Raw genomic sequence first — 72,089 nt, forward strand, 5'->3', positions numbered from 1 at the left:
TCATACGCCTCTCTGCTTTATTTGGTCTGGAATCAGAGATTACATTGTACATCTGTATCTTGACAAAACGTCACAGTGGAGAGTTAGGGGCACTGACTGTGCAACTCATTTGTTTGTACCATATTCTTATATTTCACCTTGACCTGCACCCAACTTCGTTTTACTCCAGATTAGAGGTTGACCGATTATGATTTTTCAACGCCGATACTGATTATTGGAGGACCAAAAAAGCCGATACCGATTAAACAGACAATTTTTTTATATATATTTGTAATAATGACAATTACAACAATACTGAATGAACACTTTTATTTTAACTTAATATAATACATAAATAAAAAAAATCTATTTAGTCTCAAATAAATAATGAAACATGTTAAATTTGGTTTAAATAATGCAAAAACACATTCTTTCTTGAGAAAAAAGTAAAAGTGCAATATGTGCCATGTAAAAAAGCTAACGTTTAAGTTCCTTGCTCAGAACATGAGAACATATGAAAGCTGGTGGTTCCTTTTAACATGAGTCTTCAATATTCAGTACGGTGCTGCCCTTCAGTACGGTGCTGCCCTTCAGTCCGGTGCTGTCCCTCAGTCCGGAGCTGCCGTACCTCAGTCCGGAGCTGCCCCTTATCCTGGTGCTGCCCCTTATCCTGGTGCTGCCCCTTATCCTGGTGCTGCCCCTTATCCTGGTGCTGCCCCTTATCCTGGTACTGCCCCTTATCCTGGTACTGCCCCTTAGTACGGTGCTGCCCCTTAGTCCAGTGCTGCCACTTAGTCCGGTGCTGCCCCTTATTCCAGTGGGGTTAAGAAAGCGGGTAGTGACTATGGTGGGGTGGGGACCACGACCAGTGCCAGAGCCGCCACCGTGGACAGACGCCCACCCAGACCCTCCCCTAGACTTTATGCTGGTGCGCCCGGAGTTCGCACCTTAAGGGGGGGGTTATATCACACCCTGGCCTTAGTTATCTTTGTGTTCATTATTATTTTAGTTAGGTCAGGGTGTGACATGGTGAAGTATGTGTTTTTGTATTGTCTAGGGGGTTGTATGGTTTAGAGGGTTAAGGAGAATAGATGGTTTAGTGTTGTGTGTAGTTGTCTAGGAAAGTCTATGGTTGCCTGAATGGGTTCTCAATTAGAGACAGCTGGTTACTGTTGTCTCTGATTGGGAGCCATATTTAAGGCAGCCATAGGCTTTAGCTGTTGTGGGTCATTTTCTATGTCTAGTCTATGTTGAACGTAAGTAGTTTGTGTGTGCACTTGCGTTTGTAGCTTCACGGTCGTTTGTTGTTTTTGTTAGTTTGTATAAGTGTTTCGTGTTACGTCTTCGTATAATAAAAAAGAAGATGTATTCATATCATGCTGCGCCTTGGTCCAGTCATTCACCTCAAGACGATCGTGACAACATTATGTTCTTTCTCTTGCATTTCAAAGATGATTGTACAAAAAACGCATGTTTTTTTCTTTGTATTATATTTTATGTGTTATATTGTCCTACATTAATTTCACATTTCCACAAACTTCAAAGTGTTTTCTTTCAAATGGCATCAAGAATACGCATATCCTTGCTTCGGGTCCTGAGCTACAGGCAGTTAGATTTGGGTATGACGTTTTAGGCGATTTTTTTTTTTTTACGGTTGGGTCCTTATTAACCAATCAATCCACCGCTAGCTAGCATAACATTCTATCCAACATAATATTAGCTACAGCTACAGGGGCTAACTTGCCACTCACTGGGTACTGTAGGTTGTCTATATGGCAGCTACTTAAGCGTTGACTGAATCGGCAATTTTATGCCGTGCTTCCTGTCTAAATTTGCGAGCAGCAGTTGTATTATTTTTGTGATAGAAAATATGTTTTAGGTCGTCAAACCGCTGAAATATAGCTTGCTGCTCTGAAAACCGCCCTTTGTCCCTTTTCCATTTTTCAATCATGTGGTGTTATCGTTGTCATGGTTACCGCTCTTCTATTTTTTTTAAATCAAAGATCCTTAAACCCCTACCTTTACTCACCCTAACTATAACCCTTACCTTAACCATTTTAAATGTAAACATCAATGGGGTAGGGCATCCCAATAATTATTATGACCACGCTATGGAAAGGGGAGACTCCGTTTTGCTCTACGCCCCCAACAAGTGTCACGGGACTCGTTTCAATTTGATTATGCTGATGTGCTCCGTTTGAACTACAACCTAACAGTGGTGGAAAAGTACTCAAAAGTCATACTTGAGTGAAAGTAAAGATACCTTAATAGAAAATTACTCAAGTGAAAGTCATCCAGTAAAATATTACTTGAGTAAAAGTCTAAAAGTATTTGGTTTTAAATATACTTACTGTAAGTTTCAAAAGTATGAAAAAAAAAAAGTACGGCTATGGAACCCTGACCTGTTCACCGGACATGCTACCTGTCCCAGACATGCTGTTTTCAACTTTCTAGAGACCGCAGGAGCGGTAGAGATACTCTTAATGATCGGCTATGAAAAGCCAACTGACATTTACTCCTGAGGTGCTGACTTGCTGCACCCTCGACAACTACTGTGATTATTATTATTTGACCATGCTGGTCATTTATGAACATTTGAACATCTTGGCCATGTTCTGTTATAATCTCCACCCGGCACAGCCAGAAGAGGACAGGCACACCCTCATAGCCTGGTTCCTCTCTAGGTTTCTTCCTAGGTTTTGGACTTTCTAGGGAGTTTTTCCTAGCCACCGTGCTTCTACACCTGCATTGCTTGCTGTTTGGGGTTTTAGGCTGGGTTTCTGTACAGCACTTTGAGATATCAGCTGATGTAAGAAGGGCTATATAAATACATTTGATTTGATTTAGTGAGTCTGCCAGATCAGAGGCAGTAGGGATGGCCAGGGATGTTCTCTTGATAAGTGTGTGAATTGGACCATTTCCCTGTCAAAATGTAACAAGTACTTTTGGATGTCAGAGAAAATATATGGAGTAAAAAATACATTATTTTCTTTAGGAATGTAATGAAGTGAAGTAAAGTAAAAGTTGTTAAAAATATAAATGGTAAAGTACGGATACAACAAAAAACGACTTAGTAGTTAAGTAGTACTTTAAAGTATTTTTACTGAAGTACTTTACAACACAGCAAACTAATATAAAACACAAGTGTAACGGGACTCGTTCCTGAGCTGTCTTGTGTGTTATTCAATGTGTTTCTATCGTAGTAAAGGCCAAGTTCAATGTTTTATCGAATAATTAGTTTAGATTTTTTTTTTTACCTAAAGGGGTCCTAAAATTCTAAACCAAATAGCTAAATGGGCCATGGTATGACCATCTTGAAACAATTCCATATGTTAGCTTAGTACCCCCCCCCCCCCCCCCCCCCCCCCCCTTATATATCTATCTGGATTCTCCTTCACATGGATCCAGCTGTCCATACAATCAGCTGAGAACCCAAGACAGGGACTGGCTGTATGCCATTTTGGGCCCCCTTGAGTTCTCGAGAGCTAGTGCCATGACTTGTGAATAAGACGAGGCTAAACCTACAACCATGATCTTTATACCTCCATATTTACCCATCTTTATCCCATGCATCGCCTGCATTACTTAGTGACACTCCTCGGCGATGGTTGGACATGTCTAGACATCGAAGAGGAGTGAAACTAAGTAATGCAGGCGATGTCTGGACCTGTCCAACCTCAGCACTGGGAGTGTAGATGATGCTGCTGCACAGGGATCACCACGCAAAGGTGAGCAATTCATTTACAAAGGCCTATTCATTCACACACAAAACATGCTTGACAGCAAGTCAGCAACCCAGGGAAACCCCCAAAGAAAAGTAGAGGAGACAATGGCAAGGATCTGAACAGGTCTCGGATCCGAACCAGCACAGGTCTGTTTGGGTCTGTTTTCCACACTACTTTTCAGAAAGGGTCTGACTGTTCTTGCGTCCATTTGGAACGGGTCTCTGTTTTTTGAAAATGTATTTATGCATATCGGTCAGGCGGGAAAGCCATGGATCCATTCCCAACTTTTTGGACCCGTTAAGACCTCTAACTCCCAAGGTAGGAAGACCCGAGACGCCAGTCTTGGCTGGGCATAAGTTCAGAGTGTATGACCATCTATGCTGGTGTGTGCGTTGCATATTCTGTCCACAAACTCAGGTAAAGTAGCAGAGGCTTTGCACTTTCAGTAAAATGTTGCACCATTTTAATTTCAGTTGCCACTCCTTTGACTTTGTTTGTCTTTTGTATGTTATTGCATCGTGATATGCTGTTTTCACTCCATCCTCACCATCCTCATCCTCATGCTTTTTTGGCACATTATTTCCTGTTGGTTTGCAGATAAGCCTACTTCTTCTCCAGTGGCCTTGGGCTCTCCTGCACCTACTGTAGGTGCCAGGCTTATTCCTCTCACCTTCAAGAACACCATTAACTTGAACCCTGTGTATAGAAACAGTCTGGAAACACGTATGAATGCTGTTATCATTTGTGGAGGGATGAGTACCTGGTCCCCATTGGCCCTGTGGATCCCAGTGGTATTGTGTTGCTACCTGCATCATCTCAAGTGATGATGTTCTCCTTTGTTCCGGGAGCAGTCGCACTAAGAAGTTTATGTTTTACCTTACCAGGCAAGTCAGTTAAGAACAAATTCTTATTTTCAATGACGGCCTAGGAACAGTGGATTAACTGCCTTGTTCAGGGGCAGAACGACAGATTTGTACCTTGTCAGCTCGGGGATTCAATCTTGCAACCTTTCGGTTACTAGTCCAACGCTCTAACCACTAGGCTACGCTGCCGCCCCAGTTACGGTCCTTCCTGGTAAAGAACAGTCTGTGGACGCACTCTACCTATGAATGTGTTTTATATGATTCTCATTGTGTTTACCACACTCTCTTCTCACTCAGCTCAGGTTGCTGTGTATCAGTCCAAAGCTTCCATTCAGTGAACGTCCATTCAGTAACAAGGAGAATGTGAACGGATGCATTTTGACATTCAGGGCTACAATATGCTTTATTTAAATTCTGTCATCAGTCAGAGATTGAACCTTTCAATGGCATAAATGATTACGTTTCAGCAACAGCTCAGTGCCCTGTGGGGCTTATTCAACTATGGCCACTAGATGACAGAATGGGATTGCTCAAGTGTCTCCACCTCTGTTGTGGATGTGTTTTTGAGGAGTTACGCATTCTCTGTATCTCACCTGAATTACAATGACTGCATTGCTGTGGTTTCCCCTGTGTTTAGATGGCCCCAGGAAGAGTTCTCAGGGCAAGCCAAAGTGTTTTATGCCTATTCCAGACTCTCAGCTCCAAGGTGACAGTGAGCCCTGTGCCTTGGGAAGTCCCATCTACCCTGCATCTCCCCCCTAACCCAGCACTCTCCAGGGGATCCAGATGATTCATGGAAATCCTGGAGCAGGAAGCTGATGACGTGATCTGGATCTCATAGACTTGTCTTCAGCTCTTGCCCCATTGTGTTAATCTTTGTCACTGAATGGATCATGCAGCGAGGTTTGCACCTGTGTGAATCTTGAACCTGTATTCAATGCACGGTTCAATCTCTGTTGCTACAGCTTTGAATAATTCTTCCCCAGATCTTCTTCCTTTTTTTTCTGTCTTCCAACAAGACTCCTTCCTTTTCCCCCAATTTTGAATCTCTCCCCTGCCCTTTCCTTTTCTCATGTGTCCATGGCTTGACGTACATCATGGTTGACACAGTAAGTGTAATGCGATGTAGTGCTCCTCCTAACATAGTGCACCTTACATTTGCAGGAAGATACATTATACCTAAAAATACTTAATTCTCTCATTGTCCCAGATGAGTGTTCTTCTGGAAGGGAAGTTCAGCTGCTTGGTTGAGTCTTTTGCCGTGGTGGACTGCTGTTACCCATATGAGTATCAGGGAGGACACATTATGGTGAGAATAATTCCCTGGGCAGTGCAATCTTTGTTTATATCAATGTGGAGTGTGAACTGAGTGTGTTCGTCTGAGTTAGTGTTATCCCTCTCATCACCTGCAGGGTGCTCTGAGCCTGCCCAACACAGACGAGGCCATGGATAGCATACTGTCCCAGAGGCTAAAAGCCCACACATTTGATAAGAGGCTTGTGTTGGAGCTGCACTGTGAATTCTCCTCCGAAAGAGCACCCAGAACGTGACATACATTCCTTTTTGTCACATCCTCCTGTGTGTGTTTTCGTGTCCGTGTGTGTGTATCAAATCTGCAGATTACCTATTATCTGCTTTTGACTCCTGACCAGAAATGTATTTTTTTTCTGCATGTATTCCATTTGAGATTAAGTCTCTCCTCATGAGAGAGTGCTTTTCTCCTTCTGTAGTTGTCGCCTCCTGCGCAGTGTGGACCATAGCATGAACGAATACCCAGCCCTGCACTATCCTCAAGGGTGGCTACAGAGACTTCTCTCACCAGGTATGGACCTGACAATAAATCAAATCAAATTGTATTTGTCGCATGCGCCGAATACAACAGTTGTAGACCTTACTGTGAAATGCTTACTTATAAGCCCTTAACCAACAATGCAGTTCAAGAAATAGAGTTAAGAAAATATTTACAAACTAAAAAATTGACATGTGGGTGGCCATTTGATTAATTGTTCAGCAGTCTAATGGCTTGGGGGTAGAAGCTGTTAAAGGAACCTTTTGGTCTTAGACTTGGCGCTCCGGTACCCCTTGTCGTGCGGTAGCAGAGAGAACAGTCTGTGACTTGGGGGATTGGAGTCTTTGACACATTTTGGGGCCCTTCCTCTGACACCGCCTAGTATATAGGTCCTGGATGTCAGGAAGCTTGTCCTCAGTGATGTGATGTGCTGGGCTGTATACACTACCCTCTGTAGCGCCTTACGGTCAGTTGCTGAGCAGTTGCCATACCAGGCCTCCTTTTCCCGTAGTCCACGATCAGCTCCTTTGTCTTACACACATTGAGGGAGAGGTTGTTGTCCTGGCACCACACTGCCAGTTCTCTGACCTTCTCCCTATAGGCTGTCTCATCGTTGTCGGTGATCAGGCCTACCACTGTTGTGTCGTCAGCAAACTTAATGATGGTGTTGGAGTTGTGCTTGGCCACGCAGTCGTGGGTGAACAGGGAGTACAGGAGGGGACTAAGTACACACCCCTGAGGTGCCCCAGTGTTGAGGATCAGCTTGGCTCCAATACTCAAATAGACTCTGGGCTGTTGGGCAAGGCTGTGATCAGTTTATTTCTCACTCCCCTGGTCTCGTCTGTCTGTCAGGAGCACTGTGAGCCCAAGTCCTACTGACCCATGCACCACGAGGACCACAGAAAGGAGCTGCTGCGGTGCCGCACACACAGCCGAGCCTCCGCCTAGGAGCGCCGCAGACGCCACCACATCCAAACTTTTGTCAAACTCTGAGCCAGTCGTGTCGGGGATGGAGTCCGGGAGAAGAACAGACACTCAGAGGGACAGCTGAGTCCAAACAGTGACCTCGAGATCGTCCGTTTAATTATCCTACAGGAACCTACTTGACTATGTGATAACAAATTGCCCTTTTGTTGTGCTTGCCAGCTTTCCAAATGGAACCCTTTTTCACATGCTGTCATGTAAACTATGCACTATGTCGATGTTCACTGATGCCTTTGTCCATTTTGTAGTATATTTTAATTACAGTAGAGACCGCAGGTCGCCTTTTAAAATTGCTTTAATGTCATTTCCACATTGCAGAGCAGAAAATGGTGGCATTATTTCCAGTGTCAATCATGGATGTATGTTTTTATTATTAATGGGAATCATGACTTAATTTGAGCTCTTCTGAATACCATTTTTTTAACCAGAGTGAATGACCTTGGAGTTTAGGTTGAATAGTTTTTAATGTTTTGATTATATCAGGGACCTGCACATGAATTAATGCATTAACTATGACGTTTATAATTAAGAAACACACCAAAAAACGTAACTCTTATTTTAATTATATAATTTCAATGGGTATAATATGGCCCATGGACAGTAAAACCACAACATAAAGGAGAAATCTTTAGAAGTATTTTTTTATTAGGCTTGTCCTTGTGAATATCCTTAGTCCTTATCCCTGCCGGTGCCACAGGTGTGTCTAGTTTGCAGCTGTGATTCCTCCCCCAATACAGCTGGGTTAACTCTATCCCCCTCGCTGTTAAAAAGCCCCCCTCTTCTATGCACAGCAGCTGTAATTGCAGAACAACTGTGGGATTTCACAGGCCCCAAAAAGTGGTATCCGGCTATACTGAAAGCAGATAGGGTGGGAATGGCCATGGTTCAGACTTCAGACCTTTCCCAGGAGGAAGGAAGGCTGGTACTGGCTGGCTGTTGCAGTGAATGACCTTTTGGCAGTCAGTTTTTATGGGTTTTTAATACCACGTATGGGCCTACATACTCATATCTCTGGCAGCAACAACCCAGAGTCCCAGGCAAGGCCATGAGAGGACGGGGGATTTTGGACATTGTTGGAGAAAATTGGGAATTAAGAAATCACATGAGATCAACAGCTATGTCCAAGTGGAGGTATCAAATTGCAGTTTTCAAAAGTCACTTGCTCAACAAAATCATCCTGTCGACTACCATGACTGTATGTGTCTAAAAATGCTTTCTGGTGCGGTGCAATGTTTGGAATATACAGGCTGGTTTCAACTGAGCCAATGGATTTTGAGTTCCTTAATCCTTGCTCCTCAAGTCATGCAGTCCAGAGTGGAGAGGTAACAGGGGGGAAAGTGAAATGATCCATTCCATCTTGTTTATAAGTGGCATTATTAGAGTGGCGATGATGGAGAGATTAGTTATTGTCTGTCAGCGCAATATGCAGGAAGCCCAGGTGCAAAAGCCCAACTGCTAACAGTGAGAGGAAATCCAACCTTATAGCTGACTACAATTTGCTCGTTTTTGGAGTCCAGTTATTTTCTGCAGGGTCAAATTACATTTCAATAGAGAAGGACATCATGTTGGCCTTCAGAAAGTATTCACACCCATTGACTTTTTACAAGAAAAATTGTGTTTCAGCCAGAATTTAAAATGGATTAAATTGAGATTGTGTGTCACTGGACACACAATACTCCATAAAGTCAAAGTGGAATTATGCTTTTAGACATGTTGACAAATTAATTAAAAATGAAAAGCTGAAATGTCTTGAGTGAATAAGTATTCAACCTCATTGTTATGGCAAGCCTAAATAAATTCAGGAGTAGAAATGTGCTCAACAAGTCACATAAGAAGTTGCATGGACTCCCTCTGTGTGCAATAATAGTGTTTAATATGATTTATTAAATGACTTCCTCATCTCTGTACCACACTCTGTACCATACTCTGTAAGGTCCCTCAGTCGAGCAGTGAATTTCAAACACAGATTCAACCACAAAAACCAAGCGTCCTTCCTAACTCAGTTGCCAGAAAGGAAGGAAACGGCTCAGGGATATCACCATGAGGGCAATGGGGATTTTAACACAGTTACAACGTTTATTGGCTGGGAAAGGAGAAAACTGAGGATGGATTAACAACATTGTAGTTACTCCACAATACTAACCTAAATGACAGAGTGAAAAGAAGGAAGCTTGTACAGAATAAAAATATTCCAAAACATACATGTTTGCCATAAGGCACTAAAGTAAAACTGCAAAAAATGTGCCAAAGAAATTATCTTTATGTTCTGAGTACAAAGCATTATCATTGGGGAAAATCCAACACATCACTGAGTACCAGTCTTCACATTTTCAAGCATGGCGGTGGCTGCATCATGTTATGGGTGTGTTTGTCATCAGCAAGTACTAGAGTTTTTTGGGGGGATAAAAAGAAACGGAATAGAGCTAAGCACAGGAAAATCCTAGAACAAAACCTGGTTCATTCAGTCTGCTTTCTAACAGACACTTGGAGACAACTTCACCTTTCAGCTGGACAATAACCTAAAACACAAGGACAGATATACACTGGAGTTGCTTACCAAGACGACATTGAATGTTCCTGAGTGGCCTAATTACAGTTTTGACTTAAATCTGCTTGAAAATCTATGGAAAGACTTGAAAATGGATGTCTAGCAGTGATCAATAACCAACTTGACAAAGCTTGAAGATTTAAAAAAAAAAGAATAATGTGCAATCCAGGTGTGCAACGCTCTTAGAGAATATATATATATACAGTTGAAGTCGAAAGTTTACGTACACTTAGTTTGGAGTGATTAAAACTCGTTTTTCAACCACTCCACAAATTTCTTGTTAACAAACTATTATTTTGAATTTTACAATTCACTGTTTCACAGTTCCAGTGGTTCAGAAGTTTACATACACTAAGTTGACTGTGGCTTTAAACAGCTTGGAAAATTCCAGAAAAGGATGTCATGGCTTTAGAAGCTTCTGATAGGCTAATTGACATCATTTTAGTCAATTGGAGGTGTACCTGTGGATGTATTTCAAGGCCTAGCTCCAAACTCAGTGCCTCTTTGCTTGACATCATGGGAAAATCAAAAGAAATAAGCCAAGATCTCAGAAAAAAATTTGTAGACCACAAGTCTGGTTCATCCTTGGGAGCAATTTCCAAACACCTGAAGGTACCACGTTCATCTGTACAAACAATGGTACGCAAGTATAAACACCATGGGACCACGCAGCCGTCATACCGCTCAGGAAGGAGACGCGTTCTGTCTCCTAGAGATGAACGTACTTTGGTGGTCGAAAAGTGCAGATCAATCCCAGAACAACAGCAAAGGACCTTGTGAAGATGCTGGAGGAAACAGGAACAAAAGTATCTATATCCACAGTAAAACGAGTCCTATATCAACATAACCTGAAAGGCCACTCAGCAAGGAAGAAGCCACTGCTCCAAAACCGCCACAAAAAAGCAAGACTACAGTTTGCAACTGCACATGGGGACAAAGATCGTACTTTCTTAGAGAAATGTCCTCTGGTCTGATGAAACATAATGACATAATGACCATCGTTATGTTTGTAGGAAAAAGGGGGAATCTTGCAAGCCGAAGAACACCATCCCAACCGTGAAGCACGTTGGTGGCAGCATCATGTTGTGGGGGTGCTTTGCTGCAGGAGGGACTGGTCCACTTCACAAAATAGATGGTATCATGAGGAAGCAAAATTATGTGGATATATTGAAGCAACATCTCAAGACATCAGTCAGGAAGTTAAAGCTTGGTTGCAAATGGGTCTTCCAAATGGACAATGACCCCATGCATACTTCCAAAGTTGTGGCAAAATGGCTGAAGGACAACAAAGTCAAGGTATTGGAGTAGCCATCACAAAGCCCTGACCTCAATCCCATAGAAAATGTATGGGCAGAACTGAAAAATTGTGTGCGAGCAAGGAGGCCTACAAACCTGACTCAGTTACACCAGCTCTGTCAGGAGGAAGGGGCCAAAATTCACCCAACTTATTGTGGGAAGATTGTGGGAGGCTACCCGAAACGTTTGACCCAAGTTAAACAATTTAAAGACAATGCTACCAAATACTAATTGAGTGTATGTACACTTCTGACCCACTGGGAATGTGATGAAAGAAATAAAAGCTGAAATAAATCAATCATTCTCTCTACTATTATTCTGACATTTCACATTCTTAAAATAAAGTGGTGATCCTAACTGACCTAAGACAGGGAATTTTTACTAGGTTTAAATGTCAGGAATTGTGAAAAACTGAGTTTAAATGTATTTGGCTAAGGTGTATGTAAACTTCCGACTTCAACTGTAGCTTGTCTAACTATCTTAGCTGGCATACGTGCTGGCAAGGTTGGTAGACTTTAGAAAAGCATGCAATAACTAAACGTACTGAATAAGACTCACATTCCTTTCAATCTTTTACACAGGTTTTAGAAGAGATTCATAGTTTGTTTCTTTAAAAGAATAACCTCCAGTCAGGAGGATAGAGACAGCTCAAGAGGTATGTTTAGATATGCAGAAATATATTTTTTTACAGAGAATGAAGCATAATGATTATGGCTCTAGATTGCAGGGAAAAAGCTGTTTCAGGTGCTTAGCCCCCCTCCTGACCACTCAGCCTGGTCTCATAGACTAGACGTAACATAGTAAATGTACATCCGGGGCACTCAAATTAGTTTGATATGTTACGTTTGCTATGGTTACATAAGGCAGAAGGTTACTTAAGTCAAAAATGAAATGAGGGTGGTAGGGTGGGCGTATAACATGAATGTCTAGCTACCCAAAGGTTGCGTGTTCGAATCTCATCATGGACAACTTTATTATAACTTTTTATCTACTTTGCAACTACTTAACATATTAGCTAACCCTTTCCCTAACCCTAACTCTTTAAGGTACCTCATAACCTTAATAACACTTTAAGCGAATTCCTAAACCCTCACCTTAACCCTAACCTTATCCCCTAACCCCTAGCCTAGTCAACGTTAGCCACAAGAAATTGGTATTTGTAACATACGTATATGTATTGCAAATTTGTAACATATTGTACGAATTGCAATTCGGAACATATCATAAGAATTGCAATTCATGACATATCATACGAACTGTAATTCATAACATATCATATAAAATGGACGATGGACATCCACAAATTAATAAATACCATATGAAACGTAACATATCATACTAATTGGATATTCTCAGATTTACTGACAGAATAATACAAACTGCTCTGAGACCAGGTTGGACCACCCCCCAGCCATCCTCACATACTTTGAGCCCCCTCAGATTTTTGGGGTGCAGGATGTCCCTGCTGGTGGCAGTGGTGGGATAATGCTGCTGTTGCTCAGGCTGGAAGTATTTGAGGTGTATTAGAATCGAGTTCATCAGTAAGTTTATGACACTATGTAGAGGTGATGTACAGTGGGGCAAAAAATGATTTAGTCAGCCACCAATTGTGCATGTTCTCCCACTTAAAAAGATGAGAGAGGCCTGTAATTTTCATCATAGGTACACTTCAACTATGACAGACAAAATGAGAAAAAAAAATCCAGAAAATCACATTGTAGGATTTTTAATGAATTTATTTGCAAATTATGGTGGAAAATAAGTATTTGGTCACCTACAAACAAGCAAGATTTCTGGCTCTCACAGACTTGTAACTTCTTCTTTAAGAGGCTCCTCTGTCCTCCACTCGTTACCTGTATTAATGGCACATGTTTGAACTTGTTATCAGTATAAAAGACACCTGTCCACAACCTCAAACAGTCACACTCCAAACTCCACTATGGCCAAGACCAAAGAGCTGTCAAAGGACACCAGAAACAAAATTGTAGACCTGCACCAGGCTGGGAAGACTGAATCTGCAATAGGTAAGCAGCTTGGTTTGAAGAAATCAACTGTGGGAGCAATTATTAGGAAATGGAAGACATACAAGACCACTGATAATCTCCCTCGATCTGGGGCTCCACGCAAGATCTCACCCCGTGGGGTCAAAATGATCACAAGAACGGTGAGCAAAAATCCCAGAACCACACGGGGGGACCTAGTGAATGACCTGCAGAGAGCTGGGACCAAAGTAACAAAGCCTACCATCAGTAACACACTACGCCGCCAGGGACCCAAATCCTGCAGTGCCAGACGTGTCCCCCTGCTTAAGCCAGTACATGTCCAGGCTCGTCTGAAGTTTGCTAGAGAGCATTTGGATGATCCAGAAGAAGATTGGGAGAATGTCATATGGTCAGATGAAACCAAAATATAACTTTTTGGTAAAAACTCAACTCGTCGTGTTTGGAGGACAAAGAATGCTGAGTTGCATCCAAAGAACACCATACCTACTGTGAAGCATGGGGGTGGAAACATCATGCTTTGGGGCTGTTTTTCTGCAAAGGGACCAGGACGACTGATCCGTGTAAAGGAAAGAATGAATGGGGCCATGTATCGTGAGATTTTGAGTGAAAACCTCCTTCCATCAGCAAGGGCATTGAAGATGAAACGTGGCTGGGTCTTTCAGCATGACAATGATCCCAAACACACCGCCCGGGCAACGAAGGAGTGGCTTCGTAAGAAGCATTTCAAGGTCCTGGAGTGGCCTAGCCAGTCTCCAGATCCCAACCCCATAGAAAATCTTTGGAGGGAGTTGAAAGTCCGTGATGCCCAGCAACATCCCCAAAACATCACTGCTCTAGAGGAGATCTGCATGGAGGAATGGGCCAAAATACCAGCAACAGTGTGTGAAAACCTTGTGAAGACTTACAGAAAACGTTTGACCTCTGTCATTGCCAACAAAGGGTATATAACAAAGCATTGAGATAAACTTTTGTTATTGACCAAATACTTATTTTCCACCATAATTTGCAAATAAATTCATTAAAAATCCTACAATGTGATTTTCTGGATTTTTTTTTCTCATTTTGTCTGTCATAGTTGAAGTGTCATAGTTGAAAATTACAAGCCTCTCTCATCTTTTTAAGTGGGAGAACTTGCACAATTGGTGGCTGACTAAATAATTTTTTGCCCCACTGTATGTGTGAGGTATAGGCCTACATTTAATGTGGTAATCATGTATTTTCTGCCAATTTGATTTTCAGACGCTGATTTCTGACCTATCATATTTTAAATATTTTCCCCAAAAGTACTGTACAGAATATGCATGCACAACTGAGACCTACGTTCGGATGAAATAAAAAATGTAGTCACTCCAGCTCATCATACTGAAGGACATATGTAGCATACTCTATCCTCTCAAAATGGAGGTATATCAAATAAAATTGGATTGGTCGCATACACATATTTAGCAGATGTTATTGCGGGTGTAGATATGTGTACATCTGTTTTCCTCTAATGTAATTACAGTTGTAAACAAAATATGTAGCGCTCTTTTAAGTAAACACACACACACACACACACACACACACACACACACACACACACAAAGTAAACGCACACACACAGAGGCGCGCAGCATCACTGTGGAGTATGGTTATTTTATTCACCGACTTTTTCTGTATGTGTATCAGGCTACTCGGGGGCCAATCACAACACGGCTCTGTGTTTGAGCTGCACCATGCAGTCTGACTATTCTATTTTCAAGTCTTGCAAACGCAATTGAGGACCGACGACGCAAGGCGACATAAGTGCAATTGAGAATTATTCTAAACAAATTCAGCCTCTGTGTCACTTAAGCTTTTAGGAAACTTTGGAGGGCCATTTTTCTGGAAAGACCGCGGAACGCTTGCAGTGTGTGATGCACGGTATTTGGGGTAACCTATTCTTGACCACTCGTCTAATTATAATATAAATGTAATTTATTTTACTGCAAGTCCTCTCTTTGAAAAAAACGCGACAACTGCAAACTTGCATCCCTGCGAGTCCACGTTTGGGAATTGTCACAAATTTGCGATAATCGGCTTGGCTTATTCACTCAGTCGATCCTGGGACATACGCGGTGTGGCTGGATGTTGCATGCGGGTCAATGAGCGCGAGGACAAAGTGCCTCCGAAGTCCCCAACTCCCCGACCTCTCTTACCTGATGCCGTGCATGATGATTGTCCTTGGAATACTTCTGAATGTCCTCAGTCATGGTAAGCGAAATTCGTTAGTCACTATAATATTGTTTATTTATCATGTAGTCAATTCTAAAGTGATGAAATATTACCCGGCGCATTTTGCACTAAATGTTCCCCCTTGTTTAGAAAATCCAGTCTCTCCAAACTGTAATGCTGTAAAAGCCGTTATCAAATTTTCTAGTTCTCTGTCACTTTCCAAAATAGGGTTCAACCGATGGACAGTCGGTCTGGGGAGTTATTTTTTTCTAAGGCATCTCCAGGGATCCTAATAGCGTGCTTCTATTTCTAAATATAGCAGGTCATTGGTTCAGAAAGCACTCACTGGATGAGACAAAAAGTTAAACAGGCTACAATGGTTTTAGTTGACTTTTATAACAATTCTATGACAAATAGAATATTGACAATCCTTTATAATTAGACAATATTAATAATTTACAGTAGGCTAGGCCTATTATTAGTTTTAAAGCGACATCAAAACTCTCACTTCAATTCTCTATTTTAGGCAGGAAACTCCCGTTTTTAAAAATGTTTTTAATCAAAGCACTCATTAGGATCAATATGGATAGTGTTTCATGTGTTTTCATGAAATTGCAATTCACACAAAGTTAAGAATTGCATGCAGTGTTGAATGTAGAATTGGATTCATGATCCCTATCCAAAATTAATTCTCTACTGAGGTCATTTTCATTTAGCATATTCATTTAGCACAGGAAACTCATGTATGTATGTGTCCTCTCTTGCTATAGCTGACAACGGAGCTATATATTTAATTGCTGGTTCTATAAAATGTGTTGTAATCTTTCATACCAAGATTTTGTGACTAAAATTGAAGATCTTAAATCAACTCCCAAAGGCATGCGAGAACATGAGACAGTATGATCTATGGATATCGATTCAGTTAAGACCATAGCTCGATGACATCATTTTGAAGGTCTTGTCCTGCTCTTATACTTACACGACTAGAGTGGAAAAAGTGTTCTGCCTGGTCCTTTTACAGCTTTAATCTGCTTTTATGACTTGTTTTCCTGGCCATTCTTTTTTTACTGATACAGATAGAGCTCATCATGCTCTTACCCTAGTTAATTGTGATGTCATTGGAAAAACCACTGACCGCTCGTCCAAGACAAATTATCACAAAGGTGTGAACCAGAAGGCTGCTATCAAATTTAATGCATTCTGCCATGAAAGGCATGTTGTTGGAGCCTGTTGGTGCCAGACTTGATTCACCGATACCACTTGCCATGCGGAAGCAGAGAGCACAGTCTATGGCTTGGGTGGTTGGAGTCTAATAATTTTCCAGGCCTTCCTTTCACACAGGCTGATATAGAGATCTTGGATGGTAGGGAGCTCGGCCCCAGTGATGTACTGGGTTGTCCGCACCTCCCTCTGTATCACCATGTGATCGAGACTGGTGCTATTGCCATAAGCTGTGATGCAGCCAGTCAAGATGATCTCAATGGTACAGCTGAAGAACTTTTTGAGGATTTGAGGGCCCATGACAAATCTTTTCAACCTCCTGAGGGGGAAGAGGTGCTGTTGCATCTTCTACACGACTGAGTGAGTGTGTGTGGACCATTTTAAGTTCTTATTGATTTGAAGCTGTCGACCCGCTCCACTGCAGCCCCGTCGATGTGGAGGGGGGCGTGCTTGCCCCCCTGTTTTTTGTAGTCCACAATCAGCTCCTTGGTCTTACTGACGTTGAGGGAGAGGTTGTTGCTCCGGCCCCACACTGCCAGGTCACTGACCTCCTTCCTTTAAGCTGTCTCATTGTCGCCAGTGATCAGGCGTCACCACCGTCGTGACGTCAGCAAACTTGATGATGGTGTTGGAGTCGTGGGTGAAAAGGGAGTACAGGAGGGGACTAAGCACACACCCCTGTGGGGCCCCCGTGTTCAGGGTCAGCGTGGCGGAGGTGATGTTGCCTACCTTCACCATCTGGAGACAGCCCGTCAGGGAGTCCAGGATCCATTTGCAGAGTTAGGTGTTCAGTCCCAGGGTCCTCAGCTTGTTGACGAGCTTGGAGGTGATAATGCTGAGCTGTAGTCAATGAACAGCATTCTAAAATAGGTATTCCTTTTATCTGGAACGGTGAGGGCTGTGTGGAGTGCAAATGAGATTGCGTCTATGGATCTGTAGGGATGGTATGCAAATTGGAGTGGGTCTAGGATGTCTGGGATGATGGAGTTGATGTGTGCTATAACCAGCCTCTCAAAGACCTTCATGATTACAGATGTGAGTGCTACAGGAGGGTAGCCATTGTTGCATGATGTCACGTTCCTGACCTGTTTTCTGTTGTTTGGTATGTGTTTATTGGTCAGGGCGTGAGTTTTGGGTGGGCAGTCTATGTTTTCTGTTTCTATGTTGGTTTTGGGTTGCCTGGTATGGCTCTCAATTAGAGGCAGGTGTTTGACGTTTCCTCTGATTGAGAGTCATATTAAGGTAGGTTGTTCTCACTGTTTGTTTGTGGGTGATTGTCTTCCGTGTCAGTACATGTTACCACACGGGACTGTTTTCGGTTTGTCTGTTCCTGTTCGTGTGTTCTTCGTTTCATGTAAGTTCGTAAGTTTAGGTCTGTTTAGTTCGTTTTGTTATTTTGTTTTCTAAAGTGTTATTTTGTGTTTCGTCATTTGTCTAATAAATCATTATGTCCACATACCTCGCTGCGTGTTGGTCTGATCCATGCTCCTCCTCATCCGAGGAGGAGGAATATGACGACGATCGTTACACATGAAGCCTTAGAGTTCTTGGGGACAGGAATGATGGTGGTCATCTTAAAACATGTGGGGATTACAGACTGATACAAGGAGAGGTTGAAGATGACTGTGAATATACCTTCCAGCTGTTCTGTGTATGCTCTGAGAAAACACCCTGGAATACCAATCGGGCCCTGCGGTATTTATTTTATTAAAGACTTTACTCACATCGGCCTCGGAGAGCGAGATCACCCAATCTTCTGGGTCGGTGGCGGCCCTCACACCCGGCATGATGTTGTTATTGTCAAAGTGTGCATAAAATGCATTGCATTTATCTGGTAGAGAGGCATGGTTGGGCAGATCACGGCTGGGTCTTCCTTTGTAATCCGTAATGGACTGTAGCCCCTGTCACATTCGGCGGGTGTCGGAGCCTGTGTAATATGATTCCACCTTATTCCTATATTCCTATATATTCCGACACCGGTGCCCCCGCACATTGACTTTGTACCGGTACCCCCTGTATATAGCCCCGCTATTGTTATTTACTGCTGCTCTTTAATTATTTGTTATTCTTATTTCTTACTTTTTAAAAGTATTTTCTTAAAACTGCATTGTTGGTTTGGGGCTTGTAAGTAAGCATTTCACTGTAAGGTCTACTACACCTGTTGTATTCGGGCACATGTGACAAATACAATTTTATTTGATGTTCCTCAACATTCACATATTTAAATCAGTGTATTTAAATTGCTGTGTTTGTTCAGGACGTTTCTCTTTGAATGATTGTCTTGAACGATGAACAATGTAGTTGTCATTGTTCATTGAGCTGTTTATCAGTCACCCTCCTACTTCTGACATCAATATAATAAAGTTAGAGGTATGCTTGAATCAAACTTAGAATCCCTCCAAAACAAAATGTGAGTCACCAGACCAAACAAAAAAGGAATAACTGTGTGCCTCTGCCCAGCAACTAATAAAGTGGCAAGAAGGTGTCCACATAGCAAGGACTACAATTAGTAGAAAGAACCTTAGGTCACTTTGAAGACTTGGACTCAATGTAATGACACTGGAGCACTCGATCGTCTTTACAATTGTTTTAATGGATCAGAGATTGACAGACAGCCATTTTGCTCCTGAGGCTGACCATTCTTCAGAATCGTCCAGACCCGTCATCTGCAATGTAGAGTTAATCCTGTCAGTTTCCCTGTGATGCCCATTTCTATCCCTGTCTGGTACCTACAAATTATATGGCAAGGGACATGCATAATCTAGTAGTACTATCAGTACTCGGCCACACCTCTCTACCACCTCAGACAGTACACGGTCAGAATAACACCACAACAACCTACTGTAAGTGTGCGTTGTCAATGTACCTACAAGTCAAACCTGTTACAGAATAAATCAGGAACACACACTGGTGCTGCTGTTGCTGCTTATGCTAGTCCATTGTATCCAATGACGACTTCCTTTGTTTTCATTTTTTTGTTAAACAGTAATCTATGAGCTCCTTTGTAACTGTAAAATCAAATCCATAAACGCCTTTGTCTATCGCAGACAGGGCATGTCAAATCTTGGTTTTGTGGGGCACACATACACACCGATACGATTACTTCACTGCTACCAGGAGCCATGTACAATATGCACTTATCTCTGGAGATTGATACAAGAAATGATGTCACCTTTAAAAAGTGTCATCAACAACTTCTGGGAGACCACTAAGTCACAAACTGGGCCGCAGCTGGCGGTAATGTTGACATGATGTAAACGCAGATGTTTGAAAGTGACTTACCAGTGGAGAGGCAAAGACATACAGTACAGTCAGGGAGTCAGTCGGTAGAGGGAACATTTGCATGTGTGTGTTTTGTTGATAACCTTGATTTGGAACACACTGTTGGTCTCCAGGAGCAGATGGCACAGAGCTCTATCCATGGTTGGGAGGGTAGCCCAGAGTGGGTGTGTCTGTCTGTGTGCCATTGTGTGTAAGCCTTGTGTGTGTCTTGCATTTGTATGTTTTTGTGTGTCTGTTTTCTTAGATACATTTTGCCCTCATTGCATGTATATAATTGTGCACATCACATCTTTGGCCTAGGTGAGCATGTGTGTGTTCTTGTGACTTTGTACCAGTATTTGGCTGTGTTCATCAAATTTGTTCGCCACAAGATGCACCCCTCGTCCCCTGCACTATCAAGGGTATGTCTTGACCGGTCTTATTAAATACTTACAGGAGCACAAGACAAACTTCCACACATCCCAGTAGATTACATTTATTTTCATGTTTCCTTCCATCGGACTAATCAATGCATATGTCCTTCTCTTTTTAAGACTGTTCTAAAGAACACAAAGAAAAGGAGAGATTATTTCTGCTATCATCCTGTTACAATTCCTCTTATCCCCGTCCCTTTATCTTCATCCTTCCATTTTTGTTTGTCAGCATGAATAAGTGAATGAGGTCATCCCTTGCCGTCTTGACTTTTGCCTGTAAAAGGGAATTGATTATCAATGATTTCAAGATTCATTCATATTTCATCATACTTATGATTCAGGTCAAAATAACGTTCAGATTGAATTACTTGACTTGGATATTCTATTTGAAACAAAATAACTCAACTCACACCCTAGATATTTGGGGCTTGCTATATGCCGATTTTTATATATATATTTGTAATAATGACAATTACAACAATACTGAATGAACACTTTTATTTTAACTTAATATAATACATAAATAAAAATTAATTTAGTCTCAAATAAATAATGAAACATGTTCAATTTGGTTTAAATAATGCAAAAACACAGTGTTGGAGAAGAAAGTAAAAGTGCAATATGTGCCATGTAAAAAAAGCTGTCCAAAAGTTCCTTGCTCAGAACATATGAAAGCTGGTGGTTCCTTTTAACATGAGTCTTCAATATTCCCAGTTAAGAAGTTTTAGGTTGTAGTTATTATAGGAATTAAAGGACTATTTCTCTCTATACCATTTGTATTTCATATGCCTTTGACTATTGGATGTTCTTATAGGCACCATAGTATTGTATTGTATTTATAAACACACAGAAATACGAGCCTTAAGTCATTAATATGGTAAAATCCGGAAACTATCATTTAGAAAACAAAACGTTTATTCTTTCAGTGAAATATGGAACCGTTCCGTATTTTATCGAATGGGTGGTATCCATAAGACTAAATATCGCTGTTACATTGCACAACCTTCAATGCTATGTCATAATTATGTAAAATTCTGGCAAATTAATTACTGTCTTTGTTAGGAAGAAATGGACTTCACACAGTTCGCAACCAGCCAGGCGGCCCAAACTGCTACATATACCCTGACTCTGCTTGCACAGAACGCAAGAGAAGTGACACAATTTCCCTAGTTAATATTGCCTGCTAACATGAATTTCTTTTCACTAAATATGCAGGTTTAAAAAATATATACTTGTGTATTGGTTTTAAGAAAGGCATTGATGTTTATAGTTAGGTACATTGGTGCAAGGGCAGTGCTTTTTTCGCGAATGCGCTTGTTAAATCATCACCCGTTTCGCGAAGTAGGTTGTGATTCGATGATAAATTAACAGGCACCGCATTGATTATTTGCAATGCAGGACAAGCTAGTTAAACTAGTAATATCATCAACCATGTGTAGTTAACTAGTGATTATGTTAAGATTGATTGTTTTTTGTAAGATAAGTCTAATGCTAGCTAGCAACTTGCCTTGGCTCCTTGCTGCACTCGCGTAACAGGTGTCAGCCTGATACGCAGTCTGCTCGTGAAGTGCAATGTAATTGGCCGTAATCGGTGTCCAAAAATGCAGATTACCGATTGGTATGAAAACTTCAAATCGGCCCTAATTAATCGGCCATGGTCGGAGTCATTTTTACACCATTTGTTTTTACCATAGGGGATTTTAAAAACACTTAAAATAAGGGCTGTGTTTTGTGTAGGCTTGCCCTGGCGTGACGTTTTGATAACCATGTAAATCTCTCTCGGACAACGTGACTTTTATCAATATACAGTTGAAGTCGGATGTTTACATACACCTTAGCCAAATACATTTAAACTCAGTTTTTCACAATTCCTGACATTTAATCCAAGTAAAAATACCTTGTCTTAGGTCAGTTAGGATCACCACTTTATTTTGCTTCTACACCTGCATTGCTTGCTGTTTGGGGTTTTAGGCTGGGTTTCTGTACAGCACTTCGAGATATTAGCTGATGTACGAAGGGCTATATAAAATAAACTTGATTTGATTTGATTTTAAGAATGTGAAATGTCAGAATAATAGTAGAGAGAATGATTTATTTCAGCTTTTATTTCTTTCATCACATTCCCAGTGGGTCAGAAGTGTACATACACTCAATTAGTATTTGGTGGCATTGCCTTTAAATTGTTTAACTTGGGTCAAACGTTTCGGGTAGCCTTCCACAAGCTTCCCACAATAAGTTGGGTGAATTTTTGCCCCTTCCTCCTGACAGAGCTGCTGTAACTGAGTCAGGTTTGTAGGTCTCCTTGCTCGCACACACTTTTTCAGTTCTGCCCACACATCTTCTATAGGATTGAGGTCAGGGCTTTGTGATGGCCACTCCAATACCTTGACTTTGTTGTCCTTAAGCCATTTTGACACAACTTTGGAAGTCTGCACGGGGTCATTGTCCAATTGGAAGACCCATTTGCGACCAAGCTTTAACTTCCTGACTGACGTCTTGAGATGTTGCTTCAATATATCCACATCATTTTGCTTCCTCGTGATGCCATCTATTTTGTGAAGTGGACCAGTCCCTCCTGCAGTAAAGCACCCCCACAACATGATGCTGCCACCCCCGTGCCTCACGGTTGGGATGGTGTTCTTCGGCTTGCAAGCCTCCCCCTTTTTCCTCCAAACATAACGATGGTCATTATGGCCAAACAGTTGTATTTTTGTTTCATCAGACCAGAGGACATTTCTCCAAAAAATGATCTTTGTCTCCATGTGCAGTTGCAAACCGTAGTCTGGCTTTATTGTGGCAGTTTTGGAGCAGTGGCTTCTTCCTTGCTGAGCGGCCTTTCAGGTTATGTCGATATAGGACTCGTTTTACTGTGGATATAGATACTTTTGTACCTGTTTCCTCCAGCATCTTCACAAGGTCATTTGCTGTTGTTCTGGGATTGTTTTGCACTTTTTGACCACCAAAGTACGTTCATCTCTAGGACACAGAACGCGTCTACTTCTTGAGCGGTATGACGGCTGCGTGGTCCCATGGTGTTTATACTTGCGTACTATTGTTTGTACAGATGAACGTGGTACCTTCAGGCGTGGGAAATTGCTCCCAAGGATGAACCAGACTTGTGGAGGTCTACAATTTCTTTTCTGAGGTCTTGGCTGATTTCTTTTGATTTTCCCATGATGTCAAACAAAGAGGCACTGAGTTTGAAGCTAGGCCTTGAAATACATCCACAGGTACACCTCCAATTCACTCAGATGATGTCAATTAGCCTATCAGAAGCTTCTAAAGCCATGACATAATTTTCTGGAATTTTCCAAGCTGTTTAAAGGCACAGTCAACTTAGTGTATTTAAACTTCTGACCCACTGGAATTGTGATACAGTGAATTGTAAGTTAAATAATCTGTCTGTAAACAATTATTGGGAAAATTACTTGTGTCATGCACAAAGTAGATGTCCTAACCGACTTGCCAAAACTATAGTTTGTTAACAAGACATTTGTGGAGTGGTTGAAAAACGAGTTTGAATGACTCCAACCTAAGTGTATGTAAACTTCCAACTTCAACTTTATTCACACAGAGAGAGAGAGTAGCACAAACACCAGACGGTGCTGCAAAGTATTGGAAAATTAGAATGGGTTGCATCTCTTTCACTTGGTTATGTCCTTGCCATTGTTATCAACATTACACAGATGCCGTAGCCACATTGATGTCCAAAAGTAGACTTGGAGCTGATGACTTTGAACTGGAGTTAATGACTGTTTCGCCAAATGATGTCGTCAAGTCACTAAACCTTGGTTCCGAATTGAGTCCCAAGTCACCTTTGCTCGAGTTCAAGTCCGAGTCACCAATGGTCGAGTCACGAGTCGACCAACCCTATGGCTGAAGTCCGAGTCCCAGTGTTCGAGTCCTTGTCCAAGTGCTCAAGTCTGAGTCACTGGGTCCACATCAACTCAAAATAAAGTTATTTACCCAGTCAGATATAGTGTAATGGCAAGAGGAATTTAGTCAATACATTTTTTGGGGGATCCCTTTTCCTTTCTTTCTGTACCATCAAATGTTTGCATATAGGCTACTGGAAATGGTACCAGGGCCACGTTCAGTTGCAAAATAATCTTCAACATTGCAGATGGAAATACTATGAATAGAACCAATGTTATTTCTTATTCAACATGTCAGAGAGGCATGTTGGTTCTACATAGCATATTTCTATCTGAACGTTCCAAAACTTTGCATCCTAGTGAATGCCCCGCCCCCCAAGTTATTACCTATAGCTAGGAGGTGGAGCCGGAGCGAAGCCTGTGTGCCTGTCTGCCTACACTCATCGTTTGTTCCCCCGCAGCTCACCAGCTGATGTAGGCTGTGTGTGGTATGTGGCGCGTCCTTCCCACTCCTGAACAAAACTGTGCTGCGCACATGTGCTGCTAATATTAATTCTGCTTATCACTACTGTCCAGTACACTTAGTCAGAATTTAGTCACAGAGATCATTTTGTCTCGTCTCGTTTCAGGTAACTGACCTTTCTGGGTCAATTCAGTTAGTTCCCAGATAGCACATTAGGTTCCTTGGAAGTTGTGTTTTTTTTTAGGTTTTGGGTTTCCCATTGGTTCTGGGAACAAAGCCTTAAGTTTCCTGAAAGGTAAAATGAAAAACGAAAACAAAAATGATGGTTATTTGAAGGTTTGAACTTTTAGGAAACGTTCTGTTGAAGTATTGAAATACCAAGATTTTTTTTTTTGTCAAGTTCCTTGAATGTAATGAGAATAGTCCAAAGCCAAGCAACTATCCTGCACCATTCCCAGAAAGTTGTGGGAAGGATGTATGCAAAATAACCATAGGACAACTACGCTCTCACCACTCTCTCACCAACATATGGTTCTCAGAAAGTTATGTGTAAGCTGGGTTATAGTCTCGTCGATTTCCACTGAAAAATAGGTGTTTGATGAATACTCTATTTTTGTTGATGAATTAACAGTGCCAAGGTGGCATGCCAAATTTATTCAGCCACTTTAGGAAGTAGAGGCACTGCTGCCCCCTCTTGACAAGAGTGGTGGTGTTGTTGGTCCATGTCAAGTCCTTGGTGATGTGGACTCCAAGGACCTTAAAACTGCTGACTCTCTCTCCTGGAGTCCCATCGGTGTGTTTCCTTCTCTGCTTCCTGGAGTAAACAATCAACAATCAACTTTGTTTTGCTAACGTTGAAGGTGGGGTTGTTGTCCTGGCACCACAATGCCAGTTCACTTGCCTCCTCTCTATAGGCTGACTCGTCATTGTTGTTATCAGGCCTACAACCATGGTGTTGTCAGCAAACTTGATGATGGAGTCGGTGTCATGCAAAGCCATGCAGTTGTGGGTGAACAGGGAGTGAGGACACACCCCTGGGGGGCCCCTGTGTTACGATTCAATGTGGAGGGGGCGTTGTTGCAGATCCTCACAGCCTGTGGTCTTCCCGTCAGGAAGTCCAGGATCCAGTTGCAGAGGGTGGTGTCCAGACCCAGGGCTCTGAGCTTGGTGTCGAGCTTGGAGGGAACAATAGTGTTGAATGCTGAAGTGTAGTCAATGAACAGCATTCTCACATACTGTAGGTGTCCCTCTTGTCCAGATGTGTTAGAACCGTATGAATAGAGATGGAAATGGCATCTTCCGTGGATCTGTTGGAGTGGTAGGCAAATTGGAGTGGGTCCAATGTGCCTCAAAGCACTTCATGATGACCGGTGGGAATGCAACGGCGCGATAGTCATTTGGGCATGCCACCTTGGTTTTCTTGGGCACTGGGACGATGGTGGTCTCCTTGAAGCAAGTGGGCACTACAGCCTGGGACAGGGACAGGTTGAAGATGTCCGAGAAGACGCTTGCCAGCTGGTCAGCACGCGGCCAGGGATGCCATCTGGGCTGGCAGCTTTTTGAGTATAAACTATTTTTAGAGTTTTCCTCACGTCGGCCTCAGAGAGCGATAACACCTGGTCGTCCGGAGCAGCGAGCGCCTTCCTGGATGGCTTGGTATTGTCTGCCTCAAAGAGAGCATAGAATGTGCTTAAGTGGGCACAACACTGCTGGATTTGCCTTTGTAGTCCATGACAGTCTGTAGTCCTTGCCACATGTGTCCCGTCAGGAGTCTGAGTTGTTGAAGAAGTTTGAGTTTGTGTTGTCTTTTTGTGTCCCCAATGGATTTGCGGAGCTCGTACCTGCTTGTCTTGTACGCGTCACGCGCCACCGAGTCATCGAGGTTCTTTCTGCTGACTTTGAATGCTGTACTATGGGCTCGCAGCACTGATTTCTCCATTCATCCAGGGTTTTTGGTTTTGGTTGGTCCGGATTGTTATTGTGGGTACAACATAATCAATGCATTTTCTAAAGAAGCCAGTTATTGACTATGTATATTCCTCAATGTTGATCAATGAGTCCTGGGCGGATGATCTTTGAAAACAATTCCAGTCAATGTTCTCATAACAGTCCTGCAGATTTGAGTCTGCCTCTGTCCAGCGCCTCACTATTCTTTGTGTTGGTGGCTCCCTCTTGAGTTGCTGCTTGTAAGCAGGGAGTAGGAACCGAGAGGCGTGATCTGATTGGCCGAAGTGGGAACGGGGAACAGCTTTCTACGCGTCCGGGATCAAATCAAACGTTATTTGTTACATGCTTCGTAAAACAACAGGTGTAGACTAACAGTGAAATGCTTACTTACGGGTCCTTTTTCAACAATGTAGAGTTAAAGATAACCAAAAATGTAATAATGACAGGAGGAATAAATACACAGTGAATAAAGAATAACAATGACAAGTAAAAATAACATGGCTATACAGGAAGGTTTTCAGTCCCAGGGTCCTGAGCTTGGTGATGAGCTTGGAGGGGACTACGGTGTTAAATGTTGATTTGTAGTCAATGAACAGCATTCTTAAATAGGTATTCATTTTGTCCAGGTGGGTGAGGGCAGTGTGGGGTACAATATAGATTTGTACTCCACACTGTGGATCTGTTGGGGCTGTATGCGAATTGGAGTGGGTCCAGGGTGTCTGGGATGATGGTGTTGATGTGAGCCATGACCAGTGGTTCAAAGCATTTCATGGCTATAGTTGTGAGTGCTATGGGGCAATAGTCATTTAGCCAGGTTACCTTGGCATTCATGGGCACGGGGACTCCCGTAGTCTGCTTGAAACAAGTTGGTTTTACAGACCAGTTGAAGGATAGGTTGAAAATGTCAGTGAAGACACTTGTCAGTTACCTCTAAGGTATGCGTCCTGGTATTCCATCTGGCCCCATGGCCTTGTGAATGTTAACCCGTTTAAAGGTCTTATTCACATTGGCTATGGTGAGCAAGATCACACAGTCTTTCTGGATCAGCTGGTGATCTCCAGCATGGTTCAGGGTTGCTTGCCTCGAAGCGAGCATAGAAGGCATTTTGTTAATCTTGTAGGCTTGCGTCGCTTGGCATCCCAGGGCTGTTTCCCTTTGTAAGCTGTGATAGTTTGCAAGACCTGACATATCCATTGAGCGTCAAAGTCGGTGTAGCAGGATTCAATCTTAGTCCTGTATTGATGCTTTGCCTGTTTGAGGGCACGTCGGAAGTCGCTCCTTGAAAGCAGCAGCTCTAGCCTTTAGCTCAGTGCGGATGTTGCCTGTAATCAATGGCTTCTGGTTGGGGTATGTATGTACGGTCACTTTGGGGACAATGTCATCGATGCACTTATTAATGAAGCCGGTGACTGATGTGGTAAACTCCTCAATGTTATCGGATGAATCCCGGATCATATTCCAGTCTGTGTAAGTGAAACAGTCCGGTAGCTTAGCATCCGCTTCATCGGACCACTTCTGTATTGAGCGTGTCACTGGTACTTCTTGTTTGAGTTTTTGCTTGTAAGCAGGAAACTGGAGGATAGAGTTATGGTCTGATTTGCCAAATGGAGGGCCTTGTATGTGTTTCTGTGTGTGGAGTAAAGGTGATCCAGAGTTTTGTCAACTGTAGTTGCACAGTTAACATGCTGGTAGAAATGAGGTAAAAATGAGGTAAAACAGATTTTAGTTTCCCTGCATTAAAATCACAGGCCACGAATAACGCAGCCTCTCAATGTGCATTTTCTTGTTTGCTTATGGTCCTGTACAGCTCGTAGAGTGCGGTCTTAGTGCCAGCATCAGTTTGTGGTGGTAAATAGACAGACAGTTATGAAAAATATAGATGAAAACTATCTTGGTAAATAGTATAGTCTGCAGCTTATCATGAGGTATTCTTACTCAGGCAAGCAAAAACTTGAGACTTCCTTTATATTAGAGATTGTGCACCAGCTGTTTTTAACAGAGACACACCCCTCCTCCCTTCGTCTTACCCAAGTCTGCCATCTGGTCTTGACGATGCATAGAAAAACCAGCGAGATGTATATTCATGTCCTCGTTCAGCCAACACTCTGAGAAACACATGATATTACAGTTTTTCAGGTCTCGTTGATAGGATAGTCTCGAACGGAGATCATCCAGTTTGTACTCCAGCAACTGCATGTTCGCCAACAGAACAGAGGGCAATGGCGGTCTATTTGTTCACCGATGTAGTCTCATTGAGTCCCGGGGATCTGGTCTGGAGTAAACAGAACGTCCAGATCTGCAGACTCGTTGAAGTACACATTTTCATCCAAATTGAGGTTAGTGATTGCTGTTCTGATTTCCAGACGCTTTTTTCGGTCATAGGAAATGATGGCGGAGACATTATGTACAACAAAACTTACGATCAGCGTAAAACCCCCTCACAAAATAGCAGAATTGGTCAGGTGGCTGCTGGCTGCTAATTGGTCAGGTGGTAAGATGGCTGCTATCTACTGCAGTGCCATCTCGTTATGTTTGTATACACATGGTCCAGTACGTTGTTTCCTCTCGTGGGGCACATGTTGGCTGGGCGGTATAGCGTATATTACTATATACCGGTATTGATGCACGGACCGGTTTAGGCTTTTACTTTACCTTCCATAACGGTATTTCAATATTTGGTTTGTTAAATGTGATACGCCTGTGTAATGTCAGTTTTTATAGTTTAATCCGTTTGCTAGTTGATTCATCTTTCTCTGTCTCCTCCTACTGCATGTCGACTCACACACCAAGCCCTGCCCGCTGTCACTGAAGGAGAGAGCAGTTGCTCGACCCTGGAGTCACTTTATTGACGTTCACTCTGCAAAGGTCAGATAGATGCAACTAGATGTTGGTGACATACTGCTTTCCACAAGCGTTCTATAATTACTCTATTAGTTTGTGTATCTTACTGTCTGCAAACTACTGTCTGTTAGTTTGTCTTTTCTTAGCAAGATGTGGCTAAAATAAGTCTTGTTAGCCGCCAATGCTAATTGCTAGTTAGCAGGCTAGCTAGCTAGCTTGCTATATTTACTAAGAGTCAGATCAAATATAGCTATCTAATACAGCCTGGTACCAGTGCCCGTGTAGGCCTAGATAAGCATGTTGTCTGTGCAACGGTATCTTCTAAATCAAGAGGAATAGGCGAATCATGAATATGTTAGCTAGCTACATGAGGTAAGAAAACATGTAATGTAACATCTAATTAGGGTCACCTGAAAACACTGACCTACCCTGTCAATAATTCCTCCCTGGCTTATTAATTAATTGTCACGTCAAACAACAATGCACTATATTCCAACTTTAGAATTAGAATAATCATTCTATTTCCATGAGTCCAACAGTTCACCATTTAACTAGGCCTAGATGTTTTGCCCATATAATGCAGCCCTGCAAGACACATAATGTAAATGATAACAAAGTGCAGGAAATGCAGAAATTGCTGAAAATGCTGAAAAATAGTTTTTGTTTGAAGTTAGATTTAACAGTATAAAACAATCAGAATAGAGAAAGCCCCATTGAAATCACGTATAATGTATGTGTTGCCACCCTAGGGTCATGAACTACTCATAAAGCATATTTAGAACTTTAATTATTCAAAAACATGCCATAATGTCAAAAACTTTAAATATATTGTGTATGATATTTTGGTCATATCACCCAGCCCTACATGTTGGTGATATTTTGCAATAATTTGCTTTAAACTTGCTTGGTTAAAATCTCCCGCGACAATAATGTCTGCTTCTGGGTGAGAGAATTCTTGCTGGCTAATGTTCTTGTACAGTTCGCTGATTGCCTTGTGGTTGTGATTTGATATTTAGATAAAAACGGCTGCATTGGACATTTAAACTTCAAATACACTACAAGTAAAAAATGCAGGAAAGTTATCCTGCAACAGGGTGATCAAATTAAGATCCTACACCTGTATTAGAGGAGACTGGGGGCAATTGTAAATTGTTTTGTCTTTTACTCTATTGCTCAAAGACCACTTCAGCTAAGCCAGCAATTTTTTTATATAAGAAACTTACATCTGTCTCCTAATCATTTATAGGTCTGTAAACAAGACAGTTGGATCTAATGTTGCACGGTATACCGAAACTTCGGTACCTTTTCGATACTAGAACATGAAAAAAACGGTTCGGTACTACAATTTCTGTTACTTTCTGTACTTCTGTCAAATGTGTCTCATGGATCACGTCTGTCTATTAGCGCAGCCGATGACCCAGTTATAGTGCACCGTGCCTGCTCCATTTAGCCTGCACTGGGTGTCTGGGCTGCATCATGAGCTAATCCCCACATGAGCTAATCCCCGCTGCACAGAAGTTAACACACTTGAATAATGCAACACGGCATGTAGAAACTGTTAATTGCTGTTTGCAAAACACTTTACAATGCAAGAAGATACCAGTAGCTTCCAGCTTTGTAGGATAACTTTCCTTGGTAGTTCACAGCTGAAGCGAACATAAATTCACTACCCAGGTAGGCCTGTTATGATGACCGGTGACCATATTACCGCCACACCGGCGGTCACAAGTCATGATGGCAGTCAAATTCCATGTGACCGTTTAATCACGGTAATTAGGCTTCTCCAAGCTCTGATGCTCCTTATGGTTATTAGTAGCCTACCAAACTTGATAACTGCCTGATACTCAGCACTATATTGTCCCTCTAATCACTCTGACATCAATGCAAATGTAATCGAAAATCTAATCAAACATGAGTTTATGTTGCGCAACATTTCTATAGGCTATACAATTGCGTGAGAAAACAGAGTGATGGCCTCTATTAAAAAGAGTAGGGTCCCATCAGTTTTCTTTAGGTTAAACCTACTATATTTATTTCCCAAATGTCCTAATATTAAGCACATTGGTTCGCTTTACAACAGGTGTATAGCTTACCTGGCTGGCATGAAAATGAACCACGGGATAGAGTCCTCCATTTGCTATTTAAGTGCACAGATGACATGTATTTTTTCCCCCTGCCCGTTTCCAGACAGGTGCATGATAATGATCCGTTCTAAATCAAGACAAATGTCACACATATTGTAATGAATACTCAGGGAGAAAAAGGTGTAGATTCACACGCAGAGCGTGGCAGATGTTTATTAAGCCTTTGCGGAAGGCAGGAATCATAGTCACAGGCAGGCAATGGTCAAACACAGGTAGGTAGTCAAAAACAAACGATACCTCACAACAACTGAACTAAATAAGGAGCTGATGAGACCAGGTGAGAAATGAACACAGGTGAAATCAATGAACAAAAATGAAAGACAGGGCTACGTTCCAGAAGACAAAGAAACAGGGCTACGTTCAAGAACACAAAGAAAAGGATCAAAAGGTTGACTAAGAAAAGAAAAGCAGAACCTTACACATATATTGTTTAGTATATGTAAAGACAGGATTAAATCGAGAATAGTCTGATGGGTAACAATATTAGCCTATCACTTTTTTTAAATCATAGTCCCACACCTCATGTGCCTAGCAAAGAGGACTGTATGTTTTGATAAGGTTTGTATCACAACTAAAGTAGCCAAATAACTTCTTAAAATGAAGCCGCTTTACAATGGGTGCAGAGCCTAACTGGCATACATATGCAGCGGGAGTTTCAAGTTTGGGGAAGATCATTTTCACCATAAAAATGCACCTTTAAAATAAATGCATTACATACATAATTGCATTTGTGGTAAATTTTGAGAATGGTGTTTTCCTGCTAATGGAACATTTGTCCTTATAGCCCACTACCATGTGCGCATTGCTGCGTGTATAATGTGAAGAAATAGCCTAATAGTTTCTCAACATTTTAAGCTAAATGTTCTGATCTGTTGCGTCAACCTCATTACTTAAAAAAAAAAATTTGATGCTAGTGGTTGTATTCATTTGGGATCTACCGCATCCCACAACTCTCCCAGACTATGTTTGAATATTTATTTATCGCACAGAATAGAATAGGTCAACTTTTGTACTACGGGGGATAGTAGATTGACATAGGCTAGTGCTTTTGCTGTTCGTTAGGTCTACTCATCTTGTTGGCTGATGAAAGTAAATGTGGACAGTTCTTCCTATATCTTCAACATGCTCCTCGGAATTTGATAAGGACGCGCGCAGTTGCGTCTTCACTTGTAGCCTGTGAGAAAGACCCGATCATGTGACAGAGAGCCATGTGAGTGAGAGGTTCTTCAGAGCGTGCAGCCGGGACAAGGGAAGTATAATGATTATATTCAGCCCAAGGACATAAAGCCCACTGGCCGCAAAAGCCATGGATTTTTTAGGGAGCATTACGGCCACACAAAGGGGATGCTGCCGGGAAATTCAAGGCATTATCAAATGCTTGTCAAATTGTAAATGAGAGACCGATGAAGTGTGTACAGCCTGAGCAAAAAACTAAGCAGAGCTCATGCCTTCCATGCAACTTTTTTCAAGTCATCTTTAGAGTCGCATCATGCAGCCTTAGAATGTATTAAAAATCTAAACATATAGCCCAATGTTTGGATCACAACTAAAGTTACATAAATAACTCTAAATTAAGCATATGGGAGTACCTGTTTCTTTGTTAACCGCTCAACACATGTGCGCACTCCCTAAACTTTTATTCAGCTATGTTCAATTGTATTCCTCATACTAGAATATATAAAATATATAATGCCACAGAATTCTAAGCAAATCTTGTCCGCTAAATTAACTAGTGTAGCCCACATCCATATGGCATAGTCAGATCAGCCAAACATTTTATTTTATTTTAGCATAACGTTATTAATGTTAACATTATTTTATTTTATTTAACTAGGCAAGTCAGTTAAGAACAAATTCTTATTTACAATGACGGCCTACCCCGGCCAAACCCGGACGACACTGGGCCAATTGTGCGCTGCCCTATGGGAATACCAATCACGGCTGGATGTGATACAGCCTGGATTCAAACCAGGGACTGTAGTGACGTCTCTTGCACTGAGATGCAGTGCCTTAGACCGCTGCGCCACTCGGGAGCCCAACATAAGGACAACTCAGAGTATGCTATTCTGTTCTTCCGAAATGGACTACATTTTCTTCATATCATGTTTCTTTAGACCTGTCTGAAATTTATAATGGATTTATTGTGATGGTGTAGGCTATATTACATGGATTTATTAGACTTTTTAACATGCAGATGTTGCAAAGGTCTGCATCAGTGGCTTGTAGGCTGAGCATGGAAGCCATGAGATGCTAAATGTGTTTATGTTAATTATAGGTCAATTACCGTGAGACCGGCAGTTATTTGCTTGGCAATCACCGGCTGACAAAATTTAATGACCGCCACTTCCCTATATCCAGGTACTTTGTTTGTGATAATATGCAAACCATAATGGAAAATATGCTGATTTCAAAGCCACCAAAACTTTATTCATTCACTTAATCGGTCCCTGTCTCACGTCTCTCCCTAAGATGATCTATTGCCTCAGTGAACTGACTGTGTATGTGAATAGGGCTCCGATGGGCCGCTTCTCTCTTGCCTCGTGAATGACGTCATTGCCGGTTAAAGAGACAGATGTATGCTAATGTTGTTGATCAGTACAGTAAAATAAGTCCCAAATAGAAGGGAAACAGATTGTTTGTCATCTGTCTGTAGCCCCATGAAATCAGCCAAAATAAGCTCAATAACTCAATGCATGCACACACTCCTATTGAATACTCATTCACCTATATTGTGAATTGGCCTAGACTACATCTTGATTACCCAGTTTATCAATAGAGATTTGCTATTGAAATACATGATTACCATTATGTTGTTACGTAGTTAGATTGGTAAAAACAAAGTCAAATTGATTGTGTAATTGATTCATTAATGCATACATTTCTGTCTCTGGAAAATGTTGACGTACAAAATGTCAAATATAATGATATTGAACTTAAACGATTGATCAGAGCAGTAGCTGAGTTCATCTGTCTGGATCAAGTGCCATTCTGTGACTTTGGCTAATATGCTTTCTTTTTTTGCATGGTATCGTTTTGGTACTGTTTTGGTATTGAGTATTGTGATGGTATCGAGTATCGTGATACTAAACCTTGTCTCTGTTTCGAAGTCAAAGTTCTGGTATCGTGACCACACTAGTTGGATCACTATATTGATACTAATATGAAAAGTACGGAGTCCGGACATTACATTTGCCCTCGTGCCAGGGGCAATTGTAACAGTAGCTGGGGTCAAATATAACACCTCTAGAATAAACCAAATAAATTCACATTGCTCTTTCCTGCAGTCAATGACCAAAAGCGCCCTTTTTTGGCCTCATGGGTGGAATGTTATTAATATTTTTCATAATTTCAGAATGAATGAAGATGACTTTTTTTTTAAACGGTGAAAATCTGGTGTTTCTACGTCCAACAGTTTTGTTATATTTCAGTCTTCACTGATGTATAGAAAGTGTAATATTGGGATGCAAACTCAAAATGTAATACATCTCAACTCTATATCTGACATGGTACAGTTGTCTTCTTTTTTTAAAGCCCATGACCACGTGTATGAGGTGTATACTTTATTTCAAAGTAGATTTGTTTAAGACCACCAAGAAACATTATTTACAGTGACACCTCTGTTTGTGGATGGCCATTCGGTTCCTCTCAAAACATCTGAATAGTATGATGATAACCAAACTATAGTATATACAACTTATTTGGTACTCTACAGGTCCCCATTGTTATTTAAAGTTCGTTTTTGTATAATTCATACAATCCTAAATTAAAATCACACTGACAACAATAGTGAGATGACAATCATGTCAATGTTTAGCCAACATATAGCCTCCTGAGACCCATGTCCTCTCTAGTGCACGTCAGTTCTTGGTCCGTATCTCTGCCATACAAGCCACTGTATTAAGTACTGTTGTCCCTTTGAGAGGATATTCCTGTCTTTTCAATGATTCCACACATGTGGGCGTGTGACCTTGACAACTTTATCATCCTGGTTCTTAAAAAATGGCTGCCGTCAAAATGTGTACATTTTCTGGAAATGTGAAAATAAGTGTGTAATTATGAATGATCATTTCTGTGAGTTTGTTATTCAGATTTTTTTCTAGTAAGTGAATATCTCAGGAATAGTTAAGTGAGTTGTCAGGACTGTGTAAGAATTTTTTTCACATTAAATAAGAGCTAAATAAGAGTTTATCAAGAAATGTCCTCTGGAGTAGACACCCAGATGCCGCATAAAACGTGCAAAGAGTGAGATATGTGGCTTCGGGAGAGAACCTAAATGGGCACGTACTAAGAGAATTTTTATCACTCTACCTTGTTTCTGTTTGAAGAAATTCAAGGTGTTACAATATCCCCCTGTCTCGCCTACTGTTTGTTCTTCTCATTATTTTTTAAGTAAAGTGTATTTCCATGTCTTTCCCCCATGGTATGGAGTTGTTTTTGAAACCGTATACTGGGCCGACCTTGTAGCCCTGTGATATGTAAACCCCGGGAGTGAGAAGCTCTGAAGTGGACCCCAGCCCTCCCAACATGTCTGTCATCATCACCAATTTACAGAGTTCACTGAGGTTGAGCTAATTTATTTAATTTTGTTCCTCTTTTGCCCCTATGTTTGTAGCAGAGTTATTATCCAATATTCAACCCTCAATTACCCCAGTAAAACAAGGCTGGTGTGCCCTGGGTGAGCGCTGAGCATATTAGATCCTGAAACTCCTCCAGCGTTTCCATGTTTACAAAATGGTTACCAAGACCCCTCTAAGGAATTGTTGTAGACGAGAGAGGCTAGATGGTGGAATTCATTGGTTGCGGAACTGCTCCCTCTGGGTGTTTGTCCTCTTATGTTGCTAGGTAATTGTAGTGGATATCATAAGGTGAATGCACCAATTTGTAAGTCGCTCTGGATAAGAGCGTCTGCTAAATGACTTAAATGTAAAATGTAAATGTAGTGGTTTTGTGTGTTTAACTAACTATTTCGCGGTGAGAACGGATGAGTAAGTAAATGTGTGTTTACTTTAAATTATGTGGTTCAGTGTGTGGGTCTGTGTGTGTTGATATGCAGTGTGGTGCTGCTCTTATGACATTAACCTAAGGCGGGTCACTGAGCTAGCAAGCCATCAGCTTTGCCTTACAAATTCTATAAATCGCCCCCCCGGAGAAATCAATAGTGCACATTAAGCCTCACATATCACAGGTGTTCATCTCTCCTCCTCACTCTTAAGATTTTTTTTTACCCCTTACTTTTCACCCATCACACCCCTTCCCTCCTCCACCCCACCCATTTTGTCGTAAGTGAAACTGCCCAATGTAGCGTGGCGACTCTTCATCATCGTGCCAATAAAGAACGCTCAAGTTATTACCATAATTATAACTTCTCTGCCTGACAAGATTTAACCGAGCTGGTCTGTACCTGACATGGGTTCTAATTATGTGCCTGTGTATTAAGATAGGCCTTCTGAAACAAACGTTGCTGATGGTGTCTATCTTGGGCCTGGTCAGCCTTAGGGAGCGTACATGCTGGAGTGGAGAGTAATGAACAAACCACTGCCCATAATGGAGATTACTGGCAGGCTGTTTAATTGCACAACCTAAGCCTCGGGCCCCGCCTGCTTTTCTGTGATATTACTTTATTATGTGTCAAGAACTCACAATGGTGTGTGTGTGTGTGTGTGTGTGTGTGTGTGTGTGTGTGTGTGTGTGTGTGTGTGTGTGTGTGTGTGTGTGTGTGTGTGTGTGTGTGTGTGTGTGTGTGTGTGTGTGTGTGTGTGTGTGTGTGTGTGTGTGTGTGTGTGTCACATCTCCTATTACCTGTGCCTCACCCACCTTCCTCACCATCTTAAATAAGCATGCCCCATTCAAGAAATTTAGAACCAGGAACAGATATAGCCCTTGGTTCTCTCCAGACCTGACTGCCCTTAACCAACACAAAAACATCCTGTGGCGTTCTGCATTAGCATCGAACAGTCCCCGTGAAATGCAACTTTTTAGGGAAGTTAGAAACCAATATACACAGGCAGTTAGAAAAGCCACGGCTAGCTTTTTCAAGCAGAAATTTGCTTCCTGCAACACAAACTCAAAAAAGTTCTGGGACATTGTAAAGTCCATGGAGAATAAGAGCACCTCCTCCCAGCTGCCCACTGCACTGAGGATAGGAAACTCTGTCACCACCGATAAATCCACTATAATTGAGAATTTCAATAAGCATTTTTCTACGGCTGGCCATGCTTTCAACCTGGCCACCCCTACCCCGGTCAACAGCACTGCACCCCCCACAGCAACTCGCCCAAGCCTTCCCCATTTCTCCTTCTCCCAAATCCGGTCAGCTGATGTTCTGAAAGAGCTGCAAAATCTGGACCTCCACAAATCAGCCGGGCTAGACAATCTGGACCCTTTCTTTCTAAAATGATCTGCCGAAATGGTTGCAACCCCTATTACTAGCCTGTTCAACCTCTCTTTCGTGTCGTCTGAGATTCCCAAAGATTGGAAAGCAGCTGCGGTCATCCCCTTCTTCAAAGGGGGGGACACTCTTGACCCAAACTGCTACAGACCTATATCTAGCCTACCCTGCCTTTCTAAGGTCTTCGAAAGCCAAGTTAACTTCTTTGGGACTGGGGGGCAGTATTGAGTAGCTTGGATAAAAAGGTGCCCAGAGTAAACTGCCTGCTACTCAGTCCTAAAAGCTAGAATATGCATATAATTAGTAGATTTGGATAGTAAACACTCTGACATTTCTAAAACTGTTTGAATGATGTCTGTGAGTATAACAGAACTCATATGGCAGGCAAAAACCTGAGAAAAAATCCAACCAGGAAGTGGGATATCTGAGGTTTGTAGTTTTTCAAGTCATTGCCTATCGAATATACAGCGTCTATGGGGTCATATTGCACTTCCTAAGGCTTCCACTAGATGTCAACAGTCTTTAGAACCTTGTTTGATGCTTCTACCGGGGAATGAGAGCTGATTGAGTCAGGGGTCTGGCAGAGTGCCACGAGCTCAGTCTCGCGCGCTCCCGTGAGAGTTAGCTGCGTTCCATTGCATTTCTACAGACAAAGGAATTCTCCGGTTGAAACATTATTGAAGATTTATGATAAAAACATCCTAAAGATTGATTCTATACTTCGTTTGACATGTTTCTACGAACTGTAATATGACTTTTCGTCAGAACTTTTGCCTGGATTTGCCCGCGCCTCCTGAGTTTGGATTTGTGTACTAAACGCGCGAACAAAAAGGAGGTATTTGGACATAAATGATGGACTTTATCGAACAAAACAAACATTTATTGTGGAACTGGGATTCCTGGGAGTGCATTCTGATGAAGATCATCAAAGGTAAGTGAATATTTATAATGCTATTTCTGACTTCTGCTGACTCCACAACATGGCGGGTATCTGTATGGCTTGTTTTTGTGTCTGAGCGCCGTATTCAGATTATTGCATGGTGTGCTTTTTCCGAAAAGTTTTTTTGAAATCTGACACAGCGGTTGCATTAAGGAGAAGTTTATCTATAATTCCATGCATAACAATTGTATCTTTTAGCAATGTTTATTATGAGTATTTCTGTAAATTGATGTGGCTCTCTGCAAAATCACCGGATGTTTTGGAGGCAAAACATTACTGAACATAACGCGCCAATGTAAACTAAGATTTTTGGATATAAATAGGAACTTTATCAAACAAAACATACATGTATTGTGTAACATGAAGTCCTATGAGTGTCATCTGATGAAGACCCGGCCAAGGCTTTCGACTCTGTCAATCACCACATCCTCATCAGCAGACTCAACGGCCTTGGTTTCTCAAATGATTGCCTCGCCTGGTTCACCAACTACTTCTCCGACAGAGTTCAGTGTGTCAAATCTGAGGGCCTGTTTTCCGGGCCTCTGGCAGTCTCTATGGGGGTGCCACAGGGTTCAATTCTTGGGCCGACTCTCTTCTCTGTATATATCTATGATGTCGCTCTTGCTGCTGGTGAGTCTCTGATCCACCTCTACGCAGACGACACCATTCTGTATACTTCTGTCCCTTCTTTGGACACTGTGTTAGCAACCCTCCAGATGAGCTTCAATGCCATACAACTCTCCTTCCGTGGCCTCTAACTGCTCTTAAATACAAGTAAAACTAAATGCATGCTATTCAACCGATCGCTGCCTGCACCTACCCGCCCGTCCAGCATCACTGTTTGTTTGCTTTATCTTGGCCAGGTTGTAGTTGTAAATGAGAACTTGTTCTCAACTTGCCTACCTGGTTAAATAAAGGTGAAATAAAAAAAATAGGCTATGTATTGTATTTCAAAAGTGGTTTTGAGTTGAGTTTGGTTGTCAATGCAACCAAATATCAACATGTGAAGGAGAAGTATCTTCTGCTTGGAAGGTTCCATCTGTGCAACTGACTTAGTCTGGCTTTAATTCCAGTTTGACTGCACATTAATAATTAACATGTTGGATTCACATCTCAACTTCAGCCAAAACTCTAAGTTCAAGAATAGGACTAAATCGAATCCAACTTGATTATGTATCCATCTGTGCCAAACAGAAGATATCAAATGTTGTATTTGGATGCGTTGACAACCAAACACAATATCACTAAATATCATGACATTTGAAATCAACCAGAGCTTGAAACCCTAAGCCTATTGTATTGTCTATTTTTAGTTGAATTCTGGGTAGAATTGTAACAATAGTTGTTGATGGCTTTGCAAATGCTACGTAGACCTAATGAACATAATTGATGATATACATCAATGGTTTGTACACTCAGTGGACAGTATGAGCGATAAAGTATGGTCACATTTCATTTACTCTGTTAAACCTACCCTTTGGAAGGACTTCGATAGCAACAGTGAATCTATTTTGGTTTTTGAACTATCATTCTCACAATAGCACATTGGTGATTGTCAGTGTCAAATATCATAGCTAAGCTGAGCTTGGTTAAAACCCTGGATGGGAGACCAAAGGGAAGCTCTATATAGATACATTCTCCAGTAGGAGGCTCAGCCCAGTGGAAATAAGGTTGAAGATCTGACTTTATTTTTACAGGTACAAATTCCACATATTTAATACAAGGTTTGTCAATGTTGAAATGTGGTTACCACGATGACATAATCCTGTGGTTGAACAGCCACCCTCAAATTCGCCATGATATCTCTGGCAGACCTAATACATTCGTGAAGATATGACAGCCCTTTATCACGTATCTTTCACGTGATGATGGGCAACACAACATACAACCTGCAACCCACCCTGATCCATAGTAGTTATTTTTAATGACAAGCATAATCCTTATACTGTAGAGTATGTCAAATATCAATGAAGCAAGGTGCCAATTCCTTAAGAGCAATGTTGTGTTCTGTTTTCTTGTTGAGGGGTGGGGGGTATTCTTGATGTACTGTTTGCTGTTATTATCTGTCTGTTTGTAAAACAGAAAATGAATCAATAAAATATATATACATTTTTTTTTTTTTTTTAAAGGTCACCCTCAAAACAACAGCTGACATTGATAACTTTTTTTCAAATCCAATGTATTTTCAATGTAGATTCCACGTCACAATACATTGACAAATTACGTTGAAACAACTTTGATGCAATCAGTTTGTGCCCAGTGGGTTGGCCACGAATAGATCTTCCAGCAAGACAATAACCTCAAGCACACATCAAAATCCACAAAGAAATGGTTCATTGACCACAGCATCCAAATTGTTCAATGGGGTTGAAAACTTATGGTTTGAATCAAAGAGGGCAGTCCAAAGGATATCAAGGATCTGGAAATATTCTGTATGGAGGAACGGTCTAAGATCCCTCCCAAAGTGTTTCTCCAATCTCATAAAACACTTTAGAAAAAGGCTCAGTGCCATTATCCTTGCAAGCTGAGGTATTGAAAGGTATTGAAAACAGGGGTGCCAATAATTTTAACCCCTCTTTTTAAGAAAAAATAACTATTACTTGATAAACAAAAATTGTCAATTGTATTAGTATAAAATATATATATTTTTAAATTGAGCATACAATATAGCTCAGTATTTTTATTATTTATTTTATACGGCCTTTTTTGCTGGTCTTTATCGAGGGTGCCAACAATTATGAACTTGACTTTATATGCCTCATCACCCTGTATCTTGGTGGGAACTCCAGAGTTTATGTGCTTGCCTTGCCGGCCTCGTCTGCTAGGGTCCCCTGCCTATGGTGACGGAGCGTGTCCATCTGTTTTTGATTTGTTTCCTGCCAGAGTGAGATGTGGAACTCATGGGGCGTCTGTGATTGTAACCACGCGCCACTGGAGTTTGATTTCAGCTGTGCTGTGCGCTCCTAGTCAGCATGGGCTTAATTGAAGTGCGTAACCATAATCAGTATTCCCCTCTGTATGTGTGCGTTTGTATTTGTATATATAGGAGCGTGGTTGAATGTGGGCTTATAGTCGTACTGTATTATACAGTAGATTTATTTGTTTGCAGGTATGTGCGGGTGTGAGCAAGAGAGAGAGAGAGTCTGCACAACAAACATGTTGAATGAGGATATAACTGCAAATCCGGATTCCATTTGTAGTCTGATCCTTAAAACCCTCAGGGAAAAAGCAGCATTTGCCACTTGCCAGGAACTATTTCAATGCTACCACAGATGAACTGAATTAAGTCCCCCCTGAGAACAGAAAAAGGACAGTTGTGAATTAAACAACATTGCTAGCCACTGCTTTACTCAACCTCTTCAGTCTGTGCTTCTGCCTGGCCTTTATCCTTAACAACTGATGGGCTGCCAGTTCTTCATAGAACATACTCGGAAGTGAAGTGTTTTGTAGATTGTCTGTCTGTCAACCTCTGATGTTAGGCTCTTGCTTTTCAACAAATAAGCACTGATGCTCATTGTCAAACAGGTGGGTCCTTCCACCAATTCGGTGACTTTTGCAAAGTGTAACCTGGTAAAAAAAAATATATATATATATATACACTGCTCAAAAAAATAAAGGGAACACTAAAATAACACATCCTAGATCTGAATGAATGAAATATTCTTATTAAATACTTTTTTCTTTACATAGTTGAATGTGCTGACAACAAAATCACACAAAAATGATCAATGGAAATCAAATTTATCAACCCATGGAGGTCTGGATTTGGAGTCACACTCAAAATTAAAGTGGAGAACCACACTACAGGCTGATCCAACTTTGATGTAATGTCCTTAAAACAAGTCAAAATGAGGCTCAGTAGTGTGTGTGGCCTCCACGTGCCTGTATGACCTCCCTACAATGCCTGGGCATGCTCCTGATGAGGTGGCGGATGGTCTCCTGAGGGATCTCCTCCCAGACCTGGACTAAAGCATCCGCCAACTCCTGGACAGTCTGTGGTGCAACGTGGCGTTGGTGGATGGAGCGAGACATGATGTCCCAGATGTGCTCAATTGGATTCAGGTCTGGGGAACGGGCGGGCCAGTCCATAGCATCAATGCCTTCTTCTTGCAGGAACTGCTGACACACTCCAGCCACATGAGGTCTAGCATTGTCTTGCATTAGGAGGAACCCAGGGCCAACCGCACCAGCATATGGTCTCACAAGGGGTCTGAGGATCTCATCTCGGTACCTAATGGCAGTCAGGCTACCTCTGGCGAGCACATGGAGGGCTGTGCGGCCCCCCAAAGAAATGCCACCCCACACCATGACTGACCCACCGCCAAACCGGTCATGCTGGAGGATGTTGCAGGCAGCAGAACGTTCTCCACGGCGTCTCCAGACTCTGTCACGTCTGTCACATGTGCTCAGTGTGAACCTGCTTTCATCTGTGAAGAGCACAGGGCGCCAGTGGCGAATTTGCCAATCTTGGTGTTCTCTGGCAAATGCCAAAACGTCCTGCACGGTGTTGGGCTGTAAGCACAACCCCCACCTGTGGACGTCGGGCCCTCATACCACCCTCATGGAGTCTGTTTCTGACCGTTTGAGCAGACACATGCACATTTGTGGCCTCCGAGAGCAGCTTCTCCCAACCATCCAGGAACAGTTTGGTGACGAACAATGCCTTTTCCAGCATGATGGAGCACCTTGCCATAAGGCAAAAGTGATTACTAAGTGGCTCAGGAACAAAACATCAATATTTTGGGTCCATGGCCAGGAAACTCCCCAGGCCTTAAACCTATTGAGAACTTGTGGTCAATCCTCAAGAGGCGAGTGGACAAACAAAACCCCACAAATTCTGACAAACTCCAAGCATTGATTATGCAAGAATGGGCTGCCATCAGTCAGGATGTGGCCCAGAAGTTAATTGACAGCATGCCAGGGTGGATTGCAGAGGGCTTGAAAAAGAAGGGTCAACACTGCAAATATTGACTCTTTGCATCAACTTCATGTAATTGTCAATAAAAGCCTTTGACACTTCTGAAATAATTGTAATTATACTTCAGTATTCCATAGTAACATCTGACAAAAATATGTAAAGACACTGAGGCAGCAGACTTTGTGAAAATTAACATTTGTGTCATTCTCAACTTTTGGCCACGACTCTCTCTATATATATTGTAACAGGAGGAATGGGTGCTTGTTGTGTGCAACAGGGAGTGGCAATTGAATGCAAGCTTCACAAAAAAAGGACATTGTTAACAGTTCTAGCCTGTCTATTTGTGGGGAACAGGGTTGACATGTTATGCTCGACCCGCTCAGTTTTCCACCACACAACACCAGAACATTGCCGAAAAGAATAGAACCAGCTCACCTTCTTTTACACTATGATTTGACTATTAGATGTTCAGTGTTTCTTTTGAAAAACAATAGTTAAAAAAGGAATAGTTTAACCATATTAAAATCGAGAGTTCAGTTCACATATGAATGAATCACTTATCACATTAAATAAATAATAATCTTCATGAATGACTTGATCAAGGAAACAAAAATAACTACAGCTTTACAATGATGGTGAAAACTTGGAGAAAGTTTGGGGTTAAGTGGGTTAAAATCTTCCATCGTGTATGGAGGGACACTTCAGCAAGTCTTTATTCATATAAAAAATTATAGAATTATTGAATTCTCCATGTGGTCTATATTAAAGGGCACTTCATTTAATATAACCGGCATTTAAAATTCAATATTGGTGCACAATTTCTACTTAAAATATCAAAGGGACGCAAAAGGCACTCTTTTCGTGGAACGACACAGGTGCTGACCGACAGAACAATTCTCATCTGTAAAAAATAGCTGTTCAGGAACACAGGTGACCAATTACAATCATGTTCCCCATCTTCTACCTCTTCCAGGTAGTGTGCTGGCTGGCTCCATAGACTGTCTGGAGGCGGAACGAGGCTGTGTACAGGATGAGGGCTGTATGGGGGTGTACAGGGTGCTGGAGTACTGTGCTGCTGAGGAGGCTGTGTCGCCCCTGGGCCCAGACGCCCGACGTGAGTGCCTGGAGGCCCAGAGCGCCCTGCAGCACTACCACCCCCTCCAGGCCTGCAAGTGTCAGCGCGGCTCCCGCCGGGAGGAGCTCTGCCTCAGGGTCTACTGGACTGTCAGATTCGCTGGTGGGTTTGACTGTGTTTATGTTTTGTATTTTATGTGTGCGATTGTATTGGTGCGTGTGAGGTGGTTTCTGTCCTTACGGCCTCTGTGTTTTCACAGTGTACGATGAGAACGAGGTGTCTCCGTATGAGGATCTGGAGGTGGAGTTTGTGAGGCACATAGAGATGACACGTATGGCCTCCATCATGGCAGGTAAATACTGCTCACTGCTCCGTAAGCTCTCTCTTATTGAAACATCTCTGAATAATTCGCTCTGGCTATCTACTCCAATTTCAGAGCACTCTCATCTGAATGTGCCAGAGCGCAGAATAACTGATCAATTTACGAACGCTTAACACCCATGGAATATTGCCGGTGTCAGTAAACGTCGGCAAAAAAGTGTATTTAAATTGTTGCCAGTAGCAGTTACAGTCACCAACGCTCTGGATAACATAAAAACAGCCTAACCAGCTCTGCTAGGGCGAGTAAAATGGTCAGAGTGAGGTGTTCTCTCATTTGTGTCTGGAAGCAGCTAGCAAGCTCGCCAACATTAGCCAGTTAGCTTGGGTACTTGACTGCCAATGTGTGGTCAGAACGCTTGGATCAACCCTACTCCTCGGTCCGAGCGTCCAGTGTGCGCTCTGGATGCTCCGAGAGCGAAATGCTCAGGATTTGCGAACGGACAATCTGACAAAGCTCTGAATTTACGTACGCCCAGAGCGCACTCTGAGCACACTCTGGCACCCCAGAGTGAATTTACGAACACACCCCATGTCAGTCTGGGACGTTTTTGTGTTCCAGAATCATATATTTTATGGTTTTGTCTTCCTTTCTCTGTTATTCATTGCCCCTTTTCCCAAAACACAACCACCTTCCTCCATTCTTCTCTGTGTTTTCTCCCTCTCTTCCCAGCTTCCTCTCTGCCTCTGGATGGGCAGAACCAGTGTCTGAAGGCAGCCCAGGACTGTGGTCTGTATGAGAAGTGTGGTTCTCTGAGGTCGGAGTATGTTGTGGCATGCACCAAGCGGCCACCGGGCTCCGACGGCAGCTGTAACAGACAGAAGTGCCACCGAGCGCTGCGGCGCTTCCTGGAGCGGGTACCAGAGGAGTACAGCTTTGCCCTGCTCTTCTGCCCCTGCTCCGATGCCCTCTGTGGGGAGCGCCGGCGGAAGACCATCGTACCGTCGTGTTCCTATGAGGAGAGAGACGGCAAGCCCAACTGCCTCAGCCTGCAGGGCTACTGTGCCAGGGACAAGCTGTGTAGGTGAGCTGAGCTGGCTGGGGAAACATGGTTACTGGGAGGTGTGACATCAGACTAAACTTTTCCACTCAACTCTAAGTACTGTATTGAGGCATATTAACAGTTATAATCACAATGCAAAGATTCATAACTAGCGTAGTATTTGCAGAGGGCTTAACTGATTTGATTATAGTTCATGAGTGTGAAGGGAGGTTTTGTAGCGAGTGTGAGGGTAGACAGAGGTGGAGAGGACTGGATGTACATACAGTAAGTATTTCATGAACTACCACCTGAATCTTCAACTTCAGATCCTTAAATACAGTACAATAGTTACAGTACAAAGAGTTCAGAGGTTCGAGTTCCCTACAAAGAAGAGGTTGTTCAATAATCTTTTTAAATTTTTCTCCCCAATTTCATGGTATCCAATTGGTAGTTACAGTCTTGTCTCACCACTGCAACTCCAGTACCGACTCGAGAGCCGTGAATCCTCCAAAACACAACCCAACCAAGCCGCACTGCTTCTTGACACAATGCCCACTTAACCCGGAAGCCAGCCGCACCAATGTGCCAGAGGAAACACACTGCACCCAGCCCGCCACAGGAGTCGCTAGTGCGCGATGAGACAATGACCCTCCCCTAACCCAGATGACGCTGGGCCAATTGTGCGCCGCCCCATGGGTCTCCCGGTCGCGAACCCAGAATCTCTAGTGGCACAGCGTTGCAGTGTCTTAGACCACTGCGCCACTCGGGAGGCCCTGTTTTTCAATAATCTTCATAATTAGCTAGGTTTCCATCCAATTTGCGACAGATTTTCATGCGAACATTCTAAAATCTGCATAAATGGCTATGCGTGATGACATAGTTAACAAAAAAATAACCCTTTCCGTTAAAATACCATGTAACGAATGAAAAATACACGTTAAATGGATCTCCGTCGCACTTTCAACTCTACTGATGGTTTTGTCACAAAAACTATTGCATTATATAGAAAATGTCCCCACTCTGGTCTTGGTACATGTGCTCTAGCCAACAGCTCACAGATAGAGTGGGGATAGGCTACCTAAATGATGAGATTATTATGGATAAGAGCGCTATTATCTGTATTTGTCAAATGACAGCCAAGCATCGAGCATTATCTTACCAGAATAAGACCCTCAATAAGATCCTACTATATCCACCAAACAAATTGTTAATGTTTCCATCAGCCCGGTCATGACTTTTTTTTCGTGCGCTAGGTATTTTATTCACATAAATGGCTGGATGGAAACATTGATGACATTCATAATAATAAAGACTAATGTCAATACGTCTCTGTGTCTGGCTCTGTCCCAGGCTGCAGTGTTTTTATTCCGCCGGCTGCTCAGAGGTGTTTTGTATGGATGAGTATGCTTGGGGAGCAGGTTTAGAGGTGTTAGTCTGTGAATTATGAATGCACCACTGCGTTTGACTAGCAGAGTCTATTTCCCAGTGTTCCTATAAAGTCAATATTCATGCAACAGGTAACATCCAAAGCTAATATTCGATATGTTTATAACAGTGTTAATTTTGTCAACAGAAATAGTGATTAAAATATTTGTCAAACACACACATTTTTCAGTTGCAATTGAGGAGACTATAACTGACTAAATAGACTAAAAAAACTACAACTAAACAACAACAAAAAAATCATTTCAGTTGACTAAAACGAGACAAGATGAAATGATCTCTGACTAAAATCTGACTACTAAGTGGACTGGACAAGAGTTTTTGGAGAGATTGAGAGCTTTTGTGATAAGCACAACTAATATTAGCAACACAGATGCGCAGGGAAGTTGTGTTCAGCAGTGGGAAGGACACACCACACCCGCCACACACAGCCTACATCAGCTTCGTGAGCTGTAGGGGAGCAACATTTAAAGCTGTAGGGGATAATTGCGTTGTTTGCTCTATAAACTCTTCGTTCATATGCCACCGTGATATACAATAAGGCCGTGACAACAAAAAGACAACTGTCACACAGTGGCGGAATAAATTCAACTACACATACGTTTGTTTCATCACAAAACCAGAGAGCAACATCTGTCCGGTGAAGTCCACAAAGCAAATATTGCATACCAACAGTTATATCACCTGCAGCATGGTCAAGCACGTTCATGTTTTCGACAGTTTACTAAATAAACAACGACTGATTTAGAACCATGGAGTTACAGCAAGGCAGCACAAAGACTACAGGAGCACTGCCTCCGCTATTCCAGCACCATTTACACTTAAGCATTTAAACGTCGTCAAATCAACAAGGCTGTATACTGAGACCGGCTAAAGAAGGATTTTTAAGCCTTGAGAAAATTGAGACATGGATTGTGTATGTGTGCCAGTCAAAGGGTGAATGAGCGAGACAAAATATTTGAACAGGGTATGGTAGTAGGTGCCAGGTGTACCAGTTTGTGTCAAGAACTGTAACGCTGCTGGACTTTTCACCCTCAACCGTTTCCCATGTGTATCAAGAATGGTCCACCATCCAAAGGACATCCAGCCAATTAAAAACAATTTAGTCCAATCAATGTTGCTAAAGATCATGTGGCTGTGCATGGTACTGATTTATGTCTGTCTGTGTGTGTGTGTGTGTGTGTGTATGTGTGCGAGTGGACGTGTTTAACTATTCTTGTGGGGACCAGAAGTCCTAGGAGCTAGGGTTAGAGTTAGGGTTAGAAGCTAGGGTTAGGTTTAGGGTTAAGGTTACGTTTTTGGGTTAAGGTTAGGGTAAGAGTACGGGTTAGGGTTAGGGAAATGTCACGATCGTCGTAACTTTGAAGAAGAGTTGACCAAGGCGCAGCGTGAGAAAAATACATACTTCTTTATTATTAAGAAGACGAACACGAATATTTATATAAACGAACAAAACAACAAACAGACGACCGTGAAGCTATTCAAACAAAATAGTGCTGACACTAAACACTACACATAGACACCTACACTCAACACAAACCCATACACTCTACCCAAAACCCCCTATACCATACAACCACCCAAGACGAGACAAATACACAAACATCCCCCCTGTCACACCCTGACCTAACCAAAATATTACAGAAAATAAAGATAACTAAGGCCAGGGCGTGACAGGAAAAAAGGTTTTTGGATGGGACTGAATTGTGTCCCCCCACAAGGTTAGCTGTACAAGGCTGTGTGTTTGTGTGCGCAAGTAAAATAATTGTAATAATACTTGTAGACTAGTTGAACACCAATGCCATCCTCCTCTCATTCATGTTGGCAAAACAGTGAATGTTTTGGAGAGTAATACTCAGTAATGTGTTGTATTGGATTTTCCCCAAACGCAACACTTTGTATTCAGGACAAAAATATAATTTCTTTGACACATTTTTTTCAATTTTACTGTAGTGTCTTGTTGCAAACAGGATGCATGTTTTGTAATATTTGTATTCTGTACAGGCATCCTTTTTTTCACTCTGTCATTTAGGTTAGTATTGTGGAGTAACTACAATGTTGTTGATCCATCATCAGTTTTCTCCTATCACAGCCATTAAGGTCTGTAACTGTTTTAAAATCACCATTGGCCTCATGGTGCAATCCCTGAGTGGTTTTCTTCCTCTCCGAGATGAGGCAGTCATTCAGACCCATAGGGCGGCGCACAATTGGCCCATCGTCGTCCGGGTTAGGGGAGGGTTTGGCCGTCAGGGCTGTCCTTGTCCCATCGCGCACTAGAGACTCCTGTGGCTGGCCGGGCGCAGTGCACGCTGACACGGTCACCAGTTGCACAGTGTTTCCTCTGACACATTGGTGCGACTGGCTTCCGGATTAAGTGGGCATTGTGTCAAGAAGCAGTGCGGCTTGGTTGGGTTGTGTTTTGGAGGATGCTCGGCTCTCGAACTTCGCCTCTCCCGAGTCCGTACTGGAGTTGAAGCGATGAGACAAGACTGTAACTACCAATTGGATACCACAAAATTGGGGAGAAAATGGGGTAAAAAAAAACGACAAAAAAAACTATTATAGCACCTAAATCAAATCTGACAATTTTATGGGCTTTCCTCTGACACTGCCTATTATATAGGTCCTGGATGGCAGGAAGCTTGGCCCCGGTGATGTACTAGGCCGTACTCACTACCCTCTGTAAAGCTTTATGGTCAGATGCCGAGCAGTTGCCATACCAGGCGGTGATGCAACCGGTCAGGATGCTCTCGATGGTGCGGCTGTATAACTTTTTGAGGATATGGGGACCCATGCCAAATCTTTTCAGTCTTTACACAGAGTGAGTCCATGCAATTTCTTATTTGACAAATGTTTACTCCTGAACGTATTTATGCTTGCCATAACAAAGGGTTTGAATACTTATTGACTCGAGACATTTCAGCTTTTCATTTTTAATTAATTTGTAAAAATGAATAAAAACATAATTCCACATTGACATTATGAGGAATTGTGTGTAGGCCAGTGATAAAAAAATCAAAATTTAATCGATTGTAAATTCAGACTGTAACACAATTTTTTTTGTAAAAAGTCAAGGGGTGTGAATACTTTCTAAAGGCACTGTAATCGTATTACTTTCAGTTACTTTTATATTACTTTCCCCTAAAGAGGCGCAGGTTAGCGTGCTTCGTCATGAATCTTGTTCTGGAGTCAGCTTTGCAGAGTGGTCATTAGCTGGCACAGCCACAAAGTCATACAATCTGATGATTTTTAACCTAACCCTAAACTTAACCACACGGCTAATCCTAATGCTTAACCTTACATTTATGCAAATTTGTGTTTTCCTTAATTTGTACAATATAGTCCATTTTGACTTTGCAGCTGGCCCATCTAGCGGAATTAGTTCTGCCTCAAGGACAAGACTCATCCCAATAAACGTTAACCTGCTCAAGAGGCATTAAATGAAGAATAAAAAAATATTACCAATTGAACGACATCTATTGCAGGATAAGTCAATGTTAGAGTTTACATAGCTGGCCATAATGGATGTTGCATTTTACTTAGATATGTAGGCTTCTACTACAGATAATAATATTATTAGGCTATATCTTTACATAAAATAAAAAAAAGTCATTCCAATTAATTTAATATCCCTTGATCTTCAAGAATATGACTTGGAAATATGGCAAAATATATATAAATATAGCCAAACGGTTTTGCCTGAGTATAACCCAAAAACGAAGGACTTATTAGCCTACTCTGTTGTTTATAATTTTGTAGTCATTGAGGACTGATTGGGCTCATTGCTTCGAGTTGGGGGAAAAATGCACAACACCACGGGGGAGTTTAGAATGGAGGAACTCCCTTAAACTTTTATTCCACAGGCTGGGATCCGCACTGCAGCTGTTCCAAGAGCGCATTTTTCACTGGCTGTCCACTAGTCAAAAAAACAATGATTGATAAGCAGCTTAAACTTCTTCAATTCAACCATTATTGGGTTAAAATACACGTACACATTTGTGAACAGCCATACACAACAACCACAATCCTTAAGGCACAAATAGCTAAATGAGAGAGCAGCAGTGTAATTCTCATCAATCTGCTATGTCGATATCAATAATCATTTATATCCGTATCGCCCGTAGGCTACACCACTGCTGTCGTATACCTCCAAGTGTTTATTCAAGTTGGATAATCTTTGGATGCCGATAGCAGTCGCACCATTGGAAGACATACTTTGGATTGTAGCGTACTAGAGGTCGACCGATTAGCGTACTAGAGGCATGGCCGATTAATTATGGCCGATTTCAAGTTTTCATAACAATCGGTAATTGGCATTTTTGGACGCCGATTATGGCCGATTACATTGCACTCCACGAGGAGACTGCGTGGCAGGCTGACCACCTGTTACGCGAGTGCAGCAAGGAGCCAAGGTAAGTTGCTAGCTAGCATTAGACTTATCTTACAAAAAACAATCAATCTTAACATAATCACTAGTTAACTACACATGGTTGATGATATTACTAGTTTAACTAGCTTGTCCTGTGTTGCAAATAATCAATGTGGTGCCTGTTAATTTATCATTGAATCACAACCTACTTCGCGAAACTGGTGATTATTTAACAAGCGCATTCGTGAAAAAAGCACTGTCGTTGCACCAGTGTACCTAACCATAAACATCAATGCCTTTCTTAAAATCAATACACAAGTATATATTTGTAATCCTGCATATTTAGTTAAAAGAAATTCATGTTTGCAGGCAATATTAACTAGGGAAATTGTATCACTTCTCTTGCGTTCTGTGCAGCAGTTTGGGCCACCTGGCTTGTTGCGAACTGTGTGAAGACCATTTCTTCCTAACAAAGACAGTAATTAATTTGCCAGAATTTTACATAATTATGACATAACATTGAAGGTTGTGCAATGTAACAGTGATATTTAGACTTATGGATGCCACCCGTTCGATAAAATACGGAACGGTTCCGGTATTTCACTGAAAGAATAAATGTTTTGTTTTCGAAATGATAGTTTCCGGATTTGACCATATTAATGACCTAAGGCTCGAATTTTTGTGTGTTTAATATATTATAATTAAGCCTATGATTTGATATGATAGAGCAGTCTGACTGAGCGATGGTAGGCAGCAGCAGGCTCGTAAGCATTCATTCAAACAGCACTTTCCTGCATTTGCCAGCAGCTCTTCGCAATGCTTGAAGCACAGCGCTGTTTATGACTTTAAGCCTATCAACTCCCGAGATTAGGCTGGCAATACTATAGTGCCTATAAGAACATCCAATAGTCAAACGTATATGAAATACAAATGGTATAGAGAGAAATAGTTCTATAATTCCTATAATAACTACAACCTAAATCTTCTTAACTGGGAATATTGAAGACTCATGTTAAAAGGAACCACCAGCTTTCATATGTTCTCATGTTCTGAGCAAGGAACTTAAACGTTAGTTTTTTTACATGGCACATATTGCACTTTTACTTTCTTCTCCAACACTGTGTTTTTGCATTATTTAAACCAAATGTAACATGTTTCATTATTTATTTGTCGCGGCCGTTGTAAGAAGTGGACCAAAGTGCAGCGTCGTGAGCGTACATTTTCCTTTTATTTCAATGTCGCCAACAAAACAAGAAACGAAAGCACAACCGTGAAGCTTACAGGGCATAAGTGCCACTAACAAAAGTCAACTACCCACAACGAAAGGAGGGAAAAAGAGCTACCTAAGTATGGTTCCCAATCAGAGACAACGATAGACAGCTGTCCCTGATTGAGAACCATACCCGGCCAAAACATAGAAACACAAAATCATAGAAAACAAAACATAGAATGCCCACCCCAAATCACACCCTGACCAAACCAAATAGAGACATAAAAAGGCTCTCTAAGGTCAGGGCGTGACATTATTTGAGACTAAATCGATTTTTATTTATGTATTATATTAAGTTAAAATAAAAGTGTTCATTCAGTATTGTTGTAATTGTCATAAAAAATCATTGTCATCAGAAATCGGCCGATTAATCGGCATCAGCTTTTTTTGGTCCTCTAATAATCGGTATTGGTATCGGCGTTGAAATATCATAATCGGTCAACCTCTATAGCCTACAATAAATGGCTATTCCTGCTCTTTTCCTGCAATCCATCAAACGCATATGGTATTATAGTTGTGTCTGACTTGTGGTCAGACTCGATTAGGTGGAACAAACTTAAACTTGTGCCTTTTTTCAATGCTGATTTGAATGTCATTGAGAAAGCAGAAAGGGGCCCAAAAAAAATCTAGAAGTAATCATCTAGTTTTTCAACGTTTTGGAACTTTCAGATAGAAATGTGCTATGTAGAACAAACATGTCTCTCTGACATGTTGAATAAGGAATAACGTTGGCTTTATTCATGGTATTTTCATATGCAACGTTCTAAGAATGTCTTGCAACTTAACTTGGCCCTGGCAACATTACCAGTAGCCTCAATGCAAATATTTGGTGGCACAGAAAGAATGGAAAAGGGAGAGCAAATAGTTTATTGACTAAATTCCACTTGCTACTACACTATATCACACTGGGTAAGTAACTTTATTTTAAGTTAATGTTGACCCGGTGACTCAGACTTGAGCACTTGGATCACGACTTGAGCACTGGCTCTCTGACTTCAGCCATAGGGACTCGTGACTCGAGCACAGGGGACTTGGGCCTCGATTTGGACTCGAGGTTTAGTGACTCGACTACATCATTGGGCGAAACAGTCATTAACTCCAGTTCAAAGTCATTAGCCCCCGTTCTACTTTTGGACATCAGTGTGGCTGCGGCGTCTGTGGAATGCTGATAACAATGGCAAGGACACAACCAAGTGATGGAGGTGCAACCCATTCCACTTTGCCAATACTTTGCAGCACCATCTGGTGATTGCGCTACTCTCGCTCTCTTTCTCTCTCTGCACTCCTGTGTGTCTGTTTGTTTTGTATGTAATATCTACGTAGGCTGAATTAGGAATTTACATGGCATAAATAATTCTTATATATATTTATTCTGTTGGGAAGAGAATAGGATGTTATGCAGAAAAATACTGTACGTTGGTAAGACAATGACATGTATGTTGGTGCACATGGATGTCAGTGACTTATGTTTACTGTAGGTTACTGAGGGAACACAAATGTGATGTGACTAAAATGTGACAAAAATGAAAGGACATTTAGTTTACTAAAATGGCCCACTGTTTTCATCATTTGGACAATAACTAGACCAAATCATTATTCAAGTGACACAAATGTGTCTAAGACTAAATGATACTTTAGTCAAAATGACTAAGTCTAGACTAAATCTAAAAAAAGAGTGCCAAAATGAACACTGGTTCATAATAATGATGCAGCAGTTCTCATCATGCTTCAGATAATGTTTTTAAATTGTCTATGAAATAAACATTGCGTGTGCTAACACTAAGATTCCTAGGTGGAAGGTTATCTTTCTGTAGGCTTTCATGTGCTGTGGATTCTGCCTTTCGTTAGGTACTAAATCCCCAAAAACACAATTGTAAAGGTGCCCTCAGAAAATTACATCGCCAAGTTGCCAACCCAATATTGGCACCTGTTTACAATTATGTTTGTCTCCCTTTGTGTGTGTTTGGGCGGGTTTGTGTGAATGTTTGTGTTGGTGTGTGTGTCTGTCAGATCTCGGCTGGCTGATTTCCAGCACAACTGCCAGCCCTCGTCCCATTCTCCCTCTGGCTGTATGAGAGAGAGTGGAGCCGTCTGCCTTAAGGCCTACGCTGGACTCATAGGTGAGCTGGCGAAAGAACAAGATCGAGGGGGTGGATGAAATGAGATGGAGGGAAGGGATGCAAGAGGGATTAACAACACAAGGAAGGAACAATGCTAGAGATAGAGTTCTGAGTTGACTCCAATGGCCTTATAATCAGATCAATGTTGTTAGCTCTTGCTAACCCCAGGGTATAGGTAGGCACTCATTTCATAGCCAATTGCCTTGTTTGGCTTTGGATCAAACGTTCCAAAGTTCGTATAGAAGTCAGGCCTGCTGACACATCTCTAATCAACAACCTCCTCCAGGCACCATCATGACCCCCAACTACGTGAACAATATCAGTATGGACGTGTCCCAGTGGTGCAGCTGTGAGGGCAGTGGGAACCAGTGGCAGGACTGTCTGCGCATCCTGCACATGTTTGACAGCAACGTCTGTCTGCGTGAGTAACACTCCCTCAACCGCCTACAATGACATCCCCTAGAGGCTGCTCCAGCAATATCCCTGGTCCTGTGAGCCCACTTGAAATCAGCAGATCACACAAATAGATTAGCGGGCGCTCTGTAGCCCGGTAGCCCTAGAGAGCTGACTACTTGTTCTGTATGGTATACTGTAGCCCAGTACTTCATTACAATATTGATGGACAGCAGTGTTAATTGAAACTGTTTCATTCGTGTCTGATTCCCATATTGCAACTGAGGTGAATAGCTGAACGATTGCCATGCCTCAATGCCCAGTTGATTAACGCATTCATGGCTGCTATGAATAATGGAATGTTCTGAGGACATTTGGCCTCATCGGCAGTGGGTATAATGGGGATGATGGGGATGATGATAATGCTGATGATAATGTGGGTGGTGGTGGTAATGATGATGTCTGCTGTTGTGTCTCAGGTAATGCTATCAGTTATTTGGGTGGCTCTTCCCCTCGCCCTGTGCAGAGCACGACTCTGCCACCTCGTCGCCACGCGTCTGCCACTCCCTCCCCCCGCATCTTTCAGGACAAGATCAATGTCAACGTTTTATCAGAACGCAACAGTGTGAGTATAAGTACTCTTCGTTGCCTCACCAAACCCAGACTGCTTAAATACTGTACAGTAACTTTAAAAAAATGGTGGCCGAAAAGCTTTTTTCGGTAGGTTCTCACTGAGATGCTCTGTGATTTGCATGATGACCTACGGTGTGACGTGAGTGCCAACAGAGCTGCCTGAGTGTCAAAGTTCACGCACAGAACTGACCTGATATATACTCCCAACACATCTGACTCAACACACGGCTCACGGTCACAGTCAACACATTACTGTTGCGTTGAACAAGACCCAGCACCTCCCTTTTTACCTTTACTTCCCTTTATTTCTCCCAATCTTTCTGTCCCTTTCCCTATCTCTCTCTCACTCACTGTGCGTGAGGATTAGCCAGAGGTGTTTGCAGGAGGGAGCATCAATCCTCTTGTGTTGATGTTAATTTATTCACACCCATCTGTCTCCTCTCCCCCTTTCTCTTGTCATCCTAATCCCTCTCACTCGCTTTCTCCTCTCCTCCGCTACAATCCTTTACACCGTTCCAATCCCTCCCCTCTCTTCTTTCCCCCTAACCTCTAAACCTCCCTCCCTCTGAGTGCAGGTTGTAGATGTTCCTATGTAATACACTTATTTTCTTCCACTTTCTTCTCCTCACTCTGGTGATCTTATTCCGTGACCAAGACGCTCACCTTTCTTTCTAATAATAAAGATGCTGACACCTTTCGAATCGGGATTCAACACCTACATTGAAAAGCAACTTTTAACGCTGAGTTGCTTTTATTCTCTGTCAGGAGGCTCATGATAGCTAGATACCTATTCCACACAAATAATGGATCGTTTTAACGAGCTTGTTTACTGCCAAGATGTTTCATATTTACAACAAGCAGATACACTATGGACTGACTGTATGTGATGGTTAATTACCTGCAAATTCCATTCGCTCTATTCAGGGGTGCAACTTTCACAGGGGACGGGCGGGACATGTCCCCCCCACATTCTGAAATTGCATTTTTGTCCCCCACCAGTTTTATCATTGGAATGTGATACACAACGAGGCAATTGTGTGCTTTAGGACTATGCGGACGCCTACCAAGCAGTCGGGTAGGCTGTTTGGAGTGTTTATCCGACCGGATATTTAAAAAACAATGTGTGTCCCCCACTTCTAAAACCAAAGGTGCGCCCCTGGCTCTGTTTGAATTCTGAATTATCACATTCCCTCTCTCTCTCAGGTGAAAGACACTGAAGAGGAAGAAGAGGAGGAAAGTCAGGAATTCAACGTTATCCCTCAATATTCTGAGAAGGAGAAGTCTAGTGTGGGCTCCGGGGCCCGAGGGGGCCATAGAGGAGCGGCAGGCCAAACAGTACCCATGCTGCCTCTGCTGCTGCCCGCTGCCATGCTGGGCTGGGGGTGTCAGGGTTAACGAACCCCCCTACTACCTCCCTTATGCTCAGCTACAGTATCACATCCACTGGGTCACCTCCACCATGGCAATGAGATAGAATGGACTGATGGGGAGACTTAAGGCTGAGGGAAGAACGACCACAAGGAGGAAATGGACATTTCTTCTGTTTTACATTACTTTCATTATTTCTGTTTTACTTTCTTACTTTCCAACAACTGGTCCTTTTCTGTAATCTCTATCTTTCCTCTCCTGCTCTGTCTACTTGCGATCTGTTTTAGTATTCATAGCTGCCCATCTCTTTGCTCCTCTCTCACATAAGTAGACGTAGTTGAACAACCTGGGCCGATAAATAAGTCAATGGCTGAATTAATAAGGTCTGTCTGGATGAATCGATATGGCTGTCTGTCCGGTGCCTGTCTCAAGATTGGCTATCCAGCTCCACTCTCCCTCTTCATGAGGAGCTCATCGCCCAAGGCCAGTAAACAGCACCTATCTCAAAGAAAACATGACCAGTGATTGGTGGAACCATGACAGTTCATTCCTTTGATTTTTGTGCCATGCCATGCCTCACCTCACCTTTTCTTTCTCCTTCGTTAACTTCCTTTCTTTCATCATCCCTTGGATACGAGGGTTGTTGGGCAAGCCACTCTGTGCTAAACCATAGAGACCTCTGTTGCACTTCCTTCCTGTCTCTATGTTGCTCTCCTTGTTTGCACCCCTCTTCACCACCTCAGACTAGATGCCACTGACCTCTCCAGTTTGTACACCACTTATTCTCAGCCCTGTGGAGGAGATCTGAGAAACCCACCACAGGCACAATAATTATACCAAATTCGAATAATGACAATGGCAGAGGAAAACAACATGAAATCAGATGGCTCAGCGGGCAGGTGCTGGGGCCGTCTGGATTTGAGCTCAGGGGAGAGAGGAACCAATTTACTGCTGTCTGCAGTTCACAAGTGCTCTCTATCCCTAGGTGTTGTTATAGTTTTGGAGAGACACTATCACACTTAGCTATACCTTTCCTGCCTGTGTTTGAGTAGGAGGAGGGGGGGGGGGGGGGGGGGGTACTATAGAGCCTCTGGCAGCTCTGATCATTGAGCATCACATTGAGCCTCTTTCTCGCTGCCTGATAAATCTTTTGCTGATGTTAATGTTTTTCTTTCTTGCATCGCTCATTTTCTTGTGAACTTGCAAAATTAACTCCCACCTGAGGGGAAGTAGGTAAAGGGCTGTCGGTGATAGTTAAAGGGGGAAACTACTCGACTGTGGAATTGTGTACGTGACTTGTATTCATCGACTTCTTTCCGTTCTAGAGAGAGATGTTAGATCTGACTCATGCTCTCACAGATACTACATGATGCTAAAACGAGATAAATATTTACAGGGCATATTTGTGCTGCAGCTCTTTACATCATCTGCCACCAGTGAGGGGAGTCGCTGGGACTTAATTCTGAGTATTAATTAAGCAGGCAAGATGGCGTTAGTGCAGTCTAACACCATCTCCAATCTGGACAGTGACGTTCAAGACGACTGCTGTTCTTTTTTAATAGGCACTGTCATTTCTCACTGCCTGGCAATGGATCCTTACGCTAGTGGTCATCAAAGTGAGTGACCGCACAAGAGATGATGTGAGAGCGACAAGCCTTGATTTACACACTGAAACAGCCTAAATAAATATGAGCATAAGCCATACAAGCGAACAGCAAGAGAGAACGAGCGTGCCAACTCTAAATGTATCACGTTGGTTTTGTTTGTACAGCTGTATTCACACATATTTCCCCCATGGCCAAATGGTTTTAATAATATCCAATGACGTTAGTGCTGACCCATGAGGGCGCTTCTTGAGGTCGGTTCGGTTTCGATTCGATTATTTAAAAAATAATCACGGTTTTCGATTTCGGTTTCAATCATTTTTTTTTTACACATTAAACGCACTAAGCATTATGTGGGTTGAATTCTGTAACACAGAATAAAAAGTCAAGTAAAAGTCCCATGGTGGTAGTGACTGTCCATTACTGCTCATCACTTATTAACCATAATTTATTCACATTACTTTGCTTTAATACAATATTTTGTTTTATTTGATGGTTTTATTATTTAATTCCAAGTCATCATCTTATCTCTATAGAGCGGCCGCCTATGCTGTCTGACAAAATCACTATTTAAGTAATTCTTCAAAGTAAATAAGGCATACTTTTATGACTGCTGAATACCAACTATCAATCACTTAAATCATGTATTTTCATGTAGAGATATCTCACAAAGCAACCTCTTTCTATCCATCTCGTACGTCCTCTCTTCTCTCCGTCTCCATTATCGAGGTCTCCGTGTGGAATATGGTCATTGTGGTTAATTACCACATTTTCTGCGCTAAACTATGTAGAATATTAGCCTGTTGGAAACCAACTCCCTACTACATCACACAGTTTGGGCTTGATCTGATTTACCTCTACAGAAACTTAGCAATGGGCTCACAGAAAGAAAATGAACTAAATGAAATTCAAATCATTTTGGTTAATCACTCAGAACAAAAATATCTTGTAATCTATTACCATACTCAATGCAGAGTTGATATAATGTTTTTGTACTCAAATAAATCCACAGATAAAGGGAGAGGTAGAGAGGGAGCGAATGAAAAAGTGAGACAGTGGGGGATTTGGGAAAGATGGGGAGAGTGACAGACGTAGATGCAGAGAGAGAGAGAGAGAAAGGGCTCTTAAAGCTTTCAGTAGCATTGCTGTTGTAGTCAGGCCCTCTCAGATTGACTTTCATGCCTGTGGCTATGAGGCGAGTGTCTGTTCCACTCTATTACTCGTGTGCTTTAACGTCCTGAACTGTGTGCCTCCACCTCAGTTTGGCCTCACAGACAGACAACGCTACTCTCCCGTACATGCATGCCCATCACTCTCTGCCACCGTGTGTATTTTACCATCATCTGCTGCCCCTCACAGACAACATGCCTCTACATCTACTACTCTTTTCCTTTCATGTTGAAACAACAAACACTGTACCATCAAATACTTGTACAAAGCTTTATTTTATGGTAGGCTTATGTATGCTTTAAACAGAAAATGTGTATATATATTTTGTGTTTTCTTTTCTCTTGTTGTAATTATCATTGAGAGTGAGCTGTGCCATATAGGGCTGGATCTGCCCTGTTACAGGATCTTATGTATGCCTCTTGTAAGTGTATATGTACAGATTATGGTCAAGCATCTGTCAGTCTCTCTGTCTGTTTGTAACAGTGAAACACTGTTGTTCTGCGGTGTCCTGCTTGTGTTGACCTTGATATCCATGTTGATGGTCATTTTTAGTATGGTATATGATGATCATCATGTTCCACATTAGAATCAAACTGCTCATTTACAAAGCCGACGCCACCAAGCCCCGCACAGTTGTGTAAAATAGGATTAGCTGTCTGAATCACACCACTCCTGAGAGTTGTTGAATGAACACTCTGTCGATATGGTGTAAGGCCACTTCTTGAAAGTGATCCTCAGTTGGCAAGCTGGTTAATACGTTCAACTTGAGCAGTTGCCGGCCTCTCTGCCAGCCCTCTCAAACAGTCTTGGGCTCTGTCCATTAGTATCAAAATGGTCGCCATTTAGAAAATGGACCCTTGTTATTTATGGATGAGGCCAGTGAGACACTCCAAGTAACATAGTAAGCGCATTGCACTGACCGTGCCTATGTAGACTTCAGTTGGAGAAAGGAATGAAGGACACTACAGTGGGCTGAGTTTAACATGAAACAGCCACCGGATTAGGGGCGATATCGATCCTTATTTTGACAATGAGGTATCTCGAACTTCAGAGTCCAGCAATGCCAAAATGTCCCAGCCATGGCCGCTGCTTTAAGCCACACAGTGCCCTCCTCATCCCTACCTGTGTCACACCATCCACCTTCATGGCCATGAGTTCCGCCATGCCCTATTCATGCCTGATGGTGTGAGTTTACAATCAGGTGTGAGCACTGTGTGGTTCTCCATCAAATGTGAGAATTTACAATGCTGTGTGAAAAAGACTACGTACAATAATAAAAATGTAAAAAATTATTGTTTTCGGTGTGGAACTTTTTGCATGTCTGGATGGGGATCTGGATGATTTGACTTTTCACTAACGTGCCGACCCCTTTGTCTGGCGCATAGATCAATGGTGTTCCACAGTTTTATCTGAGCATATTAAAGGTTAGAAGAATAGATGGTTTCAATGACTGTGTGATGCAGTGTTATTGCAGGTGCATAAAGTAGACTAATCAGGAAGGACGAAAGACGCGGACCCTTCTGACTTGCCAACCCCCCAAATCTATGAGTTGACATGATAATGTTTGGAAAAGCTTTGAGGACAAATATCAAGGACATCAGGCCAGATTTATTCCCCCCAAAAACTGCCCTCGTGAGTTAAGCCGACCTAAGTGTGGATTTTTTTGTATCAAAGTCTATGAGAGTGCTGAATTACTGTACATGAGGCTTATTTGATCGAATAGAAGTTTCGTAATGTTTAGGCTGTTGCAAATGCACTGATATACAGTGCATTCGGAAAGTATTCAGACCACTTGACTTTCCACATTTTGTTACGTTACAGCCTTATTCTAAAATGGATAACATTTTTATTTTAATCCAAAGCGAAAACAGGTTATTAGAAATGTTTGAGGACAGGTATTTCCATTGTTAGAACGGTCACACGACTGTCTTGGTAATATAATAGATAATCTTTGCAATAACCTAGAAAATCTTTGCCAATTTGTGCAAAATGCAACCACATAGAAAACAAACAAGTCCATTACGGATCCAAATCGGTGACTGCTAGTAGGCTAGTCTATCCCGAACCACAACCCTGAGCTCCAGAATGCATATAAGCTGTTTTAATTCAACTACTCAGCACTCTTATCTCCTCACGTCCATATCGCTGCCATGGTGGGGCCCAATGATTTACCCTGCGAAAGTGCATGATAAGTACTTATCATGGTAATTTTCTAAACAGGAGAGCCTCCACACCTGGGATGTCTCCCGTCCTATTTGAGCTGATTCAGTTCCGCCCTCACCAGTCTTTGGCGCGTGCACAGTGAAATATCTTCTGATTCCCTTTTTGCTCAACTCTCAGGGGAGCCCATCTTGTCTTTTGACTGCTCTAAAGGATGAGGTAGGTGAAGCAACCAGAAGACCACGGAAAGCTTTTAATCCGTTAATGGCTTTGTGTAATGGGCGACATTCTATCAGAGCTGCCTGCATCTGTGAGCAGAATTATAATAGCAAGAATTATTAGACTAAAAGCCATATGCCTATAGGTCCATATTTGGTTACACACCAAAAGTATGTGGACACCTGCTCGTCTAACATCTCATTCCAAAATCATAGGCATTTATATGGAGTTGGTCCCCCCTTTGCTGCTATAACAGCCTCCACTCTTCTGGGAAGGGTTTTCACTAGATGTTGGAACATTGCTGCGGGGACTTGCTTCAATTCAGCCACAAGAGCATTTGTGAGGTCGGTGATGTTGGGCGATTAGGCCTGGCTCGTAGTCGGTACTCCAATTCATCCCAAAGGTGTTCGATGGGGTTGAGGTCAGGGCTCTGTGCAGGCCAATCAAGTTCTTCCACACCGATCTCGACAAACCAATTCTGTATGGACCTCGCTTTGTGCACAGGGGCATTGTCATGCTGAAACAGGAAAGGGCCTTCCCCAAACGTTTGACACAAAGTTGGAAGCACAGAATCGTCTAGAATGTCATTGTATGCTGTAGCTTTAAGATTTATCTTCACTTGAACTAAGGAGCCTGAATGGGGCGAGCTTTACACTACACTACTTGGCATTGCACATGGTGATCTTAGGCTTGTGTGCGGCTGCTCGGCTATGGAAACCCATTTCATGAAGCTCCCGGCGAATAGTTCTTGTGCTGATGTTTCTTCCAGAGGCAGTTTGGAACTCGGTATTGAGTGTTGAAACCGAGGACAGATGATTTTTACGCACTACACGCTTCAGCAATTTCCACAATAACAGCACTTGCAGTTGAATCGGGGCAGCTCTAGCAGAGCAGAAATGTGACGAATTGATTTGTAGGAAAGGTGGCATCCTAGAACGGTGCCACATTGAAAGTCACTGAGCTCTTCAATAAGACCATTCTACTACCAATGTTTGTCTATGGAGATTGCATGACTGTGTGCTCAATTTTATACACCTGTCAGCTGAAATAGCTAAATCCACTCATTGGAAGGGGTGTCCACATACTTTTGCATATATAGTGTATATCCTTAATAAGAGCATTTAATTCTCTGGGTCTCAAATGGGCCTATATTGTAAATGTTCTAATGCATGCAGCATGTAACCTATAGCCTAATCAGAATACACTTGCCATTTTGTGGTGAGGGACCACATAAAGAGCAGCCTAAATAGACCTAGGCCAAGCTAAGGACACAAACACATAACAGAAACCAAAAAGCAGGGAATAGTGGGGATTTTAAGATGTCTGTGAGAGACTGGGTGAATAACTCCTTCATAGTAATACATTGTGACAGTATGTCTGTCTGGACTGAGGGACATTGTACTATCAGCCTGAGGCGAAGAAAGTCCTAGGATTGGTGGGAAATGGGCACACAGCTAGCCAGCCAGGTGTGTACAAGAGGACTGGGCATGCATGCTTCCTGCGGCACATCTGTAGTTGGAGTTGGCCTGATTAAACGGGTGGATGGAGGAGTCATTTTTTTCTTGAAGCTAATTCAGGATCCGCAAACTCAAAGACTTTGGAATCATGAGAATATATGTACAGAGGGTTTAAGGAGGACAGCAGTGTGATCATAGCCCTTTTTCACACTGGCATTCCGCAGTTTCGCAGCGCCCACCTGCAATGTCCGAACAAGTCCCCCCAAAATAAACAGCAAATTTCAGGCAATTCTGCAGATTTTGCCATGGGACAGAGAGAAAAATGTGCCGTTTCATAGCTAATTTCCTGCAGTTCTACATATTGCTTTTTAGCAGACACTCTTATCCAGAGTGACGTACAGGACCAATTAGGGTTAAGTGTCTTGCTCAATAACCGATTTTTCACCTAGTCGGCTCAGGGATTCAAACCAGCAACCTTTCAGTTACTGGCCCAACGCTCTTAACAGCTAGGCCTTCTACACACTTAGCCATGAGGCTGAGAGATATTTTTACAGCTTTAAAACGAATGTCCTGTTATTCAAAAAAAAAATGTCTTATGATTGGTTCATATTCTATCTGGGGGAAAGGCCCCGACCTCCAGGGGGCCCCCAGAGCTTGTGGGTCCCCCCTCACTGCGGGGGTGTGTGGTACTCCACTGTTGTTCATGAGGGCAGGCAAAAATGTTTGGGAGGCAAATGTGTGAAAGATTACTTCCACTTTAACTGAAGTTTAGTAGTACCATGTGAATGTGGCTTATGCAGTCTTTATAACTGCACATGGTAGAGAGAGATTGACTCCCACCGATGAAGGGAAGGGGAGTGTTCGTGTTTGTGTGACGTGTGTGTGTATGAGTGTGTATGCGCCCTCGCATGTGTGTACGGAAAAGGTTTTGAGAGTTATCTCTCCTCGCAGTCCCGAAGCGAAACCCTTACAAACTCTCAGAAGAAAAGAAAATCGGTAAAATGTAAATAAATTAAATATACCTGCTGGAGCAGGCAGAAAAAGATAAATAAGTGAATGAATATCTAAAAGTTTGGTAGAGGCCAGCTTACTTCAGAGAGGAGCCTGGGGAAAGGGGACTGAGGGTAATACAGAAGGCCCCCTCGGGCCTGGATAAGGAGTTGTGAAGGATGAGGTGTAACCCTTTGGGTGCTGGTTGATGATAGCTGAGTGGCTCCTATGTTGTGTTATACAACACTGAATAACACACTACGTGTGTTATGCCCAATGGAGCACAGCTTTGATTTTGATGGACTTATTAGTCACTTGGTCAGTTCTTCTGTCTATCACGTGATAAAGCTTAGGAGATTTGAACTTAGTGTTTTGTTTCCTCTCAGCTACATCCAATTCAGTAGCAACGGTCAAAGCTAGTCTCTCGTGGACAGATATGCTGTGGGTGTCCTAGATTACAAAGGTCGGAGGCTCAATGGGCTCTAATTACCTACCCGTGAATGCACTATTCAAAATCTCCCCTCAACTAGCACCAAAAAGTGTACCGTATGGATTAACTTGGTTGTGTTTACAGAAACAGCTCAAATATAGGTCGACATCGCTGGGGGTCATACAGGTGTGATCCCTTTTTAAAAAGCATATATGTAATTAATATGTACGTTACCAGTTATGACAACTTAAACCTCCTTGCCATCCAAGTTGGAGGATAAACACACTAGTACAACACAGAGTACATGTAATATCTGCTTAAGTACAATGTACTGTAATTACTAGGTGTTTCACAGGATTTAGCTACTTAGAATGAAGTGTATATTGAGTGGTACTTGTGATTATTGTGTACCTACATAGTAAGTTACCTACATATATAGCAATTAACATATACTTACTTACTACTCATTAGCAAGTGAAAATACTAGCTAGCCAATTCAGAGAAAACAGGAAATCCACATTACAAGTAACAATGGAAATCGACAACATCTGTGTCTTCACCTGTTTCTTTCTTGTAAGCATTTTCCCATCCTGGAGTCTGAGACCTTGTGGGACTTTGTGGTGGAGAAGAATTATGTATGGCAATTTAGCAAAGACTCTCTTCAATTAGCCTAGCTAGCTATTGTCAGAGACAATATAGAGACCTTCCTCTAATATCTCTTCTATCTTCATTAGCTGACATGATTTCTATCATTTGGGGTGTAGGCCTATAGTTAGGCCTAGCTACCTAGTTGTTGTGTTATCCAGCAAGCATTATACTAAAAATGTTGCTTGCTAGCACAAAGAAGCTAGCTCGTGTTTCATTGGCGAACGTGCTTAAAGATTCAGGTTTGACGTCATTGTTTTAGCACTATCCACTGAGTTTATAAACTATGGCCAATATGTGCCATTAAATCAGCACAATCTAGTTTTCCGTTTTTTCAATTTCCCAGGCGTCTTGAAGCAAAATTTAGGATCATGTATACTGTGCTAATAATCATTGCCAAAAAAGAGTAATAAAGTACAATGTACAATCCCGCAAACTTTATTTTTATATTTTTTAGGGAGTACGGCATACTTACCAACATTTTTGGTAAGTGCACCTCTGCTATGCACCTCCGCTATTGAAAATGAGGTGTGTTGACACAAGTAGCTTAAAAAAACTTAAGTCTATGCAACATTAACCAATTAAAAACAGTTCTGTAGCAATGAGGTTTGTGCAGTAGGCTATAGGCCTAATACATTCCCACTACATATTGGCTATGCTTAAATTGCCCTGCCAATGTTGTTCTTCTCAGACCATTTTGAAATTATATTTCAAAATGTTAGGTACTGTATATGATCACACTGGTAATAGATAATTGGTTGTATTACTTGTGAGGCACAGCTGAGAGAGCATAATCATGAGTTTTTTTTTACTGAACTGATGGCCTGCATCTGATGGTCAGTCTGAGGGGAGGGAGCAGCTGTGAGGTTGCCTCTCACCCGAATCATCCTCCCTCCTCTCTCCTGAGAAAAGAGGACACCGTCTTCCAGCTGATGGCGAAACTGAAGTCGCACCGCATTATTTCTGCCTCATGCACCAATTCATGTTGTTACTCCTATGACCAGAGAAAGTGAAATATTCCTCGATATTAAAAAAGACACAAGTCGCTAACAATAACAACGCAAGCTTGTCGAAACACTTTCCTACTCATTCATTGCCGCTGCATTGCTGGTTGTAGCATGAGCGGAAGTAGGGAAAACTCACATTTCATGGCTTATAAAAGTGTTGGATAAAGTGTTGACAGTGCTGAATAAAAACTTTCAAATTAACTTACTCATAAAAACAGCAGTTCCTTGCTGTATTCGTTGAGTCTTTAGCCATGGTTTTAAAAGTTTTGAAATCTCACACGATCAACTTTGCTGTGCGTTCGAGGCTTCTTCTTACAGACTACGGTACGAGGAAACTGTACAGACACAGTGATCTGAGCTGTCTGGTCGGCCAGCTGTAGACTTATACGTGCACTTGATTTGCTCTCTGGGACTGCCGGGTAAGCGGAGTTCTAACCTAAGACACATGAAATGGTTAAAAAAAATCACGATCGACAGGAGTGGTCACCAACCGGTCGATCGAGCACATGCACTCTACACACACATACATTGTAATATTGTTGAATGTTGGTATTATAGATTTTGTATTGTAGCTATGTAGTGCTGTAGTAATGTTATATGATATACTGTTTCATCTTTTGTTTTATATGTAATGTAAGTGCTTTAATGTGTTTGGAGCCCAGGAAGAGTAGCTGTTGCCTTGGTAGCAGCTAATGGGGATCTCTAATAAATTCAAATACAAAAACGAAGCTAGCAAGCTAGCTATCCTAGTTGGTAGGCCTATAAAAATGGCAGCTAACGTTTGCTAGCTAGCTAGGTCGTTTTTGGCATTCTGCTGGACAACTAAGGTAGTTGGCTAGCTAGCTGGATATTGCACACAACCATCTTCTTGATCGCGGTTCTTTGTGCACTGTCACTATAGCCTTGTTTATACTGTACCTGGTGCTAACATTCGTCCTTTGCCCTGATCTTGCCCACATTCTGATTGTGCCCACATTTTTTAAAATATGTCTAGGCTGCTGAGGGGAGCTGGCATCAAATGCATATAAACCATGTGTTTGATGTATTTGATACCATTACATTCATTCCACTCCAGCCATTACCATGAGCCTGTCCTCCCCAATTAAGGTGCCACCAACCTCATGTGCTACATTTGGTATTAAAATGTGACATTTTGACCACATTCCCTGTATGAAAATGATTTGACAGCTAGTCTTTCAAAATTCTATTTATTTATTTATTTTAAGACATATAATAAGAATTTGTTCTTAACCTTGCCTAGTTAATAAAGGTAAAATAAAATAAAAACATATTTATGCCATAAATCAATGGTGCCACCTATCAATGATTTTTAAAGGGGAGATAATGATGGTTTAAATGGTTTCACTGTCCAGATCCGTGTAGACTAACAGTGAAATGCTTACTTACGGGCCCTTCCCAACCATGCAGAATACAATACAAAATAAACAATAATAATAATAATAATAGGAAGAGAAAAAAATGAACGCTAGGAATAAATAGACATTGAGCAATAATAGGTTGGCTATATATAGTATATGGGGTATCGAGACGATGTGCAGGGGTACGAGGAAATTGAGGTAGATACGGTATGTACATATAGAGGTAGGTGTAAAGTGACTTGGCGAAAGGATAAATAAGACCCGCTACACTACAGTCCAGTCAAAGTGAATGGGGGAGTGTTCGGCCCTCCATTTCCTATAGTCCACAATAAGCTCATTTTTCTAGCCCACGTTGAGGGAGAGGTTGTTTTCCTGGCACAACACATCCAGGTCTCTGACCTCCTCCCTATACAGTGCCTTCAGAAAGTATTCACACCCCTTGACTTTTTCCACATTTTGTTGTGTTACAGCCTGAATCGAAAATGGATTACGTTGAGATGCATTTGTCACTGGCTTACACACAATACCTCATAATGTCAAAGTGGAATTATGTTTTTTGAATTGTTTCCTAATTAATAAAAAATGAAAAGCTGAAATGTCTTGAGTTAATAAGTATTCAATGACTTTGTTATGGCAAGCCTAAATCATTTCACGAGTAAACATTTGCTTATAACTCACATAATAAATTGTGGGCAATAATAGTGTTTAACATGATTTTTTAATGACTACCTCATCTCTGTACCACACACATAAAATTATTTGTCGAGCAGTGAATTTCAAACAGATTCAACCACAAAGACCAGGGAGATTTTCCAATGCCTCGCAAAGAAGGACACCTATTAGTAGATGGGTAAAAAAACAGAGACATTGAATATACCTTTGAACATGGTGAAGCTAATAATGATCATTATCAATACACCCAGTCACTACGAAGATACAGGCATCCTTCCTAACTCAGTTGCTGGAAAGGAAGGAAACTGCTCAGGGATTTCACCATGAGGGAAATGGTGACTTTAAAACAGTTACAGAGTTGAAGGGCTGTGGTAGGAAAAAACTGAGAATGGATCAACAACATTGTAGTTACTCCACAATACTAACCTAAATGACAGAGTGAAAATAAGAAAGCCTGTACAGAATACAAATATTCCAAAAGATGCATCCTGTTGGCAAAAAAACACTCAATTAATAATGCAAAAATAATTGGCAAAGCAATTATCTTTTTGTCCTGAATACAACGTGTATTCTATTGGTCAACTTGTTCTTCTGTGCAATAAATAAATATTCCAAACATACTTTGGGGCAATTGTGGGATGTGATAGATTCCAAATTAATACAACCACTCGCATCAAAAAAACGTTTAAAAGCAATGAGGCTGATTGTTTAGCTTAAAATGTTGTTAAACTATTATTACATTTTTTCACATTATAAGCTCAGCAATGCACATACGGCAGTAGGCTATAAGCGCGAATGTTACAAAATTATCATTTTTTTATTTTTTATTTTACCATTATTTGACTAGGCAAGTCAGTTAAGAACAAATTCTTATTTTCAATGACGGCCTAGGAACAGTGGGTTAACTACCTTGTTCAGGGGCAGAACGACAGATTTTTACCTTGTCAGCTCAGGGATTTGATTTTGCAACCTTCCGGATACTAGTCCAACGCTCTAAACACTGGGCTACGTGCCACCCTAAAATTCAATCAATTAGTGGGAAAACACTGTTCTCGAAAGTTATGTCAAATGCAATTATGCATGTATTTGCTTTATTATAAAGGTACATTTCTATGGAGAAAACGATCCTCCCCGAACTTGAAACTCACACGCAGCCTATGTATGCCAGTTAGCCTCTACACCGGTTATGAAGTGGATTAATGTGCTTCATTTCAAGAAGTTATTTGGCCACTTTATTTGTGATACAAACCTTATCAACACATATAAACCTATGGGCTAGCATACATGAGGTGTTGCGACTAAGATTGGAAAAAGTAACAAAAAAAAGATATGCGCTATTTCTTGCCTTAATGCGCAAGCTGGGCTTCATTCACAAGTGTCTTTACACATACTAAATAATATATGTGTGAAATTGCATTTAGAATGGACCATTATCATGCACCTGTCTCGGGAGCAGGGTTCTGGGGGGAAAAAACCATCTAATCGTTGCACTTAAATAAAGAATGGAGGACTCTTTTCACATGGTTCGTTTTCATGCCAGCCAGGTAGGCTATAAATAGGAAAGTTGACAAATAAAATGTAATAGGCCTAGCCTATAGAAAGCTGATGGGATCCTCCTCTTTTTAATTGAGGCCATCCAAACTCTGTTTTCTCACACAATTGCATAGCCTATAGAAATGTTGCGCAACATGAGGTCATGGGCACTCAGGAGGTGTTTGATTAGATTTTCAATTACATTTACATTGATGTCAGAGTCATTAGAGGGACAATAGAGTGCTGAGTACCAGGCAGTTAGCGAGTTTGGTAGGCTACTAATGACCATCAGCAGCATCAGAGCTTGGAGAATCCTAATTACCGTGACTAAACGGTCACGTGGAATTTGACTGCCATCATGACTCGTGACCGCCTGCGTGACAGTAATATGGTCACTGTAACTGCCCTAGTTGTTGCCTACCCTCACCACCCGGGGGTGGCACATCAGGAAGTCCAGGATCCAGTTGCAGAGGGAGGTGTTCAGTCCCAGGGACCTTAGCTTAGTAATGAGCTTGGGGGGCACTATGGTGTTGAAAGCTGAGATGTTGTCTATGAACAGCATTCTCACGTAGGTGTTCCTTTTGTCCAGGGGTGGGAAAGGGCAGTGTGGAGTGTAATAGAGATTGCGTCATCTTTGGATCTGTTTGGGCGGTATGCAAATTGGAGTGGGTCCAGGGTTTCTGGGATGATGGTGTTGATGGTATTGATGTGAGCCATGACCAGCCTTTCAAAGCCTTTCATGGCTACAGATGTGAGTGCTACGGGGCGGTAGTCATTTAGACAGGTTACTTTGGCGTTTTGGGGCACAGGGACTATGGTGGTCTGCTTGAAACATGTAAGTATTACAGACTAGTTCAGGGAGAGATTTAAAATGTCAGTGAAGACACTTGCCAGCTGGTCAGTGCATGCTCTGAGTACACGTCTTGTGAATGTTAAGCTGTTTAAAGGTCTTACTCACATCAGCTATGGAGAGCATGAT

General features: G+C 41.9%; 1 protein-coding gene across 1 annotated transcript; it reads left to right on the top strand.

Moving 5' to 3' along the window:
- Positions 1-5,664: 5,664 nt before the first annotated feature.
- LOC120057584 (GDNF family receptor alpha-4-like) lies at positions 5,665-57,871 on the top strand. The gene is made up of 11 exons (XM_039006160.1): positions 5,665-5,676; positions 5,778-5,876; positions 5,980-6,113; positions 6,298-6,389; positions 44,786-45,063; positions 45,158-45,239; positions 45,939-46,290; positions 55,341-55,450; positions 55,737-55,871; positions 56,323-56,468; positions 57,680-57,871. The coding sequence occupies exons 1-11, from the start codon at positions 5,665-5,667 to the stop codon at positions 57,869-57,871; spliced, it is 1,632 nt and encodes a 543-aa protein (XP_038862088.1).
- The last annotated feature ends 14,218 nt before the right edge of the window (positions 57,872-72,089 follow it).

Source organism: Salvelinus namaycush, chromosome 12 (genome assembly GCF_016432855.1).
Source record: "Salvelinus namaycush isolate Seneca chromosome 12, SaNama_1.0, whole genome shotgun sequence".
In the NCBI taxonomy this organism is placed as follows: domain Eukaryota; kingdom Metazoa; phylum Chordata; class Actinopteri; order Salmoniformes; family Salmonidae; genus Salvelinus; species Salvelinus namaycush.

Excerpts from the sequence above, each read along its gene's own strand:
- LOC120057584 (XM_039006160.1), top strand. Across the intron at positions 45,240-45,938 it reads TATGGCCTCCATCATGGCAG|CTTCCTCTCTGCCTCTGGAT; the intron begins GTAAATACTGCT and ends CTCTCTTCCCAG. Across the intron at positions 56,469-57,679 it reads TTTTATCAGAACGCAACAGT|GTGAAAGACACTGAAGAGGA; the intron begins GTGAGTATAAGT and ends TCTCTCTCTCAG.